At 34.1% G+C, this 72,089-nt stretch overlaps 1 pseudogene; it reads right to left on the bottom strand.

Annotated features, from left to right (window-relative positions):
• Window positions 1–50,139: 50,139 nt before the first annotated feature.
• LOC123246471 lies at window positions 50,140–60,554 on the bottom strand (annotated as a pseudogene).
• Window positions 60,555–72,089: the final 11,535 nt, after the last annotated feature.

Raw genomic sequence — 72,089 nt, forward strand, 5'->3', positions numbered from 1 at the left:
TCATTGTACTAAAATGTCTGTCTAAACATTGTAAAGTGTAAAAAAATATATAAGTAGAATCCCCAGTCTATCCATCAGTCACTACCATCTTACTTTTAAATCATACTTTTCTGTTCCCTTCTGTTCTAAGGTCTTACTTGGCCACCTACTTTCTGCATGACCTAGTTTGTCCAGAGTACATTTTTGAAAGGAGAAATCATACATTATGAACCACATAATAACTCACATGATTAATATGATAACTCCCTTATGATTAAACTGAATAATATAGCATGTTTCTGTAAGGGTGTATTTCAGATATTCTTCTATATTTCTATTCTTTTAATTTTGTCTAAATGTTTCCTGATGCCTCATAAAGTTACTTCCATTTGCTGAATTCTAATTTTAAGCTATTATTTTCTTCTTTCAGCTTTTGTGTTTCTGTCGGATGTTTATGGCCTTCATTTCTTTTGAGCTCATTCTGGTCTATAGAAAGTTGTTTATTTCAGTATTTTTTAACTCAATTTCCATTTGGTCCATTCTAGTTTCAAAGTTGTTGAATATTTCAGTACTTTATTTTATTATTTAGTTTTTCAACTTCTCTTCAAGACTTTTCAAGAAAACTTGTCAGGTCTGATAACTTGTCTTCCTTTCCTTTGAAACTTTATATATTTCAAATTTTCCATTTTTGTCCTTTTCTTTTTATTTTGATCTTTCATAAAACTAAAATAACTGCCTAAATCTAGTTTCCTTCTGTTTTTTGATAATTTTTCAAGATATTTTTTCTTCATAAACTCATCTATATATAAAGGTTCTTCTCTGCCCCTGGGGTAGAGGAAGTGTTGTTCCAAGTGTGTAGTGTTTCCTTCTCTGTTGCTTTGGGTAGGTCAGGCTTTCTTTGGAGCTCTGAGTGTGTACTTCCCAGAAAATAAAGTGACTTGCTTTTTGTGGGAAGAAGATTCTTTTTCTAGCTGAATTTCACTCCTTTTACTTTTGGTTTCCCAGTTCTTTCTAGTCTCTGTTCTATTGCTGTATCCATTTATTTGCCAACTCAAAAAGAGCTGTTGTAAATGTTTTTGTATCAGTACTTTTTACCTGGTTGATCTTTTGGGGATACAGTCCTAGTAGTGGTACTGCAGCATCAATGGTTATGCATAGTGTGACAACACTTTGGACATGATTCCAAATTACTCTATCAGTTCATGGCTTCAAGACTTTATTTGTGTCTCAATTTTTCCACATCTCCTTCAATATTTTTCATTTCCCTTTATTGTAGTATTAATCATTCTGATAGATGTGACATAGTAGCTCAGAGTTGTTTTGATTTTTAATTTAATCTCATAATTAATAAAGATTTGGAATTTTTTCTATATGACTAAGATAGTTTTAATTTATTCATCAGAGAATTGCCTGTTCATATCCATTTATCATTTATCAATTGGGGAATGTCTTCTATTATATATTTGATTTCATTACCTATATATGTGAGAAATGAGGTCTTTATCAGAAACATGTTGTAATTTCCAACCTCACTCTCAGTTTTTCAAATAGGTAATGCTTCTTCCAAAAGCTTGGATATTTTGATTTTTAAAACACTAGGCTACTATGGTCATTTATTAATATGTGTTTTTATTTAATGTCTCATTGATTCACTACTCTTTTTTTTAGTCAGTTTCTTTTTGAATGCTGTTACTTTATGAGATATTTTGAAATCTGGAAAAGCTAAAGCACTTTCTTTTTTTTAATTTTTTAAAAATTTATTCCCTGATAGTCAAGGTCTTTTGTTACTTCAGATTAATTTTGTTATTATTTTTTCTAGTTCTATGAACCAATTTTTAGTAGTTTGATGGGTTTAGCATTAATAAATAAACATTCATGAACAATTAATGTTTTCCCCTATTGTTTAGATCTGACTTTATATTTGAAGTACTTTTAAATTTCTGTTTATAAAGTTTTGAGTTTGTCTTGGCAGGTAAAGTCACCAGTATTTTATATCATCTACAGTTATTTTAAATGATTTTTTTCTTTTTCTTGCTGTCAGACTTTATGACTTTATTTTTAGTATAAAGGAATTCATATATATGTCATCCTGCAACTCTTCTAAAGTTGTTCATTTTGTCTACTTGTTTTTCTATTAGTTTTCTGGTTGATTTTCTATGATTTTCAAAATACTGCTTCATATCATCAACAAAAAAGTTAGCTTTATTTTTTCAATGTCTATTCTAATTCTTTCAATTTCTTTTCCTTTTGTTGCTATAGCTAGCATTTCTACTGCATTATTGAATAGTAGTGGTGATAATGGGCTTCATTACTTCACTTTCAATCTTATTGTGAATGCTTCTAATTTGTCCTCATTACAGAATATGTTTGCTCATTGTTTTATAGACATGTTATTTATCATTTTGAGTAATGTTTCATTTATTCTAGTGTTTGCTAGTGTTTTTAATAGGAACGTATATTGCATTTTCTCAAATGCTTTTTTCTGAAGGTACTGAGATGATCAGATTTTTTTTTATATGGCCAATTATATTGAGTTTTCCTAAAATTGCACCATCCCTTTCTGGTACAATATCTACATGGTAATAAAATACAATCCTTTTAAAATATTTCTGTAATTTTCGTTCTAATATTTTATGTAAAATTTACATCAATAATCATTAGGGATATTGAACTAGAGTTGTTTCTTTTCTCTTCCTGATTTAGAGTACCATATTGAAATATATATCTACAAAATAATTAAATATATACATACATATATAAAAGAATTAGAGTTCCTTCCACAACATTTTTTCCCAAAATATTTTACATAGTATTTGAATTAATCTTTCTTTATATATACAGGGATTGTATAAGTATTATGCTCCATTCTTTGTTAATATCAGTATTCATTCATTTTCCCTAAATTGTCAGATTTATTGACATAAAATTGGGCAAAATTTCCTAGTAATTGTTTTAATTTCTTCCTTGTTGGTTGTGAATTTGGCGTTTTCATTTTTGATGTTGATAATTTAATTTAATTTAATTTTCATCAAATTAACCAATCATTTTCCTATTTGATTTTTTTAATAAAGGCAAATCCTCTTTTTTACTTGATAGTTCTATTATTTTCTTACTTTCAGTTTTGCTAATCTCTCCTTTCATTTTGAAGATTTCTAACTTGCAGGTTTAGAAAAGATCTTTAGTAATGCCTTCTTAGAAAAATAAATTGAACAAGTTACAAATAAAATCCAAAGAAAAAATCCCCAAGAACAGAAGAATTGGCAAGTAAATTCTACCAAATATTTAATGAAAAAAATCATGCCAATATTATATAAACTACTTAAAAATAGATTAAAAACCATTAATCCACCATTGGGAATATGTGTACCATCATGTTCATAGTTTTAAATGCTTGACAGTTATGACTACTTTTCCCTCATCAAAAGCAATAGCTATGTTGGAAAGTAGAAATAATTTTTTAGAAACTGGGCTAAATCCTTTTCATTATTTGTTTTTGCATACTATCATGAATTTTTTTTCTTTTTAGAAATAATTTTCATTCTTCTATATCTTGAGGTTAATTACAGTGAGATCAATCAGATGGCCAGATTTTGAGGAAATTTTCCCCCTTACAACCTGTATTTCTGGCAAATGCTCTTAAAATTTTATACTAACTGAGTTGCTAGAAAAAGACAGATATAGACAGTTCTCTGACTCACAGTATATGAGTTACAGAAAGAAGTTGAGATCTACCAGGCATCTGTTGTGAACCTTTAGTATCCTGATTATGGAAGGAATTGAAATTTATTTCCTCATTGACTGGATGTGTTTCTTTAACACTTTTAGGTGCTTTGCCCTTCTTTTTGGCTAATGGTGTTTGCATTAATGACTATAAGTAAACTGGTGAAGTGACTGACCATAATCCAGGCATATAGATAAAACTTGCATTATTTTGAGGCAATCTAGAATTTGGAAGTCCAGAGATTTTTCAGCCACCTAGAAAAAGACTTTGGATAATCTTGAAAGGAATGATCAGTATCAAATAATGGTTTATATTTTATGAAGAAAGATAGAAAGCTAAATGATACCTCAGGAGGAGACAGTGGGCCTATGATGTTCTGGACAGAAAGACTAAGGTCATCACTTAGCTTTCTTATGTGAAAAGGCACCAGAATAATCTTTTTGGTATTCTTTTATATTTCCCCAAAACTGCATGTAAGAACAGTTTCCAAAATTTTTAAAATAATTTTTGAATTTTGAAATCTCTTCTTCTCTCTTCACCCACACCTAGGGATAGTGAGTAACATTTTATAGATTTTATATGTGCTACAATATAAAACATTTTCCCAAAGTGATTGTTTTATGTATGTAAACCCCCCTCCACCACCAAAAAAAATTAAGAAAGTGAAAAAAAGTTTGCTTTGGTCTAGATCCAGACTCTACCAGTTCTTTCTCTGGAAGCCAATGGCATTTTTAAATCGTGAGCCTTTTTGGATTGTTTTGAATTTCTAAGAATAGTTAAATTAACAGTTGTACATCATAAAGTTTTCATGTCACTGTGTACAATATTCTCTTGGTTTTCCTAATCTCACTCTACTTCATTTTGTGTAAGGTTTTCCATCTTTTTCTGAGCTTCTGCTACTCATTGTTTTTAAGAACAACTGTATTCCATTACAATCATATACTGTAATTTACTTAGGAATTCACAAATTGATGAGTATCTCTTCACTTTCCAATTCTTTACCCCTCAAAATGCTTTAAATATTTTTGTATAAGTCCGATTTTTCTTTATGAATGCCTAGAAGTCCTCAATTATATTGAATTACCATACTTCCCCCTGCAAAAATATAGTCACTTTTGCTGGATAGTTGATTGTTTGTAATAGGCCCAGTTCTCTTGCTTTCCAGAATATTATATTCCATGCCTTCTGGTCCTTCAATGTAGATGCAGCCAGATCCTGTGTTAACCTAACTGTGGATCCCTGGTGTCTGAATGACTTCTTAGTAGCTTGTAATATTTTTTACATGGTCTCATAGTTTTTGAATTTGGCTATAATATTCCTGGAAGTTGTCAGTTGTGGATTAAATGTAGGAGCTGATCTGTGGATATATTCAATTTCCACTTTTCTCTCTTGTTCTAGAATGTCAGTGCAGTTTTCTCCAATAATTTCTTGGAAGATGATGCCTAAACTTTTCTTTTTTCATGATGTTCCTGTAAACCATAATCCTTGAATTATCTCTTCTATCTCTGTTCTCCAGATCTTTGGTTGAATCAATGAGGTGTTTCATATTCTCAAATTTTTCATTTTTTCATTTTTGTATTATATATTCTTGCTGCCTTATGAAGTCATTTGCTTCTAAATGTTTAGTTCTATTTATTAAAGACTGAATTTCATCCCTGGCTTTTTGGTAATCCCTCTCCTTCTGGTCTGATTTTCTTTGTAGATCATCTTTTTCCTTCTTTGCTTCATTTTCAAGCTGACCAATTATGGCTTTTAAGATTTATTTTCTTGTTTTAGTTCATGTATTTCCTTTTTCAAATTGTCTTAAGTCTCTCTTGATTGATTTTGGAGTTCCTGAAGTTTTTGAGTTAATTGAATTTTGAGATCTTCCAAAGCCTGTGTCCAATTTGCTGAAATTTCTTCCTCTTCTATTTCATTTGCTCTTTTTTCAACTCCTTGAAAGAATCTGCCAATTGTCATTTCTTTTCTCTTTTTTGTTGTTTATTCATATTTTTTTTCCTTTTCTGTTCTGCTAGTTTAATCAGATGGATTTAATGAGCTTTGATGAAAGATCTTCCCCCAGCTGGCAATGGAGGTTTGTAGTTACTTACTCTGCAGTCTGTGGGGAAGGGGTATTGAAGTTTCCCCTCCCTCTGAAGACTTCTTGTCTTTACAATTGATGGAATTAATCCTGTATTGATTGGATTAGTCTGTATTGCTTAATGTGCCCTGAAGCTAAAACCTTGAGAGGAAGAAAAAAAGAAAAGAAAAGAAGTGGGTGGACAAGATGGAGTGTTTTCACTGAGTTGTCCATCAGTAGGGTCCCTCTGCTCTGTCCTGCTTTTTCCTTATTTTCTTTCCTCTTGAAGCCCTTTATGCTCTATCTCAGTTTGATAAAGCCAGGTGGTCTGAGGTTTGGCTCCATCTAAGCCACCATCTTCTGAACATTTTTTCTGTGTTTCTCTGGCTTTCTCCTCCAGTCACCTATCTGGTGCCTGTGTTCAACTTCCTGAGTCCGGTGTCAGCAAAACCCTCTCTCCATGCTGGTGCTCTCACCCACCCTGAGATTTCAGGGGCCTCTGAAGACTCCACACAGCACGTGGGGGAGGGGTCCTGGGATTCCCCTTCTATACCCTCAGACCCAACAGTTCAAGAATTCAAATCTTTTTCTTGGAGTACCTCTTTAGCTGTCCAGCAGTAGGGTTCCCCTGCTCTGTCCTGTTGTTAGGTTTGGTTCTCTTTCTTCTTGAAGCACATTGTTTTCTCTCTCTGTGTGGAAGGGTGAGGAGGTTTTAAGATTTGCTCCGTATAAGCTGTCATCTTCCCAGAATCCAGAGATTTTGCTGCCCAAACACAAAACTCAAGAGAATCACCATAAGGTAATTAAGAGAGTTGGGGGGAGGGGAAAGAAGGGAATAAAAAAATATCTTTTCTTTAAGGGACCCAATATGTTCAATTGAATTGTATCCCTAGAAGAAAAGAAGATATTGGCAAATATTAAAAATTGTTATTATCAACAGGATAGCTAGAAAAAGTTTACATAGAGGGAACAGTGACAAATTGTATAGAATGAAATGTCAAGATATATATATTATATATATATATACAAAACTAGAGGGAAAAAGGGTAATATTAAGAAAAGTGGGAAAACAAACAAAATGGAGAAAATTTATATTCCATAAAGAAGTGCATGGGACCAACAGGGAAGAATAACAATAGAGTGGAAGGATAAAAAGGTTGGAGAGAGAAAATATTTAATACTTAAGTGCATTGAAATCAACTTAAAAAGGGAAGAACGATCACATCCATTGGGGCAGAGAATTGATTCCTGCCCTATAGAGAAATAGAAGGGTAACAAAAGGACTGGTGGGGAGGGAAGGAACATTAGGAAGGGAGGGGGTGGGGGTAGCTTAAAAAGATCTTAAAGAAGAATAAGAGGGGAGTAAGGAGGGAGAGAAGAGAAAGGGAACTGATTAAAAACAAAACACTTGTATAGAAGGAAATAGCACAAGTAAAAAGGGCATGAGAAGGAGAGAGAATCAAAATGTCTGGGAATACACAGCTGAAAATTACAACTCTGAATGTGAATGGGATGAACTTGTCCATAAAACATAAGCAAATAGCAGAATGGGTTAGAAACCAAAATCCTACCATTTGTTGTCTACAAGAAACACACATGATACAGACAGACATACATAGAATAAAAAATAAAAGGATGAAGCAAAATCTATTGAGCTTCAACTGAGAAGAAGAAGGCAGGAGTTGCAATCATGATTTCTGACAGAGCCGAAGTAAAAATAGATCTGGTTAAAAGGGATAGGAAAGGTAATTAGATCCTAATAAAAGGCAGTATAAACAATGAAAAAATATCAGTACTCAACATGTATGAACCAAATGGTTGTAGCTTCCAAATTTCTAAAAGAGAAGCTAGTGGAACTCAAGGATGAATTAGTGGATGACCTCAATCTTCACCTATCAGATCTAGATAAGTCAAACCAAAAAATAAAAAAGAAAAAGTTAAGAGAGGTGAATGAAATCCTAGAAAAATTAGAGTTAATAGATATAATAGATATATGGAGGAGGACTTCTGGGTTAAAATGGAGGCAGAGTAGGAGCAGCTTGCTTAAACTCCTTCAAACTTCCTTCAGCTACAGCCACTCATCCAGCAAGCCTCTCCAGAGCAGAAAGTGCTAGTTCAGAACTATTCCAGGAAAATGTGACTGCCTCCAAGTATCTAACCAGAGCACACACTGAAGTGTGTCCCACCAAAGTACCAAGCAAGAAAGGATCTCCTTGTGGAAGAATGAAGGAAGCCAAGAGTGAGTCTTGTCCTTTGGGCTTGCCTTTTATAGTCCTTTTTCCAAATAATTGCCTGTCTCTCCCCTTCTTCACAGAAACCAATTGCATCCTCCCAATTTGCCTGGAACTGACCAAGGGGTACAGAAAAAGAGGGCATGGGAAGGGGAGGGGATGCACACCATTATAAGGAGAGGAAGGTCACATTAAGAGTTAATATTTTAACCTTACTTTCAGTGGAATTAACCCTGAGAGGGAAGAGTAGCTATGTTCATTGGGATATAGAATTCTATCTAACCATACTAAGAAAGTCAGAATGGATAAACCAAGGGGAGCAGGGAAGTGAGGAGGTCAAAAAAGGGAGGAGAGGAGAGGAGAGAGGGAATTCATTAGGCCTTAAAATATAAAAAGAGAGTAATAACAAGGGGGGGGTGGAAAGGGAAGTAAATCAAGGAAGGGGACAAATGGAACTGGTTTAAAACAAACCGCTTGTTTAAAAGGAAATAGTGTAAGAAGAAGGGGTAGAATTAGGAGAGGATACCCAAATGTTGGGGAATACACAACTGATAATTATAACTCTGAATGTGAATGGGATGAACTTGCCCATAAAATTGAAGCAAATAGGAGAGTGTATTAGAAACCAAAATCCTACCATATGTTGTCTACAAGAAACACATATGAGGCGGGTGGACATACACAGGCTTAAGGTCAAAGCCTGGAGCAAAATGCTCTGGGCTTCAACTGAGAAAAAGAAGTCAGGAGCGGGGATCATGATTTCTGACAAAGCCAAAGTAAAAATAGATCTCATACAAAGATGGTTCAACATAAGGAAAACCATTCACATAATTGACCATATCAACAAGCAAACCAACAAAAAATCACATGATTATATCAATAGATGCTGAAAAAGCCTTTAAAAAAATACAACATCCATTCCTATTGAAAACACTGGAAAGTATAGGAATAGAAGGACCTTTCCTAAAAATAATAAACACTATATATCTAAAACCATCAACAAGCATCATATGCAATGGGTATAAATTAGAAGCCTTCCCAATAAGATCAAGCATGAAACAAGAATGCCCATTATCATTTCGATTATTTAACATTTTATTAGAAACACTAGCAGTAGCAATTAGAGAAAAAAATTGAAGGTATTAAAATAGGCAATGAGGAGGCTAGGCTATCACTCTTTGCAAATGATATGATGGTCTACTTAAAAAATCCTAGCGAATCAACTAAGAAGCTTGTAAAAATAATCAACAACTTTAGCAAAGTTGCAGGATAGAAAATAAATGCATATAAATCATCATCAGCATTTCTATATATTTCCAACACATCACAGCAGCAAGAGATAGAAAGAGAAATACCATTTAAAATCACCCTATACAACATAAAGTACTTTGGAATCTATCTACCAAAACAAAACAGGATTATATGAACACAACTACAAAACACTTTCCAAACAATTAAAACTAGATCTAAACAATTGGAAAAACATTGTTTGCTCATGGGTAGGATGAACTAACATAATAAAAATGACTATCCTACACAAATTAATTCACTTATTTAGCGCCATGCCTATCAAACTACCAAAAAACTTCTTAACTGAATTAGAAAAAACTATAACAAATTTCATTTGGAATAACAAAAGATCAAGAATATCAAGGGAAATGAAAAAAAAATGTGAAGGAAGGAGGCCTAGCAATACCAGATATTAAACTATACTATAAAGAAGCAGTCATCAAAGCAATATGATACTGGCTAAGAGACAGAAGGAAGGACCAGTGGAATAGACTTGGGGTAAGTGACATCAGCAAGACAGTGTGTGATAAACCCAAAGAGCCCAGCTTTGGAGACAAAAATCCTCTATTTGACAAAAACTGCTGAGAAAACAGTATGGGAGAGATTAGGTTTAGATCAACATCTCACACCCTACACAAAGATTAATTCAGAATGTGTGAATGACTTGAATATAAAGAATGAAAGTATAAGAAAATTAGGCTAAGACAGAATAGTATACTTGTCAGATTTCTGAGAAGGGAAAGCTTTTAAAACCAAGTAAGAATTTGAACAAATTACAAAATGTAAAATAATTAATTTTGATTACATTAAATTTAAAAGTATTTACTGATTTATAGTCTTTTGGACACATGTCCAAATTGCTAGGCAGAATGGTTGAATCAGTTTCTAGTTCCCCCAAAAGTTCATTAGTCCCCCAATTTTTCCACATCCTCTCCAATGTTTGTCATTTATCTTTTCTGTTATAATATCCAATCTGACAGGTATGGACTGGTACATCAGAGTGGTTTTAATGTGCATTTCTCTATTACATTATTGTAGAGAGCTTTAACTACTTCTTAACCACCACCTCCTCAATTTTCTCTTTTTTTTCATCCTCACCCTTTTTTCTTTTTTCCTTTTCCCTTTACTTTTTTATTGGTAAGATAGATTTCTATATCCAATTAATTGTGCATGTTCCTCCCTCATTGAGCTAATTCTAATGAAAGAAAGTTTCACATACTACCCTTCACATCTGACTAATCTTCCCCATCAACAGTAAAGGCTCTTACCTGCTTCTTATTTGAGAAAATTGATCTCATTCTATTTTCCTTTTCCTCTACACCAATTGCATTCTTCTTTCTCATGCCTTAATTTAATTTTTTGAGATATGATCCCAATAAAATCAATTCACACCCTTGCTGACCCTCTGTATACCCTACTACTAATGGCTCTAATAATGATTAAGCTCTTTATAATTACAAAAATCATCTTTCATTTTAGGTATGTAAATAAATTAAACATTGAATATATTTTGATTTCTCTTTCCAGTTTACATTTTGGTGCTTCTCTTCAGTTTGTATTTGAGAGGCTAATTTTCCATTCAGCTCTGCTTTTTTATTAGGATTATTTGAAAGTCCTCCATTTCACTGAACATTGATTTTCCCTTAAAGGATTATGCTCAGTTTTTTGGGGTGTTAATTGGATGAAGTTTAGCCCCTTTATCATCCAGAATATTGTGAAGTTAGAATTAACTCTCTTTTTGTCTAAATTAATCAAACCAAGAATTTAAAGTAGGCCTACTCAATACCTAGCTAACTTTTAAGTAAGAGAGTTCAGAAGTCCCTTACTAGTTACAACATGAAAGACCAGGCACACTGCATTCCTTGGGCAATGCTAGGCAAATTGGGAGGATGCAATTGGTTTCTGTGAAGAAGGGAAGAGACAGGGAATTATTTGGAAAAAGGATTGTAAAAGGCAAGCCCAAAGGACAAGACTCACTCTTGGATTCCTTGGTTCTTCCACAAGGAGATCCTCTCTTGCTTGGTGCTTTGGTGGGACACTCTTCAGTGTGAGCTCTGGTTAGATTCTTGGAGGCAGTCACCTTTTCCTGGAATAGTTCTGAACTAGCACTTTCTGCTCTGGAGAGGCTTGCTGGATGAGTGGCTGGAGCTGAAGGAAGAGGCTTGCATTGGTAGACTCCTGGCTGAGTATTGGACCAGGACTTCCACATGGAGATTGGGACTTGAGGGAGCCCTTGCCAGGGGCTGAGCCAGACTTCACTGACTAGATGAGGCTCTGTCTCTTTCCTACATTTCCTATTTTCAATATCTCTACATTGTTGTAAAATAAAAACTGCTAACAGTCATTTATGACTTAAGGGCTAATATTTTATAAACAGCAACCATAATCTGACTTTTATAACTCTTATATTGAGTCAAAATCAATTTTAATTCTTACAATATCATATTCCAGAGCCTCTAATCATTTAATATAGAAACTGTTAAATATTGTGTTATCCTGAGTGTGCCTACAAAATATTAAAATTGATTATTTTTTGGCCACTTGTAATATTTTGTCCTTGACCTGAGATTTCTAAAATCTCACTTTAATATTATTGGGGGTTATCAGTTTTGATCTCTTTCAAGAGGTGATCAGTGATATAGCTATGGGAAAGTATTTAATATTAAATAAGTAAATATAAAAACTTTAATAAAGAAAAAAAGGCGATCAATGAATGCTTTCTATTTTGCTCTCTTGTTCTAGAGTATTAGGGCAGTTTTCCTTGATTTTTATGAAAGATGGTATCTAATCTCTTTTCTTAATCATTATTTTCAGATGGTCTGAAAATTCTTGCATTTTATTTGTTTTCCAGGTAAGTTATTTTTCTAATGAACTATTTTGTATTTTCTTGTAATTTTTCCTTCTTTTGACTTGGTCTGATTGTTTCTTGATGTCTCATGTAGTCATGAGCTTCCAGGGCCCCAGTTCTAATTTTGCGGCATTATTTTTAGTGAGCTTTCATAATTTTATTTCCTCTTTCTTCTCCTTTTTAAATTAGAAAAATCTGTTAAAGTTAGGCTTTTTAACTGTGGTGAAGGGATCATGTTTCCAAGTTTTAGGTTCTTTGTGTAGCTGCCATCAGTGTACTTCTGGGGATCTATATGATTTTAATTCAAGGTGATATGATGTAAGAGAGGTGTCTTTAATATTTTCCCAGCTTGTACTCTGGTATCTGAGTCACCATGAGCATTTTTTTTCTATCTTGGAGCTATAACCAGGTTCCCCTGCTCCCCTGCAGCCCCAAACAATGATGTGCCCTAATGTCACTCCTTTCCCTGATCCAGAATTCTTCCCTGGAACTCTGTATGGAAAATGTTATAAGAGTTTTACACCAAAGCCACAAAAGGAACAATTATAATCTCCTGAGCAGTTTTCTGACTCCCCCCTCATCATCTGTGGCTGAAATCTTCACAAAACTTTGCTACTGATTCAGCCACCTCTAAGGACTGTTTTGTAGTTGGTTCCTGTCTTACCCTTTTATGCTGAAATTATTTTTTAAACCCTTACCTTCTGTTTTGGTATCAATACTGTGTATTAGTTCCAAAGGAGAAGAGTGGTAAGGGGTAGGCAATGGGGGATCAAGTGACTTGTCTAAGGTCATACAGGTAGGAAGTGTCTAAGGCCAGATTTGAACCCAGGACCTCCCATCTCTGGGCCTGGATCTTAATACACTGAGCCACCTAGCTGTCCCCTTGTGCTGTAATTCTAAGTTGTTTGGGGCTGAAAAATTATTTGACCCTCTCTTTTTGTGGGTTATGCTGCTCCAGAATTCATTTTAAGGTATTATATCATAGTTTTTAGAGTATAATTTGGTAATGATCAACTATATCTTCTCTGCCATCCTGGTCAGCAAAATTTTTGAAGAAAAGAAAACAAAGACACAGTTTAATAGAAGATATAAGGTGGGTACAAATAAGTAAATCATATTATTAGGTGTTGAAAATACTAGAAATAATAAATATCAGCAATTATAACATGGACATTTATAATACACATTAAAATCTGTGCAGTAACTTACTATACCTTGTCTTATTTAAAACTCATAATACCCATACCATATACATCTTATATGTACTATTGCCCTCATTGTACAACTAATGACTAAAACAGATTTAGTGTCATACTTAGGATATCACTGCTAATAAATTTAAGAAAGGATACAATTAAAGAGAGGGGTGAAAAAGAAAGGAGAAAGACAAATAATTTTCTGATAAAGAAACAATTATAAATAGCTGAAATAATTAAGGTTACTATTATGTTGGATATATTCTCTATGGAACAGTATAATAAACTATGAAAAGGAGTTATATAGAATAATAATGAATGAATATAATTTAATTCTGACTCTTACTGGTAAAAGTTGTACTTCAATGACAGAAATTGTAGGTGACCATTATTAATATCAGTTATAAAAATATATAAGAATATATTGAATCTGAACTCCTTAATAAGAAACTTTTGTTTAGGAAATGTCTTATCTGCTCTAAGAATATTCTCTCCACTTAAAAATATTAATTCCTGAAAATTTCCTCTGAGCCTTGATGTCTCTGACAACTCAGGAACTTAATGTGTTCCAATATTATCTTCTATTCTGTAAATTCATCAGCTATACAAATGCATACATAGTTATTCAGAATTCATTACATTTATCAAATAGTTAAATTAAATTACCACATTAAACAATAAATTGTAATCAAAATGATAAATAAAATTTCAACATCTCCTTGCAAATATTTTGATATGTTACATCTGGCCACATAGATGTCAGAATATTAATCAAAGCTAAACATTAATTCACTGTTTGTAGTATTCAATATAATTTTGTTTAGTTTTTAAATTTTTAATAGCAGTATCATATTCTTAGATCTTATTTATGTTTCTTTTTTTTAATTTTGTTTATAGTTTGTCTAAAACTAAAAATTCTAAACTTACTGTCCTATTTTTCTGAGATTGGAATGTAGACAAAAACAATGTGAGTGAAATACATACAAACACAAATATACAAATATACATATACATTATATTGTACATAATATGCTTATTATATATAATTTGTATATATGCACATATGTGGGTATATATGACTGTATGTATAGAAAATCTCCAATAAAAAATATTCAAATTTGTGGTGATTTTGGTAGCAGCAGCAGTAATAGTGATTATTTTTAATTAATTGATATAGGAAATTCCTTTGGGTGAAATTCCTTTGACTGGCAAAAATTCTATTTGTTACTCTTTGCTCACAAAGAAATTTTTGAGGGTTAACTTTTTTTGTTATTTGCTCATTTTCCTGGCCTTTTCTTTTGACCTGTGGACTGAGGATTCTGACAGGTCCTTGCTGATTCTATCTCCTTTAATGGCTTACAGGGTTAGTCACTGTGAGCTATTTTGCCATGGGACTAGTTCTTCAGTGTAGCAGCTCAGGCTTGAAAGGGTCCAGTGCCATAGACTTCTAGGCCTTACTGTGGGCTGTTGCCCAGGTCTGAGCCTTCAAGGTATTGGTCTCAGTTGCCTTTTATTGGTGTAGCCTGTGTCTCAGTATCCTGAAGCTGGCCTATGCCTAGGTTTAAAATCTAGAATAGTAGGTGTATTTGGGGTAGTTGTTCAATACTTCTCTGAGTGCAGATATACTTCCAGTTCCCTCCATCCCATGAAAATAAACTCTCTGCCTACCTTTCAAGTTGTATTCAGTATGAGAGCTCTTTCACTCTGTCCTGCTGTGAGACCTATCATTTTGAGGCACCCTCTAATAATCAGTTTGGAAAGATAGAGTGGTTTCACTAATATTAAGCTACCATCTTGGCTCCCAGAAAAAGCTTTTGAAAAAAATACAAGACTCACTCCTATTGAAAACACTAGAAATCATATGAATAAAAGGACCTTTCCTTAAAACAATAATTAAGATGTATTTAAGACCATCAGCAGGTATCATCTGCAATAGGGATAAGTTAGAAGCCTTCCAAGTTTGCATAATTTGTAAGCATAGGAATGCAAATAAGAGAATCAAAGTTTCCAAGTCAAAAAGAAATTGGTTTATTGAGAGAGGGCCAATCTCACAATAAAGCTGTACTTCTGGTCAAGACCAGAATACACAGAGTCTTGTTAAAGGACTTCATTTATGCCTAAAGAGTGAGACAACTTATATACTAGTTTAAAAATAATTCAGGACAGTGATAAAAATAGTTATGGATTGGTTGAAGTAATCATTGGTAGAAGTCACTTGATGATAACTTTAAAGTCACTTGATAGACAAGGAGGGGAGTCTGAAACTAATAATGTAAATTATAAGTATGGGTGTGATAGACAAAGTGGGAGCAGTGGAGCCTGAACTGATGATGTATAAGGCTTTGAACCGAAGCTCAGGCCTAGTGACATATACTGGGTCACAAATTCAAAACTATAATTGCCTGAGGGTATATGATATATCAATTTTGAAGACTAAGGCCCCAAAATGAGGCCTATACTATAACTATAACAATAGTTACCTTTGCTAAAGCAATTATTTACTTAATTTAGTACCTTAATACTTATACTAAAATAATCCCCAAAGGCCTATTAAAATGATCATTTATGCTAACATTATTTAACTATCTTAGAATTGCAATTATGATTACAACTATGATAGAATTACAATTATGACTGCTAACATTAAAATCTAATCCTCATGTAAGGGGGTAAGGGATTTTTCACTCACACCAGTAAGATCAGGAGCGAAGCAAGGATGCTCATTATCACCACAATTATATAATATTGTACTAGAAATGTTTACTTTAGCAATTAAAGTAGCAAAAATAATTTAAAAAATTAAAGTAGATAATGAGGAAACTAAACCATCACTCATTGCAGATGATATGGTATACCTAAAGAATCCTAGAAAACAATCTAAAATACCTGTTGAAATAATAACTTTAGGGAAGTTGTAGGATATAAAATAAACCCACATAAATCATCAGCATTTCTATATCATTCCAATATAACTCAGAAATAAGATTTAGAAAAAAATTCCATTTAAAATCACTCTAGACAATATTAAATGTTCGACAACTCATTTGCCAAGTTAAACACAGGAATTATATGAACACAATTACAGAACATTTTTCATACAAAAAAAATTAGAACTAAATATAATAACAAAATTCTTCTGGAAGAACAAAAGGTTAAGAATATCAATGGATTTAATGAAGAAAAAAGGAAAGGCTGGTGGCCTATTAGTACCATATTTTAAACTATATTATAAAAGCAGTAATCCTCAAAACAATCTGATATTGACTAAGAAATAAAAGGATGGATCAATGGAATAGACTAGGGGTAAATTACCTCAGCAATGTGGTATTTGATAAACCTAAAGATCCCAACTTTGGGGATAAGAATTCACTAACAAAAACTGCTAGGAAAATTGGAAAACAGTTTGGTAAAAATTAGGTTTAAATCAATATCTTATGGGAAAATAATATATATGTATATATACATAAAAATTTCAAAGAAGTTTGCAGAACTTCTTTGCTAATTGTTTTATATATATACATACACACAATGGATTTATATATCTATATATAAGTATATATATGCATATATATACATATATATATATATAATGGATTTTTTCCCTAGGAAGTTCAATTATTACCTATTTAATTTTTTTCCTAAAATTCATTTAATCAGGTATTTTATTTTCTCCTCTATTAGTCTAGGCAATTTATGTTATTGTAGGTATTCTTTCATTTCATTTAAATTCTTTAAAATGTTGTTATATAACTCAGAAAAATAATACCTAATAATTGTTTTAATTTAATGTCTTTTTTAAATTCTAATGAACAAAAAGAAATAAAACAAGCATTTCAATTACAAAGAAAAAGAAGATTGAACATAAATTAAATTAATAATCTCTTATATGTTTAGCTTTTTTTTTTGTTATGTCCCTAATAAATCTCAATCATAAGTTATCAACTCCTCTTTAATCTCCCTGCATCACAGGAGTGGTTTTGGAGAATGACACATTTTTTAAAATTAAATCTTTCATGATTATGTATTTCAATTTTTTCTCTGGTGATAACATTCACAATGTACTTTTTTAGTATTAATTTTGTAGCTGTGTACAATATACTTTTGGTCCTACTTATCTCACTGTTCCTTATCCCATGTAGCTCTTTTCATTAAAAAAAACTGTTTTGTCCATTGTTTCTTGTGTTACAATAGTATTCCATCAGAATCACATAACACAATGTTTAGTCATTCCCTAATTAATGCACTTTTAAAAAATAAAAACTATTACTAGTTTTATATTTCTTTGGGTATAATTCAAAGTTGTTCTCCAGAATTGTTGGATCTCTTGCCATCTCTGCCAACAATTAGTGTCCCCATGGAATTGGGGAAACTATACAGATTCTGTTGTCAAGATTTTTGATCCTCTAATATGCAAATTTCAGAGAAGTTGCACAGATCAACTTAAAAGTAAAGGTGCTGTTAATTTTGAGATGATGTAGGCATGTTAACTTTAAAGTTTTACTGCCTACACTGAATGCTTTTGATATATTAATCAATTTTTCAAAAGTAGTACAAGTAAAAGCAACTCTTTTCCCAAAAAAATCTTACAAAAATGATACCTCAAACTCTAATCCCCTGTTCTGTACCCACTTTTGTCTCCATTGGGTCCATCCTGCCTAATGCTTTCAACTCTAGTCGGTTGTAATGAGTAATACTCTATATACCTCTCTTCCTATTCTTTCTCTCATGCTGCCTACCTCCCTTATCATTCAATTTCTGACCATCCACATGCCATATGCCTTTATAAACTCTCTATCACATGACTCTATAGATTATTTATGTTGTTAAATTGTGATTGCTGTCCCATTTCCTGCTGCCATCATGGGCTTTCTGAGTGAGTTTCCTCCAAAAAATACATGGTTGCTCCCATTTCAAAATTTCAAAAGTTAATTATCATTTCAAGGGGCTTATTAGATCAAAGTTGCAAATGTGAAATTGATAACCTTGGCAACAACTTGGATATGGGAGGGGTGAGAGATAGTGAGGAATCCAAGATGATTAAATCAAAGATAAGAATAATTATATATACTTCTCTATATCACTTGTAATTACAGAAATACAAATTAGTGTAACTCATAGTTAGTACCACATAATCATCAGATTGGTTATGGTGACAGAAAAGAGATAATGATAAATCTTGAGTGACTTTGAAAAAGTAGGTACAGTAATGAATTATTGGTGGAGCTATGAATTAATAAAATCTTTATGGAGAATAATTTAGAACTATGCCTTAAAAACTATACAATTATGCATGTCCTTTGACTCATAGACCCTCCTAGGAGGGTTATATTTAAAATAGATCAAAGAAAAAGGGGAGGAAGAATCATATATACAAATATATATAGTAGATCCTTTTTATGGTGACAAAGAAATGGAAACTGATGAATTTACCATCAATTGGGGAATAGTTAAATAAAATATGGTGTAAAATATAATGCCACACAATTATTATATTGTAAGCAGTGATTAGTGGGATAGGTTCAGGAAAAAAAAATACCTGGGAAAAGTTTTGTGAATTTATATGAAGTGAAGTGAATGGAACCAGGAGAATAATGCACAGAACAATAGTACTACTTTATTAAACCTTTAACTTCCATCTTAGAATCAATATTGTGCATTGATTCCAGGGCAAAAGAGTGGTAAGGGCTAGGCAATGGGGTTAAATAACTTGCCAGGGTCACACAACTAGGAAGTTTCTGAGGCCAGAGTTGAACCCTCCTGTCTCTATTCCTGGCTCTCAATCCACTGAGTAACCTGGTTGCCCACCCCAATCCCCTGTAGAATAATTGTAATATGGTAAAAAAAAACTGCAAAAGACATGGTAACTGAACAATACAATGACCCATCATAATTCCAAATGGGTCATGATGAAAAATTCTATAGACTTCTGGTATAAAAAACAAACATATTTTTCTTTCCTTTCCCTCTGAATATAATTCAGAAACTATTTTATATACTACTATATCTTATTTTTTTTTACAATCATGTAGCTCTTCTCTTTACAAAGGTTAATTCTTATAATTTTCAGCTCCTATTCATTGGATCTAGTTCTACCATTTCTCATTAATTGGAAATTTAATCCATCTTCCTTTAGAGTACTTGAAAATGGTTATCACATTCTCTCTAAGTTTTCCTTTCTCCAGATTTAATACCTATGGTTTCTTAAATGGATTGTAGAGTAATGTGGTTTTCAGTTGTCTCATCATTTTGATTTTCTTCTAAAAATATTAATAACAAGCAAGGAAATTCCATTTTCTTAGATCAGAAGTGTAGAGGTCCAACCTCAACAAGTCATGCTTGGATTCTACTGACCTAGAAGGAAAGCCAGGGACTGGACAGCAATGGGCAAAAAGCTTAAGACAGGTGCGTAGAGAAAAGAGACACACAAACACACAGAATTGGAATCATAATTGTGCAGATGACTAAAAAAATAGAGTGACCTAGAGAGTTTATTGAAGCGTAAATGAATCAAAGAGAGCTGAGTCAATTTGCACAACAAGAGAGTAAAACAAATGTTTTAAATATAGGATTACAAGTTTCTTGACAAAAAGCAACAGGCTAGGTGACAAAAGGAAGCTTATTGAAGGTTCATCTCCCTTTGTTAAATCTTCTCCATCAAGGAACCATCTCTGATCTCTGTTATCATTCCTGACTCAGGATTTCTAATTGATAAAGAAAGCTGTTTTTCTGATCTTTAATAAATTTGCAGTGTGGTCCTCGCCTGTGTAATTTTCATTTTTTTCTAATCATTACTGATTTAGAACATTTTTTGAATGACTACAGAGAGTTTTGATTTCTTTACCTGAAAGCTCTTTCTGGGAGAGGGTCCTCAAGTGTCCACAGGTTTCCCCAGGGGCCTTTTACAGGATATCCTTCCCCTCAAGCCCCTTATTCCTCTGCTGCTCATTTGTTGTTTATCTTAATACTGTAATGCCTGGGAGACCACTTAGGCTAAATGTCCCATTTATAGAAGCTTTTATCTTCCCCTGCATCCAGATGCTTAATTTATAAAGTGTGGGACCTCAGAGGAAAAAATATAGTAAAGGATCTTATCCTTTGACCATTTATCAATTGAGGAATAACTTGTATTCTTACATATCCAACTCATTTTCCTATATTTGAGAAATGAGACCTTTTTTAGAGAAACTTATGAAATATTTTTGCACTATTTATTTTTAGTTTTGACCTCCACTTCCCCCAATCTGCTCTCTTTTCTATCAGCCCTGCCACCTTTTCTTATCTCTCCCCTCTTCCTTTCCTTTAGGATAAGATAGCTTTCTATAATCAATTGATTATGCATGTTCTTCCCTCAGTGAGACAATTCTTATAAAAATAAGGTTCACATAATCTTCTCCTCACCTCATCCATCTTTTCTTCCATTAGTTCATTATTTATTATACCACAACAGTATTTCATTACAATAATATACCTCAACTTTTTAGCCTTTCCCCAATTGATGGACATACTTTCACTTTCCAGCTCTTTACCACCTCAGAAAGAGTGGCTATAGTATTTTTGTAGAAATAGATCTTTTCTACCAATTTTTTTATCTCCTTGGAGGAGACAACATTTAAACAACTATGCACAATCAAGACATAGACTAAATTGCTAATAGTCCAGCACAATATCCATTGTATCATCTGTAGATAGTGTTCGAGGTTGGCTGGAACATAAAGGCTGTGAAGTAAAATGATATGAAAAAAGGGTAGTAAGATAAAATGGAACCAAATTATGAAAGAAATTAAATATTCAGCAGAATAGCTTGTATTTTATCTTGGAAGCAAAAATGCACTATTGAATGATTTTAAGCAGAGGTATAACAGAGGAGTAACAAAGTATAAATAAATTCTACCTTTAGAATAAATATTATTTTATCCATACTCTGTCTCTGGTCTTCTCTCAACATATCAAGTTTCAACCACTGAACACTTTCTAGACACTGTTATAGCTCTCTGATAGAACCCACATTCCTCCAAATTTCTTTAGGGGAAGATACCTTCTCAGAAGATTGACACATTTTCTAGTACAGGTATGATGTTACCCAACACATTGAAAGGTCTTTCTTTTTGCAACTGCTGCTACAACTACCAATCATTCAATAGAACTTTTTTTTGCGTATTAGAATTTCTATTTAAGAATCCATCTAAATTGTAACAAATATTATAAAACTGATTAAAAATTTCTTTTTATCTAGTTACAGTTATAATGATCATTTTCTGACATTTTGTAATCTTTATTCGCTCTTTTATCTCCCATACCCAAGATGACAAGTAATATGACATAGATTACAGATGTGTTATCATGCAATATGTATTTCCATGTTCATCAAGCTGGGAAAGAAGACATATATTACTTATAACAACTCATATTTTCAAACAAAATTTATTCTGAACTATATAATATTTTAAGTTACTTACTAATAATGATGTGATTCCTCTTAACAATATCTCAAAATTAGAAATAACCCTTGTCATATATGGGTTGGTTTTGCATTATACTTAAAGGCAGATTATTAGCTGAAAAAAGTCTAGGACTCCAAAAAGCATCAATGCAGTGTTATACATGGTTGTTTTCTTCAAACACAACATTTATAGAAGAAAAACAACAAGAATATGTTCACATGAAACAAGATAAAATTAAATTCTAATCTGGTAAGAGATGCAGACAACAGGAATACAAATAAAGGAGATATAATGTTTTTAAAATATCTTGATAAAGCTGTATTCAGGAGATAGAACTGGATTTGAGATGTAAAAATTGTAAAATGCTGAGGAGGCAAATGAAAGGAGAATTTACTATGCTAAAGAAGGAGCAGAGAAAAGCAAAACAAAACACAAAGTTAGCTATGAGTCTGAGCCTTGAGTTAAACAACGACAAGATAGGAGCAAAGGTTATATTGTTGAGGTCTGGAATGTGGATTTTATGTTTATCTGGCAAAGATGGTAAATATCCAGGAAGTTCCTTTGAATCATATTTTTGAAAAAAACTTTAAAAATAACACTTATATTGAAAACTGTCACCAATTTTCTTCAATCTTTCAATACTTCTCTAGACCTTTATTTTTTTTAGTGTAGTCTTGGCCTTCAACTGTAAAGATTACAAACTTGATATATTTTTGCATGGGTCACTGTGACCAAAAAATATTTCTCATCTTTATTCAGCCTTTTGTTAATGAATCTCTACAAATATAGGTAGTATTCAGGATCTGTTTTACAAATAAATGAGCCCTTAAATAGATATTCAGTGGTTGGAAATTTATGGGTCAATATCCATTGAAAAACAAAGAATAAATGATTACTTCATGATATTTAAAAAAATAATGTCCTCTTTTCTTCGATATTGCCAACAACCTGAATTATTGTAAAATCCTATTTATTTGTCTACCAGCCCAAGTTTCTTCCCACTATGGTCCTTCCTTCATTGAACACTCAAGAGTTTTGGAAAAAAAACAAACCCACAGGTCTGATCATGTAATTCCTCCACTCAATAAACTCTAGAGGCTCCCTATTATTTCCAGGATAAAATATAAAATCCTTTCTTTGATGATCAGAGCCCTTCCTGATGTAATCCCCTCCTCACTCCTTTCTAGTCTTCTTAAAATTACAACTGCCCACATATTCTTCCAACCAGAGATTCTGACCTTCTTACTATTTCTTGAACTTAATCCTTCATCATTCAGCTCTGAAAATTTTAACTTGCTTTCTTTCATGCCTTTAATATTTTCCCTCTTCATTTCTGCCTCCTACATTCAGTGGCTTTATTCAATCATAGTAAAATGCTAGCTTCTTAAGGAAGACATTCCCATTCCTTCTTATGCCTGGTATCTTCTCTCTCTGCTGATTATTTCTTACTTATCTTTTATCTAGCTTTTTTGTAGGTAATTATTTTCACATTATCTTATTGATTAGTAGCTTTCTAAAGAAAAAAACTGCCTTTTGTCTCCCTTTGTAGTCACAATACTTAGCAACATACTATGATATGGGCATATAATTCTTCATTGCTATTTTAGATCCTTTGCCTTTAAGAAATATTATATTGTATGCCTTCTAGTCCTTTAATGTAGAAATTACTAGATCCTTTGTAACTCTAACTGTGGCCCACAATATTTGAATTGTTTCCTTCTGAATGTTCGTGGCACTTTTTCCTTGCTATGGGACTTCTGGGATTTGCGTAAAATACTCCTGCTGTATTTTAATTTAGGATCTCTTTCAGGACATGATCAATGGATTCCCTCAATTTTTTTCTCTTCTTTGAGGGTATCAGAGCAATGGTTCCTGATTATTTCATGTGATATGGTTCCAAGTCCTTTTTTTTTTTTTTACCTTTGATGTGACTTTCAGGAATCCAGTGATTCTTACATGATGTCTCCTGGATCTATTTTCCAGATTGTTAATTTTTTCCAGTGAGATATTTCAGATTTCCCCTATTTTTTTCATTTTTTTTACTTTATCTTATTGCTTTTTGGTGTCTCATTGATTCATTAACTTCTTTTTCCCAGAATTCTAATTTTTAAGGATTCTCTTCTATGAATTTCTGTGTTTCTTTTTTTTCCATTTGGCCACCAATTCTATTCTTTAAAGAGTTGTTTTCTTCAATGTCATTCTTTTTTGCCTCTGTTTCTATTTGGTCTGTTGCATTCCTTATGGAACTTGTTTGTCCAATGCATTTTTCTGCCTCCATTTCCTATTTGCTTATTTTACTTTTTAGGGAGTTGATTTATTTCTTTTTTTTTTGGCTTTAACTTTTTATTGTTATTTACCATTTAGATATAATAAATGTCCACATAAATTTTCCAAAGTTATATGAAACAAATTATCTTTCTCTCTCCCTTCCCATCCCGATCCCAGAGAAGGCAAGCAATTAAGTCTGGGTTATAAATCTAGTAACAAAAAAATTACATATTATTCATTTTTCTAAGTCAATAATTACATAAAACTAAACCTCCCTAACAAAAACCCAAATAAAAAAGTAAACAATTGCATACTTTCATCTGTATCCCTACTTCAACAGTTCTTTCACTTGATTTGAATGGAATTATTTTGTCATAAGAACAACAGAATTTTCCTGGATCATTGTATTGCTCAGAGTATGTAAGTATATCACAATTGATCATTCCATAATATTGTATTACTATTTATAATATTTTCCTTATATTTGCTTATTTCACTCTTTATCAGTTCATATAGGTCTTTCCAGGTCTTTCTGAAGTCATCCTGTTCATCATTTCTTACAACATAATATTATTCCATCATCATATGCCACAATTTGTTCAGCCATTCCCCAATTAATGGACATCCTTTCAATTTATAACTTTTTGCCACCACAAAAAAAGCAGTTATAATAAGTATATGTATACATACATACATACATACATACATACATATTTATATGTATGTATATTTAAAGTAGGTCCTCATCACCTTTAAAAAAATCCTTTTGGAATAGAGATTTAGTGGTAGTATTACTGTATCAAAGAGTATACAATTGTTTTAAAGCCTTTTGGAAATAATTCTAAATTTTCCTCAAGAAGGGATAGATCAATTCCCAACTCCACTGGCAAGGTTATTAGTGTCCTAATTTTGCCAAATACCCTCCAACATTTATCATCTTCCTTTACTGTCATATTGGTTACTCTGATCAGTGTGAAGTGATAGCTCAGAGTTCTTTGCATTTTTTTAAATCAAGAGGCATTCACAATATTTTTCATATGATATTGATCATCTCAAAACTGATTATTCATATTATTTAACCATTTGTCAATGGGTAAATGGCTTGTATTCTAATGAATTTGACTTAGTTTTATGCAAATTTGATAAATGAGACATTTATCAGAGAAATTTCTTTTATATTTTCACCCAGGTTGTTGTTTCTCTTCTAATCTTGGTTACATTGATTTCATTTGTACAAAAACTTTTAAAGTTAATATAATTGCAATTATTTATTTTACATCTTGTAATGTTCTTTGTCTCTTGTTTGGTCATAAAATTCTTCCCTTCCCCATAGATCTCACAGGTAAACTAACCTATATTCCTTTAATTTATAATAGTATTATACTTTTATATTAGCTCAATCAACCTTTGAGCAATTAATATTTTTCCCATTGTTTAGATATAACTTTATTTGAATGAAAATGTTTTGAAGTTATGTTCATATAATTATCTGTCTTGGCAAATAGATTCCTAATTATTTTATATTATCTAGAGTGATTTTTAAATGGAATTTCTCTTTTTTGCTGGTAGACTGTTGGAAATATACAGAAATGCTGATGATTTATGTGCTTTTATTTTCTATCCTGCAACTTTGCTAAAGTTATTAATTATTTCAACTAGTTTTTTTATTTGAAATTCTAGGATTCACTAAGCATACCATCATATCATCTGTGGAATGATAGTTTAGTTTCCTCCAGGCCTACTCTAACTACTTCAATTTCTTTTTCTTCTCTTATTGAGAAAGCTAAAATTTCCACTAAAATATTAATTATTAAATTATTAATACATAATTAAATATTAATTAATAGTGTTGATAATGGACATCCTTGTTTCCCTCTTGATCTTATTGGGAAGGTTTCTAACTTATCTAACTTGCAGATGATAGTTGTGTGTGGTTGTAGATTGATACTACTTATTTAAAGAAGATCCCATTTATTCCTAATGTTTTTATTAGGAATGAGTGTTATATTTTGTCAAAGGATTTTTCTACATATATTGAAATAAGCATGTAATTTTTATTAGTTTGATTATTTATATGGTTGATTATACTTATAATTTTCTTAATATTAAATCAGCCTTCAACTCTTGGTATAAATCTCACCTGTTTATGGTGAATAAATCTTGTGATATTTTCCCTTAATGACTTTGCTACTATTTTATTTAAAATTTTTGCATCAAAACTCATTAAAGAGATTGTTTTGTAACTTTCTTTCCCTGTTTTTGGTCTTTCTGACTTGAGTATCAGTACCATATGTTAAAGGGATTTTCTTAATGTTTCCCTCTGTCTCCTTAAGAGGCTAGAGAGTAGGATTTCTAAGTAGATCAGAACTGATAGGAGTCAGTGAGTGAGAGCTGAATATTCCATTACCAGGGATACCTGTACAGAGGAGAGGAAGTATCAGGCCATCTGACAGGAAGTTGGGGGGAACAGTTGGTCAGTGAGCAGATAAGGAAGTAGGCACTGACATTTGAGGGTCTTTTGCATCTGGGATTTCTAGAGAGCAGGAGGTCTATCTCTGAGGCAATGATGTACTAGCAGTTGGCTACTGACAGTTGGGTTACTATAGGAAACTGATTGAAGGAGTGAGTGAGTGGTGGCTGTCTATTCTTTATGGAGTTATGTAGTTAGTGAATAATTTATAGATAGAGGATTTTAAGATAGGCCTGGCACGCCAGGCAGAACAAACAGTCCTCAGAAGATAGAGATAGGTTTATAGGAAATTTTAGGTAGTATTAGGAACTTTAGGTATATTTATAAAGTATAAGATTAATAATCTCTCTTTCCTCTTTTCTATCTTTCAATCTGTACTTCTTTCTTAAATTAAATGAAGTTTCTGTCAAAATGTTCACCTCATTTGCCAAATTCCTTAATTTAACCCTTACACATATTATTGTCATAAAAAAATTTGGAAGTACTTCTTTACTTATTTTGCAAAATAATTTACATAGTATTAGGATAAATTGTTCTTTAAGGGTTTGATAGAATTCACTTATGAATTCATTCGGCCCTGGGAATTGTTTTCTAAGAGAATTCATTAATTGTTTGTTCAATACCTTTTATCTGAGAAGGGATTATTTAAGTATCCTATTCATTCTTTTGTTAATATTGACAGTTTATATTTTGGTAAATATTCAACTATTTCACTTAAATTGTTAATTTGTCTTTCTATGAACCATTATTGATTATAATTTTTATTTTATTATGATGTGAAGAGTTACATTTTTTTTTATTTCTGCTTTTCTGCATTTGCTTGTGAAGTTTTTATGCCCTAGTACATGGTCACTTTTTGTGTATTTATTATGTGCTGCTGCAAAGGTGTATACTTTTTTATACCCATTTCATTTTCTCTAGAGATCTACTAACTCTAATTTTTCTAGAATTTCATTAATTTACTTTACTTCTTCCATGTTTATTTTTTGGTTAGCTTTATCTACCTGCAAGAGAAGGTTGAGGTCCCCCATTAGTATAATTGTACTATGTCCTCCTTAAGCTCATTCAGTTATTTTCTTTAAAAATGAGAGTCTATATCATTTGGAGAAAATATGTTTAGTATTGATTTGACTTCATTGTCTATAGCAGTGATTCCCAAAGTAGGTGCCACCACCCTCTGGTGGGTGCTGTAGCAATCCTGGGGGGGGGTGGGCAGTGATGGCCACAGGTACATTTATCTTTCCTATTAATTGCTATTAAAATTAAAGAAAAATAATTTCTAGGGGCCTAAGTAATATTTTTCTGCAAAGGGGGCGGTAGGCCAAAAAAGTTTGGGCACCACTGGTCTATAGAACCTTTTAGCAAGATGTTATTACCTTCCTTATTTCTTTTATTTAGGTCTATTTTTGCTTTTGCTTTGTCTAATGTTATGATTGCTACTCCTGCTTCTTTAAAATTCAGTTGAAACTCAAAACATTCCCTTCCAGCCTCTTACCTTTACTCTTTGTGTGTCTCCTGTATCAAATATATTTATTGTAAATAATATATCTTAGGTTTATGTTTTTTAATCCACTCTAGTATCTGCTTCCATTTTATGGGTGAGTTTATCCCATTTTCATTCACAATTATATGTCCTCTGAGTATTCCCCTCCATCTTGTTTTCCCCTTTTAATCTTGCATTTTTTCTTTTCACTCTGTCCTTCCACAAGTGTTTTGATTTTAATTACCTCACATTCCCTTTTTCTTATGTTACTCTCCTTTCCCCTCCCTGCTTTCTTATTCCCCTCCTATTTATCTATAGGGTCTTTTAATCACACCCACTCCTCCAAATTCCCTGTCCCTTATATTTCCCATCTCCCCACCACTATCTTTCTTATTCCCCTTATATTTCTTTGTAAGGTAATATAGGATTCTATACTGCAATGAGTCTGTTTTTTTCCTTCTCTGAGGCAATCCCAATGAGAGTGAATGGGATAAAAAGTTTGTCTTTCTCAGTAAACTATTCTTAGTCCCTGAGTTGCATCCCAGTATTTTCAGGATCTCCTTTAAACTTAATATTACTATTCCTTATAATAAAACTTCCTCTCCCCTCCCAATATTTTTTTCTGTCCTATATTTTAAATACCTTGACCAGAATCTCATATGGCAGGCTTCAGTCTGGGAACAAATCCAGGCAAGCCCTGGGAAGGGACAAGATACAACTAAGAACAGAAAGACTCCCAATAACTTTTTTAAAGATATAGTTTTCCCTTGCAAATGCCTTGAAGTTTCCTCACCGTTCCTACAGCCTGGAAAATCATGAGTTTGATAAAGTGAACCTAGTAGGGAGATGAAGGAAAGAAACTTCTGCTGATGCTTCAATTATGAGCTTAATGACTATGACATCATGAGAATATTGCCTCAGAAGTATTATAAAAAGTCTATTTTACACATAGCCACTGGCATCTTTATGCATTCAAAGCCAGGGCATTTGTTCTCTTTCATAGGAGATTAAAAAACAAAGCTGTCTTTTACTTTAGTCCCAGACTACAGAAATTATTAAATGTGACTTCGATGTCCATCTCTCAAGATCCCCACCGAACTCAAGAGTAAGTTTTAAGCATTGCCTGTTGCCACCATTATCTGTCCTTCCCTGATCTCCTGAATTAGATTTTTTTTCTGTGCGTCTTTCAGTGATATAATTTAGCCTATATTACCTCTCTCTTCCCTTTTCTCTTAGTGACTTCTTGTCACTCCTAAAATTTTGTTTGTTGTTGCAAATAATCCTAACAGTGTACTCATAATATTTTCTGTTCATGCATACTTCTTCCAAATACTATGATAATGAAAAAATATGGGTTACAAATATTATTTTCCATTTAGGAATAATTATAAAGAATTTGATCTTATTGAATATCTTAAATTTCATTTTATTTATGCTTATCTTTAATCTTGTATTTGGACAACAATTTTTCTGCTTAGGTCTGATCTTTTCATGAGGAATATTTTGAAATTTTTTATTTCATTAAATGACCATTTTTTCCTGAAAGAATATAGGCAGTTTTGATGGGTAAGTGGTTCTTATTTGTAAACCTACTTTCTTTGCCCTCCAAAATATCATATTTCATGTCTTCAGATCTTTTAATGTAAAAGATAAAAAATCCTATGTAATCCTGACTGGGGCTCCATGATATTTGTATTGTTTCTTTCTGGATGTTTGCAGTAAATTTTCCTTGGTCTGGTAGCTCTTGAATTTAGCTATAATATTTTTGAAAGTTGTCATTTGGGGATTTTTTGCCAGAGGTAATCTGTGGATTTTTTAAATTTCTATTTTCCTAATTGTTTAAGAATATTAGGACAGTTTGTTTGATAACATCTTTTAATATGATGTCTAGGCTTTTCTTTTGATAATGATTTTAAGTAGTATGATAATTATACTAAATCCAAACTGCCCATCTTTAGATTTAATCACCAAAGGTGAAAACATCTCCGTTTTTGGGTGGTCTGTAACCCATGTGTGCTAGAGTAACAAATCAGAATTTACTGACGGCCTCATAGGCAGTCCTAAGAAAAGTGTCTGTTGTGATTGGACATGTAAACTAAGAGGGGGCCAGAGGAAGTGAAGCAAAAGAGGCCCCTTTATAAAGAGACCTCAGTCAGCTGGGCTGGGTCTTCTGGTTTGTGAACAGGACTCTTATGGGGGAAACCAGGGGAGATAACTTAAATATTATATATGGGTTCAGAAGGGCTGAGTAGGAGACAGGAATGAGACAAGATGGGGACTTAACAAAATAGGAAGAATGGGTTTACTGTTAAGGAAAAGACTGTAGACAGAAGTGACAGTTGGTTCCTAACTGTCACCCTGCTTCTCCTAGACAAGGGATAAACTCAGAGTGTAATAAATTCACAATATGGAAACCTCAAGGTAGAAGAAAAACACACTGGGAAAATAGTTTAATTGTTTTTGAGAGGATAGGAGAGGGGGGTGAGGTGAAACAATATCTAACTACCTGGATTAACGAGGGGATCAGAGCAATGTACCTACTGTGTTAGATTCTTATTTCCTTATTTCTTCTTCCTCTTCTTAGTTGTAAATAAATTTCCACAAAAGTCATTTTAACTTGTGGTTACTCTTTATTTGGGGATCAATAATTGTACAATCCTCTGGCAACCTAACCTTTTAATATATTCAACCAAAAACCCCCTTTCCACCCTTACAGTAGTCAAATAATTCTTAGATTGTCTCTCCTGGATCTATTTTCCAGGTGAGTTTTTTAATGAAATATTTCACACTTATTTATATTTTTTTATTCTTTTGATTTTGTTTTATAGTTTTAATTGTCTTATGAAATTATTACCTTCTATTTGCCCAGTTCAAATTTTTAAAGAATAATTTTCTTCCACGACCGTTTTCAGCCTCCTTTTCCATTTGGTCAGTTCTACTTTTCGTGGAACTCTTTTCTTCACTTTTTTTTAACCTTTTTCTGGTAAATCCATTTGGTAATTTTAAGAAACTTTTTCATTCAATTTTTGTGCCTCTTTTTCCTGAGACCAATTCACTTTTTCTTTGAAGTGTTGAATGGGTCTGCTTTGATCTCAATGTCCCCTACTGAGTTTATACCTTGGATTTGTGTTTCCACATTTTTTCTCCTGTTTCTTTTGTTGCTTGCTCATTTTTATCAGATTTTATTTTTTTTTTTGCTTTTACATTAAAATTGAACTCTGTTTTTAAGTTAGAGTCCAGTCTCTTTAACTTCAGTTTTTCTTTGCTGCTACCCTCACCTCTAATTCTGGTTTTCTGCAAGTTTCAGTTCTTCCAAGGTGGCAAAGTGGCCTGTGGGCTTGGAGTTCTAAAATATGTTCATTTGGTCTCCTCTACAGTCTGCTGATGGCTTGTAGGACTCAAAACACTGTGAGCTATTTTGACCTGGGGCTAGAGGGTTCACTGCAAATTTGAATAGGACAATAGACATGGACTTGAAACCAAAACATATGCTTGTGCCACAACTTGAGTCTTCAAGGGACTAGCATTATGTTCTCTGTTGTTGCCTTAGGCTGGGTGTCAGGATCTCAAAGTTGGCTTGTGGCCAGGTTTAGACCTGGTATAGTAGGTGGGGTGTGGATGTTTTTAACTCCTTTCTGTGTATTTTTACTTTTGATTCCCTTCTTATCCCTTGAATAAACTCTATCTACCTTTCAAGTTGTTTTCCACAGGAGAATTACTCCACTCTGTCCCCTTGTTGGTTCTTGAACTCCAGTATTCATTTTGCGACATTATTTAAAGATTGATTCAAGAAGATTAAAAAAATCCAGCTTTCCCTGCTGCTAAGTTGTCATCCTCAGGGACTTGATTTCTTCAGTGAAATTTTTCCACCTGTTGCATTTTTCTGTCAATTATCTTATTATTTGATTCTTTAAAGTTATTTTCAAATTCTTCGAAAGGTTCATTTGGAGTCTGACATTCTTTCACTCTTTATTTTGGGTCTTCGCATGTTTCCTTTTAGGCCTTGTTATATTCTCTCCGGTTTATATTTCAACATTTACTTATACTGTCATGTTGCAATTCGTAGCTTTCCTGCCCTCTTTTACTTTGCTGCCAGTGAAAAATAACCTAGGTGGGACCTATTCCCTTTTTTGCCCCTTTACTATGTCAGGTGCTCTGTTGCCTATTGCAAGGTGGGAATGCAGAGGTAGTGCATACCTGTGCCAACTGGTTTAGACTAGGACAGTTTCTCAACATGCCCTCCTTACCTGCTATACCTCTATCAGGTGGTTCTGGCTGGGCTCATTCCTGTTCTGCAATTTTGTTGTCTTTGGTAGAAGACCAATGTGTTGGTCTGATCTGAGTTCTACCAGTTCCCATAGATGTTCTGCTGCCAGGACTGTCTTTTCTTACCCTAATGAGACATGGTCTATTTTTTTCCTTTATTTTGAGGAAATGTGTGTGTGTGTGTGTGTGTGTGTGTGTGTGTGTGTGTGTGTGTGTGTGTGTGTAGGGTTCACAGGAGTTTAGTGTCTTTTACTTCTCCATTTTTCTTCTGACATGGAAATCATCATTAATTCTTAAACATGAAACATTAACTGAAAAAAAAAAGATTGCAAAAATGAATAGCCATGAGAGATACTTAATAGAAAGCGAATTCATGAATAACCAAAATACATTTTTCCCATCCATAAGGAATGAGTTAATTTTAATGATTGCTTCTCTCTTAATTCATATATTGGTTTTGTTTCTCTCAGAAGTGTCTTTTCACACATAAACTCCATTCCCCCCATTTTTAAAATTAATATGTATATAAAAGGGACAAGATATTAGGCTACATTAGATAATTCTATCAAAACCTGCATTCCATTGGCTTAGTACTTGAAAGACCAGTTATGCCTCTGTGGAAAATCACTATTTTCATATATAAAGTTTAAGATAAAAAGAGAAACTGACTAATACTCCTATGTATTTCTCTTTGTTTTTATGTCATTCAACCAATAAATATTTAGATTGCCTACTATGTACAAGGCACTCAGTAAAGTACACACTAAGCAATAAAGATACAAAAAGAGAAAAGAGACAATGCTTATTCTCAAATAATTTATAATTTAATGGAATAAAAGTGTCATTTTGCCTGATATTAACTTTTTAAGAAATTTCTTGTGAATTATCTTTCTCTCCTCAAAATATTCAGTAATTTTCCTTGCTATATCATCAAGGTAAATTTAGTTATATCTTATTTTTCAGCATAAAGGTAAATAATAGTAATAAAATAAATGATTAAATATTGATAACAGTGTCCTCCTGCAACACCAAATATGTCATGAAGAATTTCTTGAAAGGATAAGAGAAAAGAAAGGAATAGATGTTTAATTATAAAGAAACAAAATCAAAAATATACAGTTCAAGTTTACTTGAGCATTATAAAGTTTAATTTGAACAAAACTTCATTTCAATGTATTTATTTCTGGAAAGGTTGATAAAAATGAATGAAATATCTGTAATGTGTTTATTTGAAAGAGAACACTACTGTGGAAATCAGAAACAGAATGATTAGAAGTGTCATTTTGCCATGTCTTGTGAAGATAGGATTAATCATATCCTGCTTATTTTAAGATTTAATCACCAAAGGTGTAAACACCACCACTTAATTCTCAAGTGAGGGAGGTCTGTGACCCATGTGTGCAAGAGTGGGTGTCGAATCAAAATTGACTGACTTCTCCCTGGGAAGTCCTCAGCAAAGCCTTTGCTGTAATCAATACATATGAAATGAGAGCAAGGCGCAGGAAGTGAGGAAAGAAATGGCCTGAATAAAAAGGAAAAAACTTCTGGGTCTCACTCTTTTCGGCCTGGAACTGGACCTAGAGGAGCTCTAGCTGGGACCTTGGATTTGGTAAGACTGTTCTTAAATCTCTCTCCCTCAGAACTACACATGGTGACTGAAAAAAGCTGACTCCCTCAGCTTCCCTGGAGGTACTAGCTTCTGGAGGGGCCCTTGATTAGGAGAAGACCTTGTGGCTAAAACCCTTGTTAATTGACTTTTAGGTCCTCTGGCCAAAGCACATTTCCACTGGCTTTGTCATGTGTCCTTGATCAAGACCTATTTCCAAATTGTTGGTAGTTGCATTGGTGTGGTAGTTTCAAGTCCACATCCTTAATCATGTCCACCCCGACCCATGAGTTCAAGCAGTTGTTTTTCTTATATGTTTCCTCTCCCGCAGTCCTTCCTCTGAATGTGGGTAGAATTCTTTACCATAAATCCCTCAAAGCTGTCCTGGGTCTTTGCATTGCTGCTGGTACAGAAGCCCATTACATTCGATTTTACCACAGTATATCAGTCTCTGTGTACAATGTTCTTCTGGCTCTGCTCCTTTCACTCTGCATCACTTCCTGGAGGTCTCTCCAGTTCACCTGGAACTGCTCCAGTTTATTATTCCTTTTAGCACAATAGTATTCCATCACCCGCATATACCACAGTTTGTTCAGCCATTCCCCAATTGAAGGACATACCCTCCTTTTCCAGTTTTTTGCCACCACAAAAAGCACAGCTACGAATATTTTCGTACGAGTCTGTTCATCTATGATCTCTTTGGGGTACAAACCCAACAATGGTATGGCTGGGTCAAAGGGCAGGCATTCTTTTATAGCCCTTTGAGCATGATTCCAAATTGCCAGCCAGAATGGCTGGATCAGTTCACAACTCCATCAGCAATGCATTAATGTCCCAATTTTGCCACATCCCCTCCAACATTCATTACTCTCCCCTTCTTTCATTTTAGCCAATCTGCTAGGTGTGAGGTGATACCTCAGAGTTGTTTTGATTTGCATTTCTCTAAGTATTAGAGATTTGGAACACTTTCTCATGTGCTTATTGATACTTTTGATTTATATACCTGAAAATTGCCTATTCATGTCTCTTTCCCATTTATCAATTGGGGAATGGCTTGATTTTTTATACAATTGCTTTAACTCCTTGTATATTTGAGTAATTAGACCGCCGTCAGAGTTTTTTGTTATAAAGATTTTTTCCTAATTTGTTGTTTCCTTTCTGATTTTGACTACATTGTTTTTGTTTGTACAAAAGCTTTTTAGTTTAATATAATCAAAACCATTTAATTTACATTTTGTAATTTTCTCTAACTCTTGCTTGGTTTTAAAGTCTTTCCTTTCCCAGAAATCTGACAAGTATACTATTCTCTGTTCATTTAACTTATTTATAGTTTCCCTCCTTATATTCAAGTCGTTCACCCATTCAGAATTTATCTTGGTGTAGTGTGTGAGATGTTGATCTAGACCTAATCTCTCCCATATTGTTTTCCAAATTTCCCAGCAGTTTTGGTCAAATAGTGGATTCATATCCCAAAAGTTGGGCTCTTTGGGTTTATCATACACTGTCTTGCTGATGTCATTTACCCCAAGTCTATTCCACTGATCCTCCTTTCTATCTCTTAGCCAATACCATATTGTTTTTGCTGCTTTATAGTATAGTTTAATATCTGGTATTGCTAGGGCCCCTTCCTTCACATTTTTTTTTCATTATTTCCCTTGATATTCTTGATCTTTTGTTATTCCAAGTGAAATTTGTTATAGTTTTTTCTAATTCAGTAAAGAAGTTTTTTGGTAGCTTGATAGGTATGGCACTAAATAGGTAAATTAATTTGGGTAGAATTGTCATTTTTATTATGTTAGCTCGTCCTACCCATGAGCAATCAATGGCTTTCCAATTGTTTAGATCCAGTTTTATTTGTTTGGAAAGTGTTTTGTAGTTGTTTTCATATAATTGCTGTGTTTGTTTTGGTAGGTAGATTCCTAAGTATTTTATATTGTCTAGGGTGATTTTAAATGGTGTTTCTCTTTCTACCTCTTGCTGCTGTGACGTATTGGAAATGTATAGAAATGCTGATGATTTATGTGCATTTATTTTGTATCCTGCAACTTTGCTAAAGTTGTTGATTATTTCTACAAGCTTCTTAGTTGATTCTCTAGGATTTTTTAAGTAGACCATCATATCATCTGCAAAGAGTGATAGCTTAGTCTCCTCCTTGCCTACTTTGATACCTTCAATTTCTTTTTCTTCTCTAATTGCAACTGCTAGTGTTTCTAGTACTATGTTGAATAATAGAGGTGATAATAGGCATCCTTGTTTTACTCCTGATCTTATTGGGAAGGCTTCTAATTTATCCCCATTGCATATGATGTTTGTTGATGGTTTTTGGTATATACTGTTTATTATTTTTAGGAAAGGTCCTTCTATTCCTATACTTTCTAGTGTTTTCAATAGGAATGGATGCTGTATTTTGTTAAAGGCTTTTTCAGCATCTATTGAGATGATCATGTGATTTTTGTTTCTTAGACTGTTGATATGGTCAATTATATGGATGGTTTTCCTAATGTTGAACCACCCTTGCATTCCTGGTATAAATCCCACCTGATCATGGTGGATGTTCTTCTTAATTACTTGCTGGAGTCTCTTTGCTAGTATTCTATTTAAGATTTTTGCATCTATGTTCATTAGGGAGATTGGTCTGTAGTTTTCTTTCTCTGTTTTTGATCTCCCTGGCTTTGGAATCAGTACCATATTTGTGTCATAAAGGGAATTTGTTAGGACTCCTTCTTTGCTCATCATATCAAATAATTTGTATAGTATTGGGATTAGTTGCTCTTTGAATGTCTGATAGAATTCACTTGTGAATCCATTAGGCCCTGGAGATTTTTTCTTAGGGAGTTCTTTGATGGCTTGTTCAATTTCCCTTTCTGATATGGGATTATTTAGGTATTCTATTTCTTCTGCTGTTAATCTAGGCAGTTTATATTTTTGTAAATATTCATCCATATCTCCTAAATTGTTATATTTATTGCCATATAATTGGGGGAAATAGTTTTTAATGATTGCCTTAATTTCCCCTTCATTAGAGGTGAGGTCTCCCTTTTCATCTTTGATACTGTCAATTTGTTTTTCTTCTTTCCTTTTTTTTATTAGAGTGACTAGTACTTTGTCTATTTTATCTGTTTTTTCAAAGTACCAGCTTCTAGTCTTATTTATTAATTCAATAGTTCTTTTACTTTTGATTTTATTAATTTCTCCCTTGATTTTTAGTATTTCTAATTTAGTTTTCATCTGGGGATTTTTAATTTGCTCGCTTTCTAATTTTTTGAGTTGCATACCCAATTCATTAATCTCTGGTAGGATGTCTTATCATTGTCATTTTCTTCAATGAAATTATTGATTGTTTCTATGATTCCTTCTTTGACAAATTGGTTTTGGAGAATCATATTATTTAATTTCCAATTAGTTTTTGATTTTCCTGTCCAGGTGCCCTTACTAATTATTATTTTTATTGCACTATGATCTGATTAGGTTACATTAATTATTTTTGCTCGTTTGCATTTGTTTGCAATGATTCTATGCCCTATAACATGGTCAATCTTTGTGAATGTGCCATGTGCAGCTGAAAAGAAGGTGTATTCCTTTTTGTCCCTATTTATTTTTCTCCACATATCCATTAAATCTAATTTTTCTAGGACTTCATTCACCTCTCTTACCTCTTTCTTATTTATTTTTTGGTTTGATTTATCTAGATCTGAAAGAGGAATATTTAGATTTCCCACTAGTATGGTTTTACTATCTATTTCCTTCTTTAGCTCTGCCAGTTTCTCCTTTATGAATTTGGATGCTATTGAGCAGTGTTATTTCCTCACTGTTTATACTGTCTTTAATCAGGATGTAATGACCTTCCCTGTCTTTTTTAATCATATCTATTTTTACTTTGGCTTTGTCAGAAAGCATAATAGCCACTCCTGCCTTCTTTTTCTCATTTGACGCCAAAAAGATTTTGCTCAAGCCCTGAACTTTATACTTGTGTATGTCCACCCATCTCATATGTGTTTCCTGTAGACAACATATGGTAGGATTTTGGTTTCTAATGCACTCTGCTATTTGCTTCCGTTTTATGGGCGAGTTCATCCCATTCACATTCAGAGTTATAATCATCAGTTGTGCATTTGCTGACATTTTCTTATCCTCCCCTATTCCTACCCCCTTTTTTCTTATATCATTTCCTTTTATACCAGTGGTTTGCTATTAGGCCGCTATCCCTTATCCCCTCCCTTGATTAACTTCCCTTTCTACCCCCTCTCTTATTCCCCTCCCTTTTTGTTTTTAAAGGCCTTATGAATTTCCTCCCCCTTCTTCTCCCCTCCCTTTTTTTGACCTGCTTCCCCTGTTCCCCCTGGTTTATACCTTCTGACTTTCTCAGAAGGGTTAGATAAAAGTTTTATGTCCCAATGGACAGTATAGCTACTCTTCCCTCTCCAGGTTGATTACACTGAGAGTAAGGAATAAATATTACCTCTTAATGCTCTCTTCCTCTCCTTCTTATAATAGTATTTGTCCCCTCTCCTTCCCATGCCCTCTTTGTGTGTAATAGAATATCCTATTTTTCTTATTCACTCAAGTTTCTCTTGGTGTCCCCTATTATTCACCCCCTCTTTCCCATCTCCCATGTCATCTTAGATTATTTAGTGTTCCACCCTCACCCTGTGAATTATTCTTCTGATTACTATCATAGTGAATACTATAATAGTGAATAGAGTTCACTACAGAGAATTATACATAACATTTCTCTACATAGGAATACAAATAATTAGATCTTACTAAGGCCCTTAAAAAGGCAAATTTAAAAATTATAAGTTTTCTTTCTTTCCCCTCTGTTTCTTATTTACCTTTACATGTTTCTCTCGATTTTTGTGGTTGGATATCAAGCTTTCCGTTTAGCCCTGGTCTTTTCTGTGCAAATACTTGGAATTCTTCAATTTTGTTGAATGCCCATACTTTCCCCTGGAAATATATAGTCAATTTTGATGGGTAGTTGATCAGTGGTTGCAGGCCCAGCTCTCTTGACTTTCTGAATATCGTATTCCAAGTCCTGCGGTCTTTTAGCGTGGAAGCTGCCAAATCCTGTGTGATCCTGATTGGTGTTCCTTGATATTTGAATTGTCTCTTTCTGGCTTCTTGTAAGATTTTTTCTTTTGCTTGAAAGCTCTTGAATTTCACAATTATATTTCTGGGCGTTTTCTTATCTGGATCAAATGTAGTGGGTGTTCTGTGAATCCTTTCAACGTCTATATTGCCCTCTTGTTGTAGGACTTCAGGGCAATTTTGCTGAATAATTTCTTTTAGTATGGAGCCCAGGTTTCTATTAATTTCTGATTTATCTGGAAGATCAATTATTCTCAAATTGTCTCTTCTAGACCAGTTTTCTTGGTCTGTCACTCTCTTACTGAGATATTTCATGTTTCCTTCTATTTTTTAGTCTTTTGACTTTGTTTTATTTGTTCTTGTTGTCTTGAGAGATCATTAGCTTCTAATTGCTCAATTCTAGCCTTTAGGGACTGGTTTTCGGCTCTAATCTTTTCGTTTTCAGCTCTAATCTTTTCGTTTTCAGCTATGATCTTTTGGTTTTCTTTTTCAATCTGGTTCAATTTGTTTTTCAGTTCATTTGATTTCTGAGCCTCACTTTCCAATTGCAAGATTCTACCTTTTAAACTGTTATTTTCTTGCCACATCTCTTCCATTTTCCTCAAAATCTCAGTTTTGAACTCTTCCATAGCTTGTGACCCATTTTCCTTATTTGAGGTGGGTCCGGATGCTTGTTTGTTCTCCTCCTCTGCTTGCTCAGTTTTCTGGATTTTCTCTGTGTAAAAGTTGTCGAGTGTTAAAGACTTTTTTTTCTTGTTGTTAATCTTTCTCTTCTGAACTTCCTGAGACTGGGTAGCCATCATTAGCCCAGCAGCTTCTCAGCTTTATCCTCGAGCTCAGTGTCTGTCCGTGGTCTTTTGGCTCCTGAGGTCTGGTTTTTTCCAAGGTCAAGCTCCCTGGTGGATCCCCTTGCTTGATCCTCTGCTGGAGGTTCCTTTACCAGTCTCGGGGCGCTGCTTCCAAAGTCGTATACCTGTCTGCACTGGTTCCCCACTCAGGGTTTCAGAGCTTTAGCTCATGGCTGTGTCTGCCTCCACCCACGCCTCCACCGCGCCTGAGCTCTCAGCCTGCCTGAGCTCTGCTCCCACGCTCTGTACCCTGAACAAGCGCTCAGATTTCATGTGCGTTCTTTGGCTTTTTGGGGTCCCAAATCTTGCTGCTCTCAGGAACAGGCCCTGGAGCTGCCAATGACTCGATGGGTGCCCCAAACTTGCTCTATTTCTTTTAGCTTGCTTCGGCGATATAGGTGCTGTGTGTGGAGGGGGTAGGGGTGAGGTGGTTGCTTAGCCCGCAATTTAGTGAGAGCTGTTTCACCCCTTTATAGCATGGAAATGTCCCGATTCCATGTACCTTCCACACTGCACCCTGTTGTGGGGTTCCTCCATTCATCTGGACTTGTTTTTATGTCCCCTTGAGGAGTCTTGTGTGTTTTGGTCAGGAGAGGTTAAGAGCTGCTTTTTACTCTGCCGCCATCTTAACCTGGAAAAAAACCCCAAAATATTTCTATATTAGGCATGTTGTGGAAGAATAGCCATATAAAACATAAAGGAAGTAAAATGAAAAAAATATGAATTTAGAGTTAATCAGTTCTTTTTTCTGGAGGTGAATATTTTTCATGCATGGGAGTCATATTGATAAAGCAAAGAGAAGAAAGAAAAAACCCAAGGAAAAAATTTATTATTAAAGGCTACTTTTATCTATATCCAGACTCTATCAGTTCCTTCTATTGTGAAAATGAATTCTTTATTCCTTTTTTAGTTTAATGGGGGACCTGGAGGTCTTCTTACCATAGAGATATGTAGGAATTAACCAACCAGCAATGACAGGAAGTAGGGACTGGGAGCCCCCCTGCTGAGCCAGCATGAGTTGCATGCTATCAGTTGCTAACAGAAGTGTCAGTTGCTAAAAATTGGTGGGTGAGTTGCAAAGAGTGAGGGCTGACAGTTGCAAGGAAGTTGGCTGCTGGGTGTGCATTGGTCATTAAGGGTTGCTTGCTGGTAGTGTGTGTTGGTGTTTAGCTTTTTAAAACAGGTCTGAGCTTGCTCAGGGGGCTTTTGGGTTATGCCTTAAAATGGTTTATTGCCTCTGGACCTTGAGGGAGCAGGAGTCTGTTTCTGAGACAAGGGCCAACTGGCACTTAAACATTGGCATTTGAAAGATAAGCCTTATTTAAGGAAGTCATGGATGGTGGCTCTTTATTTATTAATGTAGATAGGTAGGTAATGAATCAATTTTAGGTAGAATAGTTAGAATAGGCCTCGTCTGACCAGGCAGAAGTTTTTGAAGACAAAGTAGGGTTTTTAGAAATTTTAGTTAATATTAGGAATTTTAGGTATTTTTTTAGGGTATAAGATTAGTAATCTCTCTCTTTCCCTCCTTTACTATATTATTTCACTATCTCTATTTAAATTAAACTAAATGGTTAATTGTTAAAAGCTTTTAGAAGTTTTCTCTTCTCTAGCTTAAAGGGATAATATTAATTTTACAAGTCTACTATATTCTTATTAAAACTTAAAGTTAAATTTATCTCCTAAGATTAGAATCTCAAATCCTGGATCTCTAATTCAATCAATTTGTGCTTACATTTTTTTCTCTGCATTAAATATATGAATCCACAAAACTACATTACCCAAACTTCCTTTCTCTGTTACCCAGAATGCTTTTCCCTTGCCCATGTCTGCATCTTCACCTTTGTATATAGTTTGCTATAACTCCTCCTTCTTTCTCTTTTGCTCTCACAAAGGGGTTTGTTAGTACTTTTTTATTTAGTTTTTATTTTAGTTTATTATAAATAAAATTTTATAAAATATAATACTTAGTACTTGTATATTAATTTTGATCTCTACATTTTTGGCAACTTGAAGGGAAAGAATTCTTAAAAAAATTTTAGGTGTTTGAGAAAAGAATAGAGCATAGAAAAAAATTTGCAAAGCCACATGCTCTCCCAGCCAGCCTGCTTCTGCTGCTCCCTGTCCTGCTTTCATTCTCACTGAAGCTTCTCACATCTACAAGCTTGAGCCAGCATTCCTCACTTCTCCACCCACTGCCTGCTTTCTGCCACTGTTGTTACTGTTACCCTGCCTACCTGCTCTTCATGCTATTGCTCCTGCCCCACTGATGAAGTGTGCTGGGAAGTCTGAGAGATGTTTGGAGTTTGGAAATATCTTCTTGGTGAAGTATAAATCTTTCCACCCCAATCCCTTACTCTATCCCATGTGGGTTTTCCAGCCTTTGCTAGCCATTTTTAAGTCTGTCTTAAGCTCTCCTTGGACTCCTGACTGAGAGAGACTTGAAACTCAGGAATATTTTTTCCCAAGAAGTGGACTCTTCTATCATTTCTTTTGAGGGCAAATAGACCAAAAATAAGTAGATTTGAAGTAGAAGTTTTGGGGATTTTGTTTCTACCTTTTGGCAAGTTCTTCATATGCAAATACTCTATCTCCTTAGTAATTCGACCCTTCTTTCTGTTTACTCTGTAAACCAACCCCTTTTAGCTCTTTTTCAGGAAAATGCTTTTAGGAAGCATGCTCGAAACTCTGAAACAACAGTTTGAGTTCATAGAGCTAAAAAGTGCAGTTTTGATGTGCTTAATTTTTTCCTGGGGGTTTTTGTGCTGATTAAAAACGTTGCAATTGAGAGCTTGACTAATTTTAAGATTCAGGGGAGAAATTAATCTCTCCACACCCACTTATCATTTGGCCAGCCTTTATAATACATCCAAATTGAGATTCCTCAATATTATGTTCAGGGCAGAATTCTCCTTTACTATGACAAAATTCAGAGTTCTATTAAACAAAATGCAAATGGATGATAAATTTTTGGGGGAGGGTAAAGAACCTTAAAAGAGATCTAGAACTTTTATTGCTTGCTAATCATTTTCGGTTTCTCCCCTCCTTAATAGTGAACAAATCTACTGGTATTGGTAAAAAGGTTTATGACTGTTTTTCCTAAATCTTGCCAGTTACTTATATCATTATATTTGCTAATTTTGTTAAGGTTTATTTTTTTAAGTTTATCTGTATTAACCTAATCAATACTATTCATTTACACGGAATCATTTTAAGCTCCTGTCTTTATTTTGTACCTTTCCCCTTTAACTATACTGAACAAAATATCATTGTAAAAGCCCATAAGTACATCTGATCTATTGAGGTCACATGTTACTTATCAGCCTTTTCTTCCTTTTTGCCTTTGTTAAACTGTCACATATCTCATATATGGTAATGGAAGAACTCTATCAAAACTGGTTACAACCTGAATACAACTTTTGCAGAATTTAATAATCTAAATATCTCAATTGTTTTTAAAGGGTCATTTTGTAGCTGAAGTGTTAATTACATATCTCTACCTCCACATTTGTAAAAATGTAATGGATGAGAAATAAAGCAATCTCATACCAGAGAAGCCTTGAAGGTGTTCCTAGGGTGTGGTACCCCTAGAAGTCTCCCAACAGAGAGCATTCTCCAGGTAGCAAGTGGTTTCTGGATGATTTAATAGTTTTAACTCTTCAGCTTATTCTACTCTTCCACTAGAGCAATCTAGATTTCTTACCAAGATTGAAAGATTTCCCATGTCTATAGATTTGTGACAAGTATACATCAGTTCATAAGTGTTGTTTTTTTTAATATCACACAGCAAGTGGCTATATATAAATTCATGTGAATCCTTTTTAATAATGGGTTCATTTGCTATTGTCAATAACTGGGCTATTGTGAATTTTTGGAATTTGGTACTTAATTTGAATGTGCACTATCTACTGTACTACTGTTTTTGTAAATCTATTATTTTGTGAAAATCATTCCACTCACACAGTGATTCATGGTCAAGTTTAAAAAAGGAAATGTATCTCATTTTTTGGGTGAGGAACCTTTGTATTCTACCTCTCTTTGGCTGACACAGCATGTCACTGATTGTAAGCTATATATTTTTTTGATTTTTAAAGCATTTTTTATTATTCTTTTTCAATATAGTATTTGAGTACTTTGAAGTACATATAATCAATGTTAATATTTTTATATTTTGCAGTAATAGATGTTTAAAATACATTTATTCTAATAATGATGCATACCCCCAAAGCTTTAAACTATAAAAATAATGCCACTGATTATTTAAAAATTATTATGGGATTTTGCTTAATAATTCTGTCTAATTCCAGGAGAATGAATATAAAAAGAACCATTACACAGTGCCAAATAAGCATGAAGCTAACCTACAAAATGCCTAGAGAGCACAAATGTCAAAGAGACCAAATTCCAGTAGGATTGATGTAATTTTGAGCCAAGACAAGAGGTTTTGAACTTGTTTGGGGTTCGAGGTTTTATCTGTTTTGACATATGTCAGAGATAAGACTTCCCTGAAGCCCATCAAGCATCTCACTTTGGTTGCCATCCTGGATCTTATAATCTAGTCACTTTTCCATCTCTCATAGTGTGCTAGACTTTCTATAGTCCTGGCTACTGATTGGGTAAATGCATAATTACATAAATCACTTTAATTTGGGCCCTGATTCAAGGACCTGTTATAAATTTGTTTTTTTCTTTACTTATATTTTTTATACATAAGACTTTGACATTTTATATTTTATCCACGAGTTATTAATTTTCTTTTGTTTGGATTTTTTGATGTTTTTAATTTCTTTTATAAATTTATTCATATGCCTCATAACTCAGCCATGCATCCCTGAGTGATCCCTGTGTTATTATCCACCTCAGGGGGGACTATGTTATTATTGTGAACTTTGATTTGAATTTGAGCAATTTTAGGATAAGAAAATTGCTACCTCCCAGAATCCAGAAGATGAACCTATTTGCAGAAGGTGCCATGAAGATGCCTGAAGAGACCATACACTGCATTAGAAGATCCAGATAGAACTTTGGGATGTGAATTTGAACTGGGGGGGGGAGGTTAAAAACATTTATTCTGAATGCATTTATTTTAAATACTTTTTATGCCAAAGGGGACTGCCCCCAAATTGACCTTTTGTCAATGTAGCAATAATTGGTTTTATTATTTGTTTCCTTTATTTCCCTTTTATCCCCAATTTGTGGTACTTTCCCTTTAGAAACTGTAATATTGTATCTACCTTTAGTTAAAGTTATGTTAGTTATGTATAAATGATCCACTGGGGAGATTGGTCACCCAAAGGATCACGGGGGGGGGGGGGAGGATGTATAATTAGAAATATCTTGAATCCCTAAAACTACATTATTCAAACTTTGTTTCTGTATTACCCAGAATAATTCCCTTTGCACACCTTTGTATCATCACATTTGTATATTGTTTGCTGTAACTCCTCCCTCTTTCTCCTTTGTTCTCATAAGCAGGCTGGTTAGTACCTTTTTAGTTTTTATGTTAGTTTATTATTAATAAAATTCATAAAATATAATACTTAGTTCTTGTATATTAATTTTAATCTCTACAAAAGGGAGCTTCCTACTTCAGTATTAGCCATATAGAAAAAATAAATAATAGATCTACACCAAATATATTTAGAGCTATAGTTACAGATATGCTGATATATTTGTTCTTCATGCATGTGCTATATATGTAGTGTTAAGAGAGTTTTTATTAATTTCTACCTTTATATATTTAAGAGGAAAAGGAGCAATAATATTTTTCAATTAGACACCCCGTGCTGTGCTGCTTGCCAGTTAGTGACAGTTAGAAGGGTGTGATCAAGGGGAGTTTGTGAGTTACAGAGAGTTGCTAAGGGTTTTTTGTCTCTGAGTCTCCTGGGGAGGGGTTGTGCTCCTAGCACTCTCTCTGGGTGAAGACTGGGAATGGAATTAAAGCTTTAATAGCCTTATTGATTATTAATAACTTGGGTAGATAAGGTAGATAAATAGTGGTTATATGATTAGATAGTGAGAGTAGGAGAATAGGCAAGGGCTTCATCCTAGCAGAAGATATTGCCCTCTGAGGCAGATAGATTTAGGGTTTTTTAGAGAAATTTAGTTAGGATTGGGATCTGGGATAAAGTTACAAGCTATTGTAAGATTACTTTCACTTCCCTCCTTTCTAATTCCTATCCCTCCTTCCTACTAATGAACTAAGTATTTTGTGTTTAAGAAGCTGCTCTTCTGACTTTTGTTCAAACTCCTAACCCCCAAAATTTAACCCTTCACAGTAATATATGTGCATATTTGAACTGTAAAAATATGTATACACCCATGCAAACATATATGCATATTGTAGATATGTAAAATGTACATACTTTAACTTATTCTACATGATTTCAGAAAAAATAAACATAAAAATAAAACAAACAACACAAAAAATCACATTAATCTGAAATCTGTAACCAAGTAGCAGTTCTATATGTAGAATTATACACCAAATATTTACTGTCCAATTGTATATATTAATTGCACACATTGTTAAGGTATCTATAACACTTGGAGGTTTTAATAGGATAAGCTCTTCTCTGTATTCATTTTGCTCAGATAGAATGTATTGAAGAAGTTAACGTATTTTCTCCCCTCAACTGCTTGGAAAAAAGAGGTTATCTGAAGTGTGGGTTTGGGGGTGGAATTGATAAAGATCTGCTAAGTAAGCACCTGACAGTTTCACTGCTCTTCTTGCTGAGAACTAAAAGCAAGACCTCCTGGCAAATATTCATGTTCTCAGCTTTTCTATGACAAGAAAAATTATAGTGTCTCTTCACAGCAGGAAAGGTGAAGAGAGAAACTGCTAAGGTGTAGTTAAGTGGCCCTTATTAATTCCCTGGGGTGCCATATTTTGTTCATGACAAAGGAATAGAGGGGAACACTCAATCTACTCTTAATGTCTAAAGATGAGCTTCCAAAATGAAACTATCAATGTCAATAGAACTGTTTTTTTTTCCCCAAATTGAATATCCAAAGCCCTCCAAAAGAATATTATTCAAAAATAGAGTATTACTTTCCCAGAAATACTTTTGTTTGCCTCACATATTTGGGAAATTTATTATTTCCAGTTATCAGTACCAGGTTTCATTCTTGAAGTTAATTTCCAAATTTTAGTGTTACATGAGTATCAAGTATAGCTGGACTCATGGGTAGAAAATGACTTTCATCTCTGTATGCAGTTTTCTTTTGACTTTTGAGCCATTCTTCAAGCATGTAGAACTGTATAAATTCAAATGCAAAAACAACAAAGATATATTCAGGGGAGTTGGGGATAAGTTCACTCAATTTATACAAAAGGAGTATATCTATAAAGGAGTGGCAGCAGAAGTTGAGATGTTAGTGTGGAGTCAAATATTTCATTTTCTCGTAAAAGTCTTTTTTTCAGGCAAAAGACTTTTGGTTTTATCTTAAAGGCATAAAACATTGCTTATTCATTAGCAGGAAAATTATATAAGCAAATATTGTTGAAAGGTGATGACATTGGTAGTGAAAAGTAGAATAAAGGGAGGAGAAGGAGTATTCAATTAACTTTGCCAAACAGTCCACTTTAAAAAAAAAAACATTTAAAACAACCTATTATTGAGTTTGGAGTGACACTGACAACAAAAGATCAGGATGAGATATTCTCCCAACTCAAGAGTGTTTGCAAGGTTTGAAGGAAAGTTCTTCAATAGAGAATGAAGGGCCAGTATGAAGCTCACTTGGGTGCAACACTGCTGGTGGGAACAGACGTGGCAACAGAAGTGGCAGCAACTTCAAGAGTACTCAAGATAGAGATAGTAAAGAGATCTGGAAACTGGTCAGATTGAGATTATGGGAGACCCTTCTGCTAGTACTATATGAAGGGCTGGAAGTTGTTTGGAAACTCTATTTTACTAGCAATTATTTAAAATGGAATTTTATTTCTATTTCTCCCATTTTTTGGTATTATATAGAAATGTTGATTTTTATGAGATTATTTTATATCTTGCAACTTTGACAAAGTTGCTAATTTCTTGAACTTCTGTTACTGTTCTGGATTATTCTTTATGGTTCTCTAACTATACCATTATGTCATCTCTAAAGAATGATATTATTTTTTTCTTTTATCCTTTTAATTTTTTCCAGATTTCATATTTTTAAAATTTTAAATTATTTTCTGACATTTTGCGATTCATGTAGAGACACTTTCCTTCCCACCTTAACTCTCTCCCCAAAATGACAAGTAACATTATGTAGTATATATGTGTGTGTGTGTGTGTGTGTGTGTATTTTACAGAATACAAATTTCAATGTTCTTCATATTGTGAAAGAAGATACATATATCACTTATACTAGAGAAAGAAAACATAAAGAAAATAAAGGTGACTGTGGTATGCTTCAAATTGCATTCAGGTTCCATCTATGGCAGTGGAAAGTCTTTTTCAGCATGAATCCCTTGGAATTCTCCAGGATCCTTGCATTTCTGATCATAGTTAAATCATTCACAGTTGATAATCTTACATTATTCTTGTCTACAAGAGTCTCCTGGTTCTGTTTAATTAAGTTGTGTCACTTTATATGTCTTTCAGGTGTTTTTGTGTTCATCATGTTCCTCATTTCTTATGGCACAATAGTATTTCATTACAATCATAAACAACACATGTTCAGCCATTCCCAAACTGATGAACATCTATTCTGTTTCCAGTTCTTTACCACCATAAAATAAGCTACCATAAATGATTTTGTAAAAGTGCATCCTTGATACCTCCTCTTGATCTCTTTGAGATACAGATCTAGTAACAGTACTACTGTATCAAAATGCAGAGTTTGATGATCTTTTGGTCCAAGTTCCAAATTACTCTCCAGAAAGTTTAAATCAGTTCATAGCTCTACCAGTAGTGTATTAGTGTCCCAATTTTCCCACATCCTCTCCAACATTTAAAATTTTCCTTTTTTTGTCATATTATGCAGTTTGATAGATGAGAGATGGTACCTAAAAGTTGTCTTTTATTTGCATTTCTCAAATTAATATGTATTTGGAGCATTTCAATATGACTAAATATACTTTTAATTTCTTCATCTGAGAATTGTCTGTACATATCCCTTGACCATTTGTCAATGTTGGAGATTTTGTATTCTTATGAATTTGACTCAGTTTTCTATGTATTAGAGAAATAAGACCTTTGTCAGAGACCTTTGTTTTATTTTTTTCCACTTTGATGTTTCCTTTCTAATCTTGGCATTAGTTTTGTTTATGGAAACCTTTTTAATTTAATGTAGTCAAAGTTGTCTATTTTACATCTTACAATATTCTCTGTCGTGTTTTGACCTACATGCTCCTCTTATCTAAAAGTCTGGCAGGTAAACTATTCCATGTTCTCCTAATTGGTTTATGATTTTACTTTTAATTTCTAAATCATATATCAATTTTTACTTTACCTTGGCTTATGGTATAGAGCAGTTATAGTGAACCTTTTAGAGACCTTAGAGACTAAATGCCCAAATTTCAACCCTTATAGTGGTATGAGCCACATGTGAGCCTTTCCCCTGCCTTACCTCAGACAGGGGAGAGAGGAAACACTCCCATTCAGTTACTGGGCAGAGAGACAGGTCATGTATTGAATGTCCTCAGGCACATGTGGATAGGGGGAAGGAAGCAGCCTCCTCTGGCATGCTCTAGCATACATGCCATAGGTTCACCAACATGGGTATATAGAGTGTTAGTCTGTCCCTCATTTCTGCCATACTGTTTTCCAGAGTTCCCAGATTTTTTTGTTGAATATTAAGATATTCCAAAATATTGTATCTGAGTGTTTGTCAAAAATCGGATTTCTATGATCATTTACTTCTTTGTATTATAAATCTAATTTATTTCATTGATCTACTCCTCTATTAGCCATTTCCAGATCATTTTGATGATTGACACTTTGTAAAGTAGTTTGAGATCTGGTAGAACTAATCCATCTTAATTTATATTTTATTTAGAAAAATATTGTCCTAATTAGGACTGACATTTATTTGCCTTTTTGAGGAGTTATAACAAAACTGAAACACTAGGAAGTCAAAGACTTCTTAATTATGCTAAGACCACCAAGAATATCACCAGAACTCATGCTGAAGGGAGTGTCCCACAGGAGCACCATGAGCAGAGAGAGTCTCCTCACCAAAGAACAAAGGAAGGAATCACTCCACTCACCACCACAATCCAAGTCAAGATCCAGGGAAACAGTCTCCTCCTCTAGTCCAGTTCACCAACACAGAGAGAATGACTGAATCCTTGAGCTTGTCTTTTAAAGAAATTTTCTCTACATCACTTCCTGTCATTCCCAAACTTTATGGGAAGCAATTACAGTCTTTCAATTTGGCTAGTACTGCCCAAGTGGATGGCAATGACCTTTGGAGGTGTAAGCTGACTTGTGTACTCTCTTAATGTCAAGTAGGGGTACTTTAAGCTCGTGATTTGATTAGGTAAAACTAGACAAGGGGAGAGTTAATTCAATATTCACAAGTGAAAGAACCAACAAGGGGACAGAGTGAAATATCTTTCATGCAGAGAACAATTTGAAAGGTAGGCAGAGAGGGTCTGTTTCACTGAAATAAGAGGAGAGCACAACTTTCAGGTAGCTACACCACAGACTACCTGCACAAGCCAACAACAAGCTCTTCAACGCACCTCTACTGTTCCAAGTTCTGAACCTGGGCCAAAGCTACCATCCAGACCCTGAGACCTTGTCTGTACCAACAGTAGTTCAACCCTAGAAATACTCTGTAAAGTTCTAATTCCTAGCTCAAGCTTGGATTAAGGTCTAGAATCCCAGTGGAAGGCGGTCTCCATGGCACTATTAATCTATTAAAAGCCCAGAGTAAGGCTGGGAGTTACAACCCAAGCTTGTAATGCAGTCTCAAACCCCAACGTGAAGCAGTCTTTGTAGCTTGAATGTTCTATTTAAGCCCAGAGTAAGGCCTTGAGTCCCACCACAAAACAACCCACAGTACATTGGTTGTTGTGAGCCCAGACTGAGTTAGCCCACTCCAAATTTCAAGTCAAAATTATAATCCCCACAGCAAGGCAGTTCAAAGTGTACCTGACCTGATCAATCCCAGAGGAAGACCAAAAACCCCTGTTCAAGCCTGAGGATTGACATTGAACCCACGCATAGGGCTCACATTGTTTTGAACTCTGAAGCTATCAGCAGTCTCAGGGGATGATTGAAGTTTAAAAGAACCTTCTCTATCCTGAGAATATCCTGAGAACAGGGCTAAACTTTAAGATAAAATTGAAAGGCAAAAAAAACAGCTTACAGAAATGAGCAAACAAACCAAAACCAAACCAAACCAAAACACCTAACCATAGGAAAAAATTATGAAGACAGAAATAAGCAAGGTACAAACACAGAAGGGGACACTGAAATCAAAGCAAAAAAAGACAAAAAACCCACAAAGCATTAAAGAAAAATGAAAACTGGTCTCACATTCTAGATGAGCTTAAAAAATCAATTAAGAGAGGCAAAGGAAAAATGGGGAAACAAAATGAAAGCAATGGAAGAAGAAAATAACTGCATGATTGTCAAAATGAAAAAGGAGATTTGAATGTTCACAGAAAAAAAATCATTCCTTAAAAATTAAATTTGGGGAACTGGAATTGAATGACTTTAAGAGACATAAAGAGACTTCCAGGTTAAGATGGAGGCAGAGTAAAAAGCAGCTGCTTAACCTCTCCTAACAGAAACAGATAGGACTCTTCAAAAAGACATAAAAACAAATCCAGAGGACTGAAGGGACTCCACAACAGGGTGCAGCGTTGAAGGTATGTGGGATTGGGGCATTTCCATGCTATAAGGAGGTAAAAGAGCTCTCACTAAAACGCAAGCTGAGCAACCCCCTCCCTCACCCCATGCCACCTACAGTGCCAATGCCAGCGCACAAGAGCTAGAGCAAGCTTTGGGAACCCATTAAGTTCTTGGCAGCTATGTGGGGTCACCAGGGCCTGCTCCTGAGAGCAACAAGACTTAAGACCCCAAGAGGCTAAGAATGCGTGGATTTTGAACACAGACCCTGAGCTCAGACTCAAGCACAGGCTCTTGAGTCCACAGATCATGAGCCCAGGAGTGAACTCAGATCTTGAGCTCAGGGGAGGACCTTGAGTGGGGACCCAGTGCAGTGGAGTACACAACTGTGGAAACAGAGCCCTGAGACAGTTAAAGGAGCCTTGGACAGAGTAACAAGCAAGAGGACAACCAGAAGGCTCGACCCAGAGAACAACTAGACTTGAGACTTCAGGAGCCTAAAGAGCACAGACAAACCCTGAGTGTGAGGATAAACCTGAGAGGGCCCAGGGCTAACAATGGCAAGCCAGAGACAAGAACCCCAAAAGAGAAAGATCATCAAGAAGAAATCTGTAACACTCGACAAGTTTTACACAGAAAAAATCCAGACAACAGAGCAAACATCAGAGGAGAAAAAAAAAGTAATCACATCCAAAACTTCCCAAAATAATGAAAACTGGTCACAAGCCATTGGAGAGTTTTGAAATCTGAGATGATGAGAAATATGGAAAAGATCTGACAAGAAAATAACAGTTCAAAAGGCAAAATTTCACAATTGGAAAGTGAGGCAAGTTAATTGAAGACCAGAAAGGACCAGACTGAAAAGGAAAACCAAAAGATTATGACCGAAAACCAGTCCCAAAAGGCTAGAATTGAGCAATTAGAAGCTAATGATCTCTCAAAACAGCAAGAACAAATAAAACAAAGTCAAAAGTGATAAAATAGAAGGAAACATGAAATATCTCAATGAGAAAGTGACAGACCAAGAAAACAGGTCTAGAAGAGACAATCTGAGAATCATTGGACTTCCTGAAAAAGCAGAAAATAATAGAAATTTGGACTCCATACTAAAAGAAATTTTTCAGCACAATTGCCCTGAAGTCCTACAACAAGAGGGCAATATAGACATTGAAAGGATTCATAGATCACCCTCTACACTAGACCCTCAAAAGAAAGCTCCCAGGAATATAATAGATGAATTCAAGAGCTTCCAATTAAAAGAAAAAAATCTTACAAGAAGCCAGAAAGAGACAATTCAAATATCAAAGAGCAACAATCAGGATCACACAGAATCTGGCAGCATCCACACTAAAAGACCTCAAGGCTTGGAATATGATATTCAGAAAGGCAAGAGAACTGGGTCTTCAACTGTTGATCAACTACCCATCCAAATGAACTATATACTTCCAGGGGAAAGTTTGGGCATTCAAGAAGATAGAAGATTTCCAAGTATTTGCACAGAAAAAGACCAGGACTAAATGGAAAGTTTGATATCCAACAACAAAAATCAAGAGAAACATGAAAAGGTAAATAAGAAACAGAAGGGAAAGAAAGAAAACTCATATTTTATAATTTGCCTCTTTACAGGCTTCAATAGTTCTAATTATTTATATTCCTATATGGAGAAATGATATGTATAATACTCTGTAGTGAACTCTATTCATTATTATAGTATTCACTATTATACTAATTAGAAGAATAATTCATAGGGAGAGGTTGGAGTACTATATGGTCTAAGATGATATGGGGGTGGGAAAAAGGGGGGTGAATAGTAGGGGACACCAAGAGAAACTTCAGTGAATAAGAAAAATAGGATATTCTATTACACACAAAGAGGGCATGGGAAGGGAAGGGGACAAATACTATTATAGAAAGGAGAAGAAGAGAGTATAAAGAGATAATATTTAAACCTTACTCTCAGTGTAATTAACCCAGAGAGGGAAGAGTAGCTATATTATCCATTGGGATATAAAACTCTATCTAAAACTACTGAGAAAGTCAGAAGGGATAAACCAAGGGGAGGAGGGGAGTGAGGAGGTCAAAAAAAGGGAGGGGAGAAGAAGGGGGAGGGAATTCATTAGGCTTCAAAAATAAAAAGAGGTGAACAATAAGGGAGGGGGTAGAAAGGGAAGTAAATCAAGGGAGGAGATAAGGGTTACTGGCTTAAAGCAAACCACTGGTTTAAAAGGAAATAGTGTAAGAAGAAGAGATAGCACTAGGAGAGGATACCATAATGTTGGTGAATTCACAACTGATAATTATAACTCTGAATGTGAATGGGATGAACTTGCCCAGAAAACGGAAGCAAATAGCAGAGTGGATTCAAAACCAAAACCCTATCATATGTTGTCTATAAGAAAGAAATATGAGGCGGGTGAACATACACAGGTTTAAGGTAAAGGGCTTGAGTAAAATCTTTTGGGCATCAAATGAGAAAAAGAAGGCTGGAGTGGCAATTATGATTTCTGACAAAGCCAAAGTAAAAATAGATATGATTAAAAAAGATAGGGAAGGTCATCACATCCTGATTAAATGTAGTATAGAAAATGAGGAAATAACACTGCTCAATATGTATGTACCAAGTGGCATAGCAACCAAATTCATAAAGGAGAAACTGGCAGAGCTCAAGAAGGACATAGATAGTAAAACCATACTAGTGGGAGACCTAAATATTCCTCTTTCAGATCTAGATAAATAAAACCAAAAATTAAATAAGAAAGAGGTAAGAGAGGTGAATGAAGTCTTAGAAAAATCAGACTTAATAGATATGTGGAGAAAAATAAATAGGGACAAAAAGGAATACACCTTCTTTTCAGCTGCACATGGTACATTCACAAAGATTGACCATGTTATAGGGCATAGAAACTTTGCAAACAAATGCAAAAGAGCAGAAATAATAAATGTAACCTTTTCAGATCATAATGCAATAAAAATAATAATCAGTAAGGGCACCTGGGCAGACAAATTAAAAAGTAATTGGAAATTAAATAATATGATTTTCCAAAATCAATTAGTCAAAGAAGAAATCATAGAAACAGTCAACAATTACATTGAAGAGAATGACAATGATGAGACATCCTACCAAACTCTGTGGGATGCAGTCAAGGTACTACTTGGGGAAATTTATATCCTTGAGTGCATATATTAACAAATTAGGAAGGCAGAGATTAAGGAATTTGGGATTGTTGTGTGCAGATGCAAAGCATGGAATCCCTGCAAAGGTACAGGGAGAGCCTCACCCAGAATTCCAGGGGACCTCCCTGGAGAACTTTGAGTGAGGGGCAGTTGAGAAGGGTTGAAGACAGTAATTTTGTGGGATTGGATGTGAGCAAATACTCTGTTTGATTCTCCTGACTTGGGGTTTCTCCTGAGAAACCATTGTAGCATAAGCTAGTGATTTCTACTCATAGGATTAGCCTATTTGTTAGTACTATTCTTCATTAATATAATTATATAATTATTTAGTAAATAGAGAGTAAGATACTTATCTATAGCAAGAGAGCCAGTTTTAGTTAAATGTTTCATCCCTCCAGTGATGAAGGGGAAGGAGCATCAATTTAACAGTTTAGGGTCACCTTTCCTTTATTCAATATACCTTCATTAACTTCTCTAATTTTCCTTGTTAATTCCTAATATAACTTTTTACCTTCAAATCTGTGCCTGATAATTATTTGGAAGATACTTACAATTCAGTCTGAACTTCCAGATTGAATCCTGTTGGCTGCCAGTTTAAGATCTCCTCTGTCCTCAACAGTTAGATAAATAATTTCTATATATATCTCCTCTAACTGACCTGAGAGGAATATAAATTTAAGAAAGAAACATTATTGGGGTTTCAGCCGTAACAGAAACTCACCAGAAGAATCTTATTCCTATCTTCATTACCAACTGAAGCAGAAACAGTTAGAGGGGGAGGGGTTTGAGACTCAGGAGTGTTTTACCCCCTCCTTTCCTCACTGTAATCTGTCAATCTAGGGCTCTTTACTTAAAGCTATATTTGGTCCTGAAAACATTTATCTGCTTCTCCAAACTATCAGTTATTATCATCATAACAGCATGCAACTTAAAAAATTAGAAAGCAAACAAATTAAAAATCCCCAGATGAAAACTAAATTAGAAATACTAATAATCAAGGAAGAAATTAATAAAATTGAAAGTAAAAACTATTGAATTAACAAATAAGACTAGAAGCTGGTATTTTGAAAAAACAGATGAAATAGACAAAGTACTGGTCAATCTAATAAAAAAAAAGGAAAGAAGTAAACCAAATTGACAGTATCAAAGATGAAAAGGGAGACCTCACCTCTAATGAAGGGGAAATTAAGGCAATCATTAATAATTATTTTGCACAATTATATGGCAATAAATATAGAAATCTAGGAAATATGGATGAATATTTACAAAACTAAAAATTGCCTAGATTAAGGGCAGAAGAAATAGAGTACCTAAATAATCCCATATCAGAAAAAGAAATTGAACAAGCCATCAAAGAACTCCCTAAGAAAAAATCACCAGGGCCTGATGGATTCACAAGTGAATTCTATCAGACATTCAAAGAGCAACTAATCCTAATACTATACAAATTATTTGATATGATAAGCAAAGAAGGAGTCCTACCAAATTCCTTTTATGACACAAATATGGTACTGATTCCAAAGCCAGGGAGATCAAAAACAGAGAAAGAAAACTATAGACCAATCTCCCTAATGAACATAGATGCAAAAATCTTAAATAGAATATTAGCAAAAAGACTCCAGCAAGTAATTAAGAAGATCATCCACCAAGATCAGGTGGGATTTATACCAGGAATGGAAGGATAGCTCAACATTAGGAAAACCATCCACATAATTGACCATATCAACAATCTAACAAACAAAAATTCCATGATTGTATTTTTGTAAATTTTTTAATCATTTATTAATATTCATTTTTAATATGGTTACATGATTCATGCTCCTACTTTCCCCTTCACCCCCCCACTCTCCCCCAATCATAGCCGATGCACATTTCCACTGGTTTTAACATGTGTCCTTGTTCAAGACCTATTTCCAAGTTGTTGTTAGTTGCATTGGTGTGGTTGTTCCAAGTCCACATCCCCAGTCATGTCCTCCTCAGCCCATGCGTTCATGCATTTGTTTTTCTTATATGTTTCCTCTGCTGAAGTCCATCCTCTGAATGTGGATAGCGTTCTTTACCATAAATCCCTCAGAGCTGTCCTGTGTCATTGCTTTCTGCTGGTACAGAAGTCCATTGCATTTGAATTTTACCATAGCTGGATGGCTCAGTGGATTGAGAGCCAGGCCTAGAGACTGGAGGTCCTAGGTTCAAGTCTGGCCTCAGACACTTCCAGCTGTGTGACCTCGGGCAAGTCACTTGACCCCTATTGCTAATATCCTATTTAAGATTTTTGCATATATGTTCATTGTTATAGTTTTTTCTAATTCAGTAAAGAAGTTTTTTGGTAGCTTGATAGGTATGGCGCTAAATAGGTAAATTAATTTGGGTAGAATTGTCATTTTTATTATGTTATCTATGTTCATTAGGGAGATTGGTCTGTAGTTTTCTTTCTCTGTTTTTGATCTCCCTGGCTTTGGAATCAGTACCATATTTGTGTCATAAAAGTAATTTGGTAGGACTCCTTCTTTGCTTATCATATCAAATAATTTGTATAGTATTGGGATTAGTATTGAAGATTAAGGCAAAGGCTGAAGAGAGGAGAATTTCTTTCCTTTTATTTTCCTGAGGGAAACCTAGGCATCCATCTTGTGCAAGAAGTTCCTAGTGGAGACTTCCTGCAGACATCAATTTCACTGCCAGGGAGGAGCCTTTGACTCCTCCCTCAAGGGACTTTAGAAATTAACAAGAGAAACCCCTGCTTTGATCTAAACATTTCTGACTGGCCTCAACTCCTTTTGTATCATAGAGATACTTTCCCTGCCTAAAGAACTCAGCCTATTTCCTACCAGTACCTCTGTCTCTAGCCTCAGTGAATAAGCCTGTTTGAGCTGCCCCCCTGTATACTCCCATTCATTCCCTTACCTTCCATCATATACCACTTCATTCATCCCTTCCCTACACTCAGCTATCCCCTTCATTCCTCCTCCTATCATCTTATCACATATATCAGCCTTATCCCTCCTTTAACCAAGTTTGCCTCACTTCTTCATAACATGGCTTCAAGGCAGAAGAGTGGTAAGGACCAGGCAATGGGGGTTGAGTGATTTCCCCAGGGTCACACAGCTAGGAAGTGTGAGACCTAGGAACTCTCATCTCTAGGTCTGGCTCTCAATTCACTGAGCTACCTAGCTGCCCATGGCCTCAATTCTTAAAGAGAGCAAATCATAAAGTCTAGAGTTTCTTAAAATGCAATTGTAGAGCAGATGGCTCTAAAATTCATGATACAAATGTGGTAACTCCCATACAACTGTTGTAAGGGGTATTCACCCCTATTGGTTATTCGTATCGATATCACCAATAATTGTCACTGATGTAATCTCTTCTTAATTAAGGGAATTACACTTACATTACAATTATCACCACACAACTAAGAGATATAAATTGCCATAATTTCTTAATTTGCCTTGGCTGTTGGGGGGTGGGTTGGGGAAGGGGCAGTGCCTGTGGAATCAGTTTCCTGTCTCGTTGGTTCCTTGGTTCTTTAACTTCCTTTCTCTGAAGTCTTATGTATACCTAAATTTACTCAGTGGTATTTGACCTCTAAGTCACTGAGAGATGATGTTAAAAAAGTGACAAAATGGAGAGAAAAATTTGCTTCTGCCAGTGGGAATGGTAGTATTGCATTTGATCAGAATTATCACGACTCCACTAGCAGTTTCAATTACAAGGGAAAGAGGAGTGACATCAAGTACCAGCAAGTCCTGTATATCTCAGATTTATCCCTAGACAAGATGGCAGCCTGGGCAGCTGCACCATATGCAACAGCCTCATCAGGATTAATATTCTCCTAGAGCTCCTTGCCATTCATTAAAGAAGTTCTGCAAAAGCTTCTGGATTTGGGGGATCCCAAATGTCTTGGAGCCACCCACCAAGACAATGTCATGAATCAGAGATTTATCTAGCTTGCCACATCTGAAGGTCTTTTCCATGGTGTTCAGTGTGTCATAGAAGAGGATGGCTTTTGAAATTGGCCTGGGTGATAGAGATATAGAAGTCAATACCTTCATAGAGGGAATCAATCTAATATTCACCTGTGTACTGGAAGAAAGGGTTGACTTTGCATGTTCACAAGTGGTGCGCAGATGGCAGATAGCCCTCTTGTTCTCACTGATGTCCTTATTGTGTTTTCACTTGAACTCAGCAATGAAATGGTTAGTCATGTGATTGTCAAAGTCCTCACTACTCTTATGGGAAAAACAGGGGAAGATAACTTAAATATTTATATGGGTTCAGAAGGGCGAGTAGGAGACAGGAATGGACAATAGGTGGGGACTTAACAAGCCAGGGAAAATGGGTTTAGCTGTTTGGAAATGAGTGTTGACAGAACTGACAGTTAGACCTTAACTGTCACCCTGTTCCACCTAGCCTGGGATAAACACAGAGTATAACAAATACACACACTATGAGAACTTTAAGGTATGAAGAAAACAAAACAGAGAAACAGTTTAATTGTAATTTGAGAGGATAGGAGAGGGGGCGAGGTAAAACTATGTCTAACTGACCAGGACTGGAGTCAATAGGGTAAGTACCTTAACCAACCTGTTTTCTGCCAGGTTTGATAGCTTGGCTAAGGACATGAGGAAGAGGGTTCGGGTTTGGGTTCTCACAACTGATCCAGAGATGTCTTCAGGATACCAGGAACCAACTCCTCCACAGCCAATGATCTAAAAATAACCAGGTAGGGAGAGATGTCTGCACACTTTGCACCAGAACACAGGCCTCGTCCCTAGTCAGAATTGACTTGCAAGATGATATCTTCAGCCTTTACAACCTTCACCAATCTCTAAGATTTCAGGTCAAATAGGGACTGCTGATTGCACTTCTGCTCCAAACCTCTCTCAAAACAGCAATGTCTGTTGCTTAGCTCTCTCCTCTCTACCCCCTGCATTCTACACAGAATGTCCATGACTTCCAGCAAAGGCTTTCCCTAATATGCTTGCACAAATCTGCTTTTACACTTTTAAAGCCTATACCTATTACAATACCCAAGTGGGTATTCCCAGCTGTGGACTTTTCTTCAAAAATACAATCCTCAATGGTAAAGATGGTGACATTGAATGTACCACCTCCAAAGTCAAAGATCAGCACATTTCTCTTGGCACCAACTTTTTTGTCCAAGCCATAAGCAATAGCAGAAGCAGTTGGCTTGTTGATGATTCATAGCACAATGAGATCAGCAATGGTCCCGGGATCTTTGGTGGCCTGTCATTGAGAATCTTTGAACCTGGCTGGTACTGTGACAACAGCATTTGTGACAATCTTTTCAAGGTAAGCTTCAGCAATTTCTTTCTTCTTGGTCATGACTATAGATGATAATTTTTCTCGATACAAACTTTTGGTCTTCCCTTTGTACTCCACTTGGACCATACCAGCCTGCTTCATTCACCACCATGTAAGACCAATGCTTAATGTCTGATTGTACAACTGTATCATCACATCTGCAACGAATCAGATGTTTGGCATCAAAGACTGTGTTCGTGGGGTTCATTGCAATTTGATTATTTACAGCATCACCAATTAAACTTTCTGTGTCATTGAAGGTAATATAATTGAAGGTGGTCCCATTTCCTTTGTCATTAGCAATGATCTCCACTTTCCAATATTGGAAGACTCATGCACAGGAGTAAGTGGTGCCAAGATCAATGCAAACTCTGGGTCCCTGCGATATGTTTGTTGGGGTGTTGTAGATGACTGTTGTGGAGAAAGAAGGGCTGCTAAGCCGAGTAGAACCTTTAGTCAATATTTCTATGTCTTTCATCTATAAATCATTTATCCATTTGCTTTTCAGATTCTGGTATGACACAAGGTGCTGGTGTAAGTATAAAATTTCACATTCCAGGTCAATTTTTTTCCATAGATATTTTTTTTTGGCAAATAGAGAGTCAATACCCCAGTAAATGATTTTTTTTTTCCTGAACACAAAGACACTATGTCCCTTTGTTCCCAATGTTGGCTAGCTAATCCACTCTACTATTAAACCACTTTTCTTTTTAAATCACTTCCAAATTATTTTGATGATTACTACTTAGTAATATCTTTACAAATACAGTATTGTTTTTCCTTTTTCCTTCTTCCTTTTCTTCCCATTTTCCCTTTATTTCCCTTGAGATAATTTACCTCTTGATTCTCCAAATGGGTCTTTATTATTTTTCTATTTTATTAAGTAATTCTTCATAGTTTGAATGTTGTTGCATAAATAAATAAAGAAATGTAGATATTGTCATTTTTTTCTTATTTCAACATAGCATGAGATGATAACAATATTACTCCAGTTACCAGATTCGGTCTTAATACTATACAGAGTTTTTATCTTGAATAATAGGGATTTTTAAGTGTATCTGGGCCAGTTGATTCCCACATATTTATACCTTCTGTAATTATTTTAAAAGCACCTAATTTTGTTGTCTCTTCCTGCTGGTTTTTGTTAATAACACAGAAATTCTGATTATTGATGTGGATTATATTACATCTTGCTCTTTGTTGAAATTATTGCTTCCTTTAATTTTAATTGACTTTATAATGCCTTAAATAAAATGCCATCTGCAAAAATATAATTCTATCTTCTCCCTAACTGTATTTATTATTTTATCCTCTTTATATATATTTTTTTTCTAAAGCTACTATTTCTAACACTATGTTACATAAAATGCATACATTGGCTTTAACTTTGATCCTACTAAAATTTTTAGTTTATCTCAGTTACATATAATTCTAGATCTTTGAGTTAAATAAATATTATATTACAAAAAAAAGATCTAATTATTCCTATAGATGACTCTGGACAATGGACTTACTGTTTGTTATCTTCAGTTTTCCTCATGTATAAAAATGGGAATAATAGTAGGACCTATCTCTCAAAGTTTTTGTGAGTGTCAAATAAAGTAATAATTGTAAAGTGTTTAGTACAATTCTTGGCAGAATGTAGGTGTTAAATAAATATTCTCTTGGTGGTGGTGGTGGTGGTGGTCCTTTAAAGTTAGGAGAGACTGAAGACAGGGAGAGCAATTAGAAGTCTATTGAAATAGTCTAGGTAAAAGGTAATGAATACCTATACTAGGTGGTAGTAATGTGAATGGAGAAGAGAAGTGATATGTGAGAGATGTTGAAGTATAATATGAATTTTCTGTTGATTGCATATATAGTGTGAGTTATAGTGAAGATCATATGCTGTTAAAAATCTGTGTAATCTGGAGAAGGCTGGTACTCTTGGACATAATAGGACAATTGGAGGGTTTTGGAGGAGATTGAGCCTTGAGAAAAGTCTTAGGGTACTAGATTATCTTTAGCTCTTCTTCCAAATCTATATCCAAATAATTTCAGTACATTTAAATTATTCATATTTTCATTCCTAGGATTTGCCTTGAATAAATTTCTTCTAAAGATTGTCATTAATAATAAAGAGACTGACCAACATATTTACTTATTTTAAAGCAGAATCTTGGTTATAAATTCAGGGGCAATGTCTTGTTTCTATGCATATTCTTTGCAATTTAAAATCTATGAAATATTGAAATTATGACTATCAGAATGCAAAAAATTAAAATATGAAAAAAATTATATGATTAGACATAATTTCAATTCACTTTATTCACATGCTTCTGGTTGTCATTATTACTATTTTAATAACAAAAGTTAAATCCAGTGATGTCTTCTCCTGATTATCCAGGGTGAACTTCCTTTTTTCAAACACATGCAGTAACTGTTACAGTCTTTTCAGTTCAATTTATTGACCACAATGTTGTTTGCAAGTGAATGTGATCAACTCCGACATTTCCACAACAAGGACATGATATTAACCTCCCATACAATAAAATAATTCCACCCAATTTCCCAGAATGATTTCTTAATTTAATTGGACATTTGAAATGCATTTATATATTGAGAAAGCAGAAGTTTAACATTATCTAAAAGGAGGAAGCCATTTATAGATTAAAATGTTTAAAGTCAAATAAGAACATAAGGATGATATTGACTGAAATGAAGGTTAAATAAAACTATTATCCATTGAAAACAGTATAGCTTGTAATCATTGCAATCAAAATGAAGTAGAAAGTTTAATGTTGTGTAAGTTAAGTTTATATTTCCACCCAAGTCCATTCAAGAGGTGATGGCCAGAGACAACTTATTGTACTAGCTAGAATGCTGAACATTGGCTAAGACTGACTTGTGAATTTTACCCCATTTTCCTTTTTATGACTCAGAGAAAATAATTTAACTTCTTTCTAATATAGCTTTTTCAGTTGCCAAATGCAGATGATAACAATGTTACTTATATTAAAGGGTGGTTGTAAAAATCACATAAAAATTTTAGAGTTTTGCAAATCTTAGAGAATTATATGTTATTATATAAGGAAGGAACATAGTCTATTGCTATAATTGACATTATTATTCCTTATATGATCATCAGAATAATATAAAATTGATTTGTTAGACTACTTTAGAGAATTATAGATATTTCAAGTGAGATATGGGTTTTGGAAGGTACAAAGCAGGTTAGGACCATGAGTTTGGTTATTTTGAATACACTCTTGGATTTCTAAGATGTTGCATTCTTCTGAAAAAGAGAGAACTAGAACAAATAAATTCAAAGTTTAATTTCAGGCCTGTTGTTTGGGCTTTAAATATTAACATGGAATATGGGTGTTTATCTTTTTAAAAATTAAATCTATTTTCCCATTAAAATGTAATATATATACAATATGTATGTATACATATGACTATAAAATACAAATGTATACATTTGTGTAAATATACATGTGTGTACATACAAATATGTTTGTAAGTATATTTGTATAAAATTCTTGCCCAAAGTCCTCTGTTATGGAAATCTCCTTGTATTGGTGGAGATATATGTACTTTCACGAGTAGAAGTAGAACATCATTGATGAGAATGGGAAACCTCAATTCTTCTTTCATTTTTTTAAGTCTTCTTTGAGCTTTGAGTTACTTTGGGTGCTTCTTGCTTTCAGATTTGAGAACAAAGAGGGGAGAGGTAAAACCTGTTTCAGATTGTTCAAGGAAAAGTCTCAGGGAAGTCTTGGGAGGAGCCATTATTTTTTATTACCCCTAAATAAACATTTTGTTATACTGGAGACATCGAAAGTCTCTCCTTGGGTGAGATATTTCTTTGGGTCTGCCTGTCTCTACCTGTCTCTCCTTGTCTCTGTCTATCTGTCTCTGTCGGGTTGAATGACCTTGCCTATATACCTATATATATGTATGTCTGTGTGTGTATATAGTGCTTTTTATAATGCTTGGGGTACTTCTTCTCTGCAATAATGATGACACATTCATCAGAAGTTCTACTGAACTGAATTATATTTCCTAGATAAATAAGACTTATGGAAGCATTGAATATAATTCTCACTTAATACATTCTATCCTTGAAGACAGCGGATTAGTCTCTATCCACAAACTCCTGGAGCTCCTCCAGGCAGGAATGAAAGATATTCTTTTAAAAGGTGGACAGAGAAGAGACTAGAAGTGTCTATTTTTCCCTCTTCAAGTGACATAATGACACTGAGTTGTACAGGAGGGGGATGCTGCCCTTGCATCATACTAGTGAGGGCCTCACCACATTTTCTGTGTATGTATGTCTAAGTATGTGGTTGTATGCATACACACATGAACATATAATTATATATATATGTGTATAATACATAAAACATGCATTATACATATCCCTATGTATGTACATACTTTTCTTCCTAAATAATCAATTGTTCTTTGCTTTTCAAGGTCAAGAAGAGATTCTAATATGAGCAGTAAAATTATGAATGAATATAGAAATATTGATATATAGATATGTTCAATTTAAGTCATGCAAATGTACAGCAATAGTTATTGCATTCCTATGTTTCTAAACCACATATCAGAAAATATGTATATATGTCTTTTTTGTAACTTTGATTCTATATGTATTCATTTAAGTTCTGCATATAAGAAAACTTTATTTGCTATAAAATAAAAAGTCAGTAACATTAAAATGTTTGCTTCTCTACTACATTATCCCTTGTGCACTCTTAAGGGATGATATATCACAGAAGCAAACCTTTTAATACCTTCTTCATCTATATGTTTCCTTTTAAATAGTTTCACCTTGTGTAGTTCACATGTAGGACGTTAAATTGGTTGCATTTTGACATATGAACTATAATATTTATTTCTTTAAAACTATGGCAGTTTCCCAAACTATTTTAATGACAACTTGCAGGCAACAAATAAAATTTATAGGAAATGATAAATAATATACATTCCTGGCACTTACCTGAGGCAAAATTGTAAATAAAATCTTCCTAAATATTCAAAGAAGGCTTTGTTCCTTTTTCCTCTTTGAACTTAATAAACATACAAACATTCATATAGTAATTTAATAACTTCCTACATCCATTAAAATACTTATATTTAATGATGAAGAAATATTGAAATCCCCTAACCTAAGACAATTAGTAGCTTATAAATTTTGTTTGTTACTACCAAAGTTTGGAGGATTTTTTAAAATGAAGTTGTGATAAAATTTTATCTGGGTCAGAATAACAAAGAGAGATTTAAAAATATACATTGAAATCCATCTCTCCCAATTTGGTTTTTGTTATTGCTGTTGTTATTTTTCAGTTGTTTTCAGTCATGTCTGACTTCTGACTCCATTTGGGTTTTATTGGCAAAGATCATGGAATAGTTGGCCATTTCATTCTCCAGTTTATTTTATAGAGAAAACTAAAGCAATTGGGTTAAGTGACTTGCCCAGGGTTACACAGCTAGTAAGTGTCTGAGGCCATATTTGAACATTGGAAAAGGAATCTTCTCACTTCAAATCGTGCATTATATCCACTGTTCTATCTTCCCTTTAATTCTGCTTATTTTTACCAAAATGAAAATTATTTAATCCAGGAGTTTGATCTACTCATTTATGAATTAATCCTTGAAATGTAGTTTTCTTTTAATCACATGTTACAGTAAGATTGGTTTCCATTCTTTTGCAAGGCTTTTATTAAAGCAAAATTGGTAACATTTAAAATTATGAAGAGTGTATTTGGCTTTTTAATTTGCTTCCATAATACATTTTGTCTTCAAAGCTAACTACAGTCTCTTTGTAAATACTCATTATTTTTTAACTTGATAGTATGGTTCAATTCACTGTACCTCTCTTTGACTCCTTATCTTTTCAAACGTAGATTCCTCACTGATTTATTAGGTATAGGCACACTACACTTGCAAGAGATATTTCAGCCACTGAAAAAAAGTGATAACTGACTCAGAATCCCTATATTTTTTAAAATGACCATTACTCATTTCTGCCTAATACCATCTCCATTGATATTGATTATAAAGTTAAAATCAATATTTATGCAGAAACTTTTCCTAATGATGTGGATATGCTCCATTGTGTTTACCATTTCGAATTTTTATATGAAATAGAGACAAGATTGAGAGAAATACAGTCATATAGAAAGTTATATTGAGGGTACCATTCTCATACTATTCATCCTTTTGTAACCTCATAGTAATTAATTATCTTTATTCAAGACAGTAAATATTTTCTGTTATGACTTTAAAATATGTCTCATACATTTCCCCTTTTCTTCACCCATGTAGTTGTGGTGCTAGTCAATAAATAGTTGCATCACTGTATCCACAGATATTAAACAGGATGAAACAAACCTAAAATCTTTCTACCATTAAGGAATAATTTTATTTCATTGCTGAGGCCTGAAACAAGCTACCTCTTACTTACCAACCTGTATATAATCTCCTACACACAACTTTTTCACATTATAAATAGTAATTAACTATATTAATAGCCAAACTCATTGCTCCTAAGCAAGGATTACTATAAATCCCATCATAATGACAGGGTTCATAAATTTAGCTAATCTTAAATTCATCCACATATGATTTCAACTATATATTTTTTGTTTCATATTTTCTTCATTTATTGTTTTTAGCCCTATTATGTGTGTAATTTTGTTTGAAAGGGTTTTGATTGAACTTAATTCAAAAGTAATTTATTTATCTCGAAATCATTCAGTTCAATATGTATCTGGGCAAGAATTTCTAAATTATAACAAAGAAGAAATCATCCTGCATTTGCTGGATAGTCACAACTTTCACATATAGTCTTTAAAATATTGATATATTTAATTACCAAGGACATTTTATTCATAAAAACCTAACTTTCTTTCTTCATAACTTCCATCAATTATCCCCTTTTGTGTCTTTAAGGGTCATTAAAATAATTAAAACTAAATCTCAGCTTTCTTCCAAATGATAGCCTCTCAGATTCAAGTCCATGATTATACCTATCACATTTCCCAAAAATTCTTTTTCCTCCCTCAGTCCTTCAACCAATCACTATATGGAATGAAACCATGACTCTGCATCATGGTTGGGCTCTTTAGGATTCTCTGCAGTTAATCGATATAGTTGCTAAGATTATATATCTAGAATTGAATGGAAAACCTCTGTATGATGTAGCAATTAGTAAGATAATGCTTACATCCGTATCACTGGACACCACACCTCTTTTAATACAGCTTAACATGATACATGAATATATAACTAAATCTTTTTTTTTCATTTACATAGTTGCTTAATATATATGGAGTTGGTTACAAATTTAGAGTAAAAGCTGTTTGATCTTTCTCCCCTGTATCTCATTATACAAACTTAGAGATGTTTTACTTTTGCAAAGATAAAAGCTTTAACAGTTCACCTATCCTATTTCTAGAAATATAGCATGAAAGGGAAAGGGGGGGTCCTTGTCCTCAAGGAGGGCCACGCTAAATATTTCCATAAATAACTATATAAAAAAGTGATATGCAATAAAATTTGGAGAAATCAAACAGGAAAGGAACTAGTATTAAAATGGTTTTGGAAAGGTTTAGTTAGGAAATTAAGATCTTTCATGGTTCTTGAAAGAAGTTAAAAGATAGAAATAAGAAGGAAGGGAATTCTTGAAATGGGACACAACCATTGTAAATAAATGCATACATATGGAGATAAACTATTTTGTGCAATGAGTAGCAAGGAGGGTAGTGTCATGATATCATAAAGTTTAGGAAGAGGAATTAGGAGTAGGAAGAGTGGAAAAGTAGAAGTCTATATTAGAGACAATATAGAATTATTATGAAAAATAGAAGTAGTTCAGAATCATACCACATACATTGGGGAAAATCTCTTTCAGATTAAATTCATGTCATGGGTAAATTGACAAATAGATAACCATATATATGTCAAATTATTTCAAAAGCTTATTATGTGAAAAAAGTTAGCAAGACATAGAATCTTGGTAATTATTCTATAAAGTTTTCAATAAATATGTATTAATGAATTTAGTAAATATTCTTCATGAATCTGACATTTCACTATTATTTTCTAAGTTAGTTTTAGGAAATATTTCCTCCATATGAAAAATTAATACCAGTAATTTCCATGTTATGTCCTAATATACAAGAGAGTCCCAGATTATATATTAATACAAGCATTTAAGGATTAGAAAATTATTCATGGTAACAAATACTTTTTTCACAATAGATATATAAACCAACTACCGATTTTTGCATTTTCTCATAGTTTTATTGTGTATGGTAGCACTTGTAAAGGTTAATACATAATAAAAACATGGATGAATGCATGTACATACATTCTTACACCACACTGATTACATCAATTCATATATATTTTCTCTTATATTATTTGCTTCATTGTTGAAAGGGTTTTAAGAGCTCAATTGCCTTTTCTCCACTTGATGCACATTAAATAATATCAAAAATAAAGAATAAAAATGATATAATAGTTGGTGATTGAGTCATAGTTCAATTTGGTGTTAACTCAAGAGAGGAAAAAATGATGGAAATATCTAATTGGAAAATTATTTATTGAAATTAAATAAATGTAATTTTTTCTCTTGAGTATTTTGCTTTAATATTTTCTATTTAAAATGTGTGTTTTTCTATTTTCTAGTGATTGTGAAAGGAAAATCTAGCAAAGATAAGGTCATGACAATTTGTTCAAAAAGGAATACCATGATTTTGTGCAAGTTGATTTCAGCAGATAGTTTGTCAATTATGTAGATAAAATAAGGAAATATGGATACATCTAGGTCTGTGATGGTGAGCCTATGGCACACATAACAACAAGGGCACACAGAGCCCTCTTTTTGGGCACACATAAAGTATTTTTTTAGAATAGAAAGCTAGAGGGAATCAGGTCAGAGCTGTTCCCCTCCCCCTCTCCATGTGTCTGAGGCCATTCCTCTCTTCCCTTGCCTCTCTGCCCAGCAGCCCAATGGGAACACTTCCTCCCTCTCTTGTCTGAAGTAAAGGTTGTATGGTGAGCCAAAGTGGAAATCAACAGGGCAGGGCACTGCATTTGGTCTGGGTAGAACAGAGAGCATGGCACTCTGTCTCTGGGGGAAATGGGCATTACACTCAGTCTGGGGGTGTGTGGCCCAACACCCCATCTCTAAAAGATTTGCCACCACTGATATAGGTGAATAAATATCTGAGTGAAACTAATCCATCAAGTTTTGATTAAGAGCTTAAAATCTAACCAATGGGATTTTCATACATCTACCTTAGAAAACTTCCTTTAAAATTCATCAGAAGAAAACTTGGATAGTGTGATTAGATATGTCTTTGAAAATATATAAAAATAAAATAAAAAGCAAAATTAAGACTTAAAATATAACTTTGAAAGTGGAACTGTTGTTGAAATTAGTAAGGTAAAATATAATACAATATCTGCAAGTCATTTCTGTATTTCAGTGGAAAAAATCATTAAACACAATAGACTTTGATATGTGACTTGGAGGCAAATACATTTAAAATGATGTTGAAATTTTTGTTGATTGCAATTATAATATTAGTTAGTTTTTAAAACTGTTATCAAGAAGTATATAAGGTAATCTGAGTGGGTCAATGAAGGCAATTTGGGTGTGAGGAAGGATAAAAGGGATATTAGGTGATTATAAGATGATTGAAGGAGGAATGAAGGTATGGGAGGGTATATAGGAGATAAAGGAAATGGGGTATGTAGGAGAGGGCAGCTCAAACAGATTTATTCTCAGAGATTTGAGACCAAGGATACAGGGAGGAAATTAGGGCCAGTAAGAAATGTTTACGTTTGGCTGGAGGGTTTCTCTGGTTAATTTCTAAAGTCTCTTGAGGGAGGAGTTGAGAGGGCCTTTCCCTGCCAGTCAAACTGATGGCAGAAGGAAGTCTCAGGGAGGTACTTCCTGCCAAGATGGATGTCCCCAGCTCCCCTCAAGGAAATAGAAGAAATGATTCTTTCCCCTTGAGCCCTTGTCTTAATTTTCAACACAATGATTCACCAGAGGGTTTGAATAGGTAACAAGGGGATTTATTAATACCAGGGTCAGTCAGGAAGGGAGAGGGGTTTAGGATTTTCTAACTGCTGCTAGGAAGAAGTGTGATGGTGGGGGATGGGTCACAGAGAGGTTTAGACAGAGAGAGTCCAGCTCTCCCAGTCAGGAAGATTTCAATGCCTTTTAAGAAAAGTCTTTATCGAATCATTAAAACTAGGGGTAGCTTATTTAAGGATACTCTACTAGCCTATAGAAACTAAACCCATAATGTCTAATCACCAAGCCCTCCCTTCCATCAGGACCCAAAGGAAATTCAGGGAAGAGGAGGGATGGAAATGGGAGATCAGGGAGAGGTCCAGAGAAATGAGATAGGTCCAAATTTCCCCAAGAGAAAATTAGCACAGGCCAAGGCCAAAGCAATCAGGCCAAAGCCAACAGGTTAAGCCAAAGCAAAAGCCCCTCCAGCCACAGCGAAAGCCAGAAGGCAAAAGCCCCTTCAGTTGGAACTTCACCTCTATTTATAGCTTTAAGTTCTAACTGACTTTCTGAAGATTCTAAGATATTTAACTGACATTTTGTGACTATTAGAAATTACAGAAGCAAACATTTATCTTAGCCACCTCAAATTACAATCTGCTCATTTGTTTTTTTGGAAAATTTGCAACTCGCAACATTTTCTGGTTGCTAAGGTCTAAGGGGTTACTACTCTTATTCTAAGCTAAATTATAACTATGCTCTTATCCTTATCTAAGTTTGTAAAATAATAAAAAGGGTTGCTTACTCCTAAACTATGCTAAGACTAGTTCAAGTAAAACTAAGATGGGTTATGGGAAAGGCATAGAGAAGGAATGGGGTTTCAGTTTTGCAAAAACTTTTGAAGAGAAAGGAAAAGCAGATTAAATGAAATATTCACAAGCAATCTCAAAGCTAACATTTGCCAGCTAAAAAAAGTAATAAATTATATCTATGTATCTACATAATTTCATGAACTACCAACAAAGTATCTAAGAAAATTTCTACAATCTAAGTTTTTAAATTCTAATTCACTTTCTAAAGTTAGTATATGAGCATGTTAGTACACTCATGCCTATGTTACAAATGTTAGTAAGAATAAGTAAGACTAATATTCTTTGTAAGTCTTTTGATTAAACTATAGACTTAAGCTATGTATAGCTTTACAAAGAAATTTTTTTAAAAATTCTGTCCCTGTTTTAACTTATTAAACTAAGTAACTGTCCCTGTGTGTTAGTAAAACTTATTGCTAAGGTTTAGTAAGCAAAAATTTACATATTTACATTATTTACAAGGAATGCTGGGTGATTTGAGTAGAAGGTGTCTGAACCAAAGTAAGAGGAAAATTCTGTGCTAAGGCAAATAAACTTCTCTCTTAAGTGTAAGTTTATGTTTCACATATAGATATGATGTCAGAAAATGTTCTACGTGTTGTCTAGTGTGACCTTTCTCTGTAATGAAGTGTTACATATTTACTCCACCGGAATTCTTCTGCAAAGTGTATGTACTGTGTGAATGGAATCTAAAGTGTTAGATGCAGTGAGAATTCTCTTGGGTGTAACTTATGTTTTTCAAATGTATAGGTCCAATGCTGCTCCGGTGCTCCTCTTCACAGTGTGGTTTGTTGTCCCATACATACATGCCACAAATTTGGTCTTTTTGCATGGATTCTTGTTGCTTCTAATAAATCAGTTCTACATTGGATCAGGTATCTAAGGTTTGCATATTGGGTAAAATCTAAATCTTGATGGACTAATGGCCGGGCTGTTAAATTTGGGTTTGTCCTTGTTTCGTTTAGAAACTTTTCCTTTTCTGAGGAAGAGTAAAATTCCCCTAAAAGAAATTCCACATCATCGAAACTGGGATTAAATAGTGTGAACAACCTCTTTGATTCTTTTATACTTTTGAAAGGTTTTTCAAAATACTTGGGAAAGCGTCTCTTTAGCATTTCCATGG

Source organism: Gracilinanus agilis, chromosome 4 (genome assembly GCF_016433145.1).
Source record: "Gracilinanus agilis isolate LMUSP501 chromosome 4, AgileGrace, whole genome shotgun sequence".
Classification (NCBI taxonomy): Eukaryota; Metazoa; Chordata; class Mammalia; order Didelphimorphia; family Didelphidae; genus Gracilinanus; species Gracilinanus agilis.